General features: G+C 48.6%; 2 protein-coding genes across 3 annotated transcripts; one reads left to right on the forward strand and one right to left on the reverse strand.

The window, feature by feature from the left end:
• Positions 1-3,841: 3,841 nt before the first annotated feature.
• tubgcp6 (tubulin gamma complex component 6) lies at positions 3,842-27,650 on the forward strand. The gene is made up of 25 exons (XM_088924238.1): positions 3,842-4,053; positions 5,407-6,250; positions 6,371-6,534; positions 7,585-7,798; positions 10,115-10,276; positions 10,669-10,790; positions 13,460-13,544; positions 13,815-13,924; positions 14,480-14,571; positions 14,719-14,858; positions 15,387-15,536; positions 15,627-15,708; positions 15,954-16,042; positions 16,319-16,434; positions 16,656-16,794; positions 17,338-17,454; positions 18,627-20,946; positions 21,739-21,906; positions 22,654-22,822; positions 24,077-24,218; positions 24,516-24,710; positions 24,841-24,973; positions 25,624-25,837; positions 26,128-26,321; positions 26,989-27,650. Exons 2-25 carry the CDS (start codon positions 5,477-5,479, stop codon positions 27,078-27,080), a joined length of 6,183 nt encoding a protein of 2,060 aa, XP_088780364.1. The 5' UTR covers positions 3,842-4,053; positions 5,407-5,476; the 3' UTR covers positions 27,081-27,650.
• A 648-nt stretch (positions 27,651-28,298) lies between these two features.
• appl2 (adaptor protein, phosphotyrosine interacting with PH domain and leucine zipper 2) lies at positions 28,299-60,529 on the reverse strand. Of its 2 annotated transcripts, none has more exons than XM_088924115.1 (21): positions 60,460-60,529; positions 55,896-55,994; positions 54,771-54,830; positions 52,296-52,367; positions 51,872-51,959; positions 49,578-49,619; positions 47,122-47,180; positions 46,587-46,733; positions 45,988-46,070; positions 45,453-45,611; positions 44,183-44,371; positions 43,301-43,343; positions 42,015-42,071; positions 40,217-40,308; positions 39,319-39,477; positions 38,366-38,418; positions 37,244-37,418; positions 35,346-35,382; positions 34,602-34,748; positions 33,870-33,917; positions 28,299-32,117 (listed from the first exon to the last, which is right to left on the reverse strand). In XM_088924115.1, the coding sequence occupies exons 1-21, from the start codon at positions 60,511-60,513 to the stop codon at positions 31,986-31,988; spliced, it is 1,995 nt and encodes a 664-aa protein (XP_088780241.1). In that variant the 5' UTR covers positions 60,514-60,529; the 3' UTR covers positions 28,299-31,985. The 2 variants fall into 2 exon arrangements, with proteins under 2 accessions (XP_088780241.1, XP_088780240.1); XM_088924114.1 differs by having other exon boundaries at positions 39,319-39,480.
• Between the last annotated feature and the right edge of the window lie 10,096 nt (positions 60,530-70,625).

The raw sequence follows: 70,625 nt of genomic DNA on the forward strand, positions 1-70,625 counted from the left end.
CGCAGTATTTTGTACGCATGCGCAAAGCATAAACATATATATATCGAACTTTTGTTAAAATTATATAGAAGAAAATTATATCGCGATAATTATCGTTATCGAATTATCGCCCAGCTCTACCCCAGACCAATGTCGACCTTAACCTCTTTTACCGCAGGATCTGTCTCAGAGCACATTATGTCATTAACATGATGTCATTATCATTATGTCATTAACAATATTAATCCCAAACAGAGCTGTTGGACTCCCCCCTCTGGCCGTTTTCCACCAGTCGATTATTTCATTAACCAATGCACCAATCAAGCTCCCAAGACACTCTCTATATCCAGTAAACACAGGTCCAACCTCACCCAAGGAGAAATTCAGGTGCTCCAGTCTCTCCGCAACAGGGATGATATCGTCATCAAACCAGCGGACAAAGGAGGCGCTGTTGTGGTGTGGCGTAAGGATCTATATATCTTTGAAGCCTCTAGACAACTAACTGACACTTCTGCCTACCTCCCTCTCCAACAGGACCCTACCACTGACTACCAAGAGGAAGTGGTATCCACCATCTCCCTTCTTATCAGCAGTAATGAGCTCCCCCAGGAGGCGAACCGGCTCATCACTGAACATCCGCAGGTATCTCAATTTGACCTCCCCAAAATCCACAAACCGGACACCCCTGGACGCCCCATCGTATCAGCATGCAACTGTCTGACTACTTACATCTCGGCCTTTCTCGACAGCCTCATGAGACCGCTGGTTGAAGGTCTTCCCTCATACATCAAGGACACCAACCCATGCGCTCCAACTTTTTAATGATTTCCAATTTCAGGGCCCCGAATGCTACATTTTTACCATGGACATCACATCTCTCTACACCGTCATTCCCCATAATGACGGCCTCACAGCCCTCAAGCACATGCTGGACAAACACACAGTGCTTGATCCACCCACCTACACCCTGGTACGCCTGGTCCTCACACTGAACGCATTCTCATTCAATAACCTCTCTTACCAACAGGTGAGTGGAGTTGCCATGAGCACCAGAATGGAACCCAGCTATGCCAATATTTTTGTAGGCTGGGTAGAAGAACGCTTCTTCGCTTCCTAGACTGGCTATGTCCCTGACCTCTACAAGCGATACATTGATGACTGCGTCAGTGCTGCCACATGCTCCAACGACCAGCTTGAGCGCTTTCTGCATCATTTCACCAACTTCCACCCGTCCCTCAAATATACAGTTAACATATCTCCCACTACTCTTCCGTTTCTAGACATCAACTTCTCCATCAACTACCCCCGACTCTCCACTTCGGTTTATTACAAACCCACGGATTCACACAGCTATCTCCTGTATAGCTCATTTCACCCCAACACACTAAAAACTCTCTCCCTTTTTCACAGTTCCTTCGGCTACGACGATTGTGCAGCGACAACATCGACTTCCAGAACCAAGCCCTCAAAATGTACTCCTTTTTCATCAACAGAGGATACCCCAGCAAGTGTTATTGACAGGGCCCTTGTCTGAGCCAAAACCACCCCTCGGACCATCAACTCAATCAGGAACTCCCACCGTAACAACCACATTCCTTTGGTGCTTCCCTACCACCCCAACACATTTCCTATCCCCAGGACCATTAACCACAACTTTTCCATCCTACAAGATGATCCCTCCATTGGGGCCCTCTTTTCTGATCGCCCCATCATCTCATATCGCCGACCACCTAATCTGCGCAACCTCCTTGTTCATAGCTCCCTTGACCACCCTCAGCAACCATCCACACCAGGCACTTTCTCTTGCAACAGAGCATGCTGTATCACCTGCAAGTACACATCCACCACCACACTCCTTCAAGGCCCCTCAGGACAATTCCAGATCACCCAGACAGCATCTTGTACCTCCAGCAACCTTATTTACTGTATCTCTTGCAGTAAATGCCCAGCCATCTACACTGGAGAAACAGGAAGGAGACTCGGAGACCGCTTCAGAGAACATGTCAGGGCTGTGAAGATTCAAGATCTCTCCAAGCCCATTGTTTCTCATTTCAACTCTGACGGCCACGACCACTCTAATCTCTCCGTCTGTGTTCTCAAAGACGGTTTTCCGAACTCATACATCAGAAAGACCACCGAAACCAAAATTATCCTGCAGCTAGGATCACACCTTCCCCTTCTCTTAACGACAGACTACTTTTCTTCTAAATTCTCTCTAATTATTGTAGGTTTCATTTCACACCTCTCTTCACCTATCCTGACTTCACACCTCCTGATTGGCCTCTCTTTCTGTCCCCTGCTCCTGCCCCTCCCTCCTCCTCAATTTAATTCAATTCAATTCAAGGTGCTTTATTAGCATGACCGATGGGTAAAATCAGTGTTGCCAAAGCAAATAAAATTCACATGAAACAAAACAAAAAACAAAAGTAAAATAAAATCTACAGACATATTACAGACATTGACAACAAAGACATATCATAAAATATTTACATATACTGTAGACAGATGGAGCATTATTGGGAGACAGACTCACTGTTCCTCAGGCTGTGACAGGAGATCACACACTGGGCTGCCAGTTCAACTGAGTTCCCTCCTCCCTCTCCCAGTAGGATTGGGACCCGTTGTGATTCTGGCAGGTGTGGGAACTCTGGGACTAGATTTTTGAATTTAGGGAAGACTGTTTCTCTAATCCCAGAGTATCTGTCACAGTGCAGTAGGAAGTGCACCTCTGTCTCCATTTCTCCCCGCTGGCAGTGGGAGCACAGCCTGTCCTCTCTGGGCAGCCAGGTCTGCCTGTGTCACCCAGTTTCTATGGCCAGGCTGTGGTCACTGAGCCTATACTTCCTCAGGGTCTGTTTCTTTTTGCTATTTCTTATCTTGGTCAAATATTTGGCTGGTGTGTATTGTCTGTTTAAGGTTCTGTAACATTCCAGTTTATGTTGTGTTTGTGTGTGTGTGTCCCAGTGTGTGAGATATTGCTGTTTGATCTGTGCTGTGATGTGGTTGAGTCTGGGTTGTGGTGCTCTAGCAGTGCAGTCCTGAGGCTGGTTAATGTCGGTGTGGCTCAGGTCAGTGAGCCTCAGGACCAGCTGGCTCAGGGGGCTCTGTTTTGGGCTCAGCAGGGCTTTGTGGTGGTAGCAATTTTGGTCGCTGTTTTTTAGGTGTAGCCAGTACTTTAATATTCTTTTCTGTATGTTTCTCAATAGTGGGTACTGGCCTAATTCGGCCCTGCACCCGTTGTTAGGTGTTTTTCTCTGCACACGGCTCCTCTCTCTCAGCTTTTGTTCTCCCGCTTCATTACCTTTGCTTACTGCCTTGTCTTTCTCACACCTGAAGAAGGCTTCACGGCCGAAACGTTGTGTTTTCTTTCTCCCTTCTTTTCAGCATGGAATAAACCTATTACTTGTTCCTTAAAAATGATTATTGCGAATCTAAACGACTGCTTTAATTTGCGAATACCTGTCCCTGCTAACACCAATTCCTCAACGCTAAAACCAGTGACTGACAGCAGCTGGCGGAGAGATTGCTCTTGCTATGCAAACACATAGGATTTTTGTTTTTTGCAGAAGTGGCGGAGGCGGGTTAACTTATAACTGTCACTGCGGGGGAAATGGTTGCGAAAGTAGCCTGGCCATTGAAGTGGCGGGAGGCCCAAGATCAGCCAATAGGAATACGGGATACGGGAAGAGTGACAGCGCTTTGCCGTCCAATGAGAACGCAGGAAAGAGAGCGGAAATTGCTGAAAAAACCCAAACCTGACGTCATCATTTATTATCCAATCGAACATCGGTCTCATTCGCTTCAGACCAATGAAGTCTCAGAGTGGGCGGGCCAAGCGGAGGCTGAGCGGTAGTTAAGGAAAATAAAGTGATCGGGACTGTGGATACAGTTGTCTGTATTAATAAATGTGTTGTTGTTTTTTTTGCCTTTCATAAAACAGCTTAGAGGCTAATGAAATGAGGTGATCAGTTAAATTATAATAGCTGTGCCCGGTCTCGTCTCAATGTTAGTCCACACTGGGACCTAGATTGGTAAAATAGTAACCAAAATCGGAGCATCGTAGCACTACAGCAGGTATGATTCAATGGGTTCCGTTACTGCATCTCAACGATTGTTCAAGTTAAGTGATTGTGATCAATGCATCGTTCATTTAACGATTTCCGCCTTCGCATTTTCGCTTCTCGGCCTTTTGGCTAAGATCGAGTGTAATGTATCGTTCATTTAGCGCAAAACATGATGTGCTGATTGATACGTTGATGTTGAGTGCCCTTGCAGTGAGTATCGGATCTTGGTAGGTATCGGTGTTCGTGCACTTGTGTCATAGATTTGTCGCTTCTTTGCGGCGCGATTTCTTAGAAATTACTAGAACAACTTTTGTGTTAACACTACAGAATTCAGGTTCAGATTTAAGCCTCCAAAAGCAAAGAATATGATTTAGCCGGCATCATCAGAATGTACTGCTGCCCGGGACAGAAAACAGCAACAGTACTCTACTTGCACGGACCTGTTGGTGCGCATACATCACCAGAGAGCATACGAGAGAATAGATACGTTTTGGGAAACCTGTGTAAATTGCCATTGTTTTCTAGTCATTATATACATTTTCCCCTCACAATCGTGTAATTGAACAAAGACGTTAAAATTATTTCCTTTGAACTCAGGAAACCCGTTTTTAAACATGCAAAGATTGTAACTTTTAGAGTGATCTTATGAAAGGCCGAGTCAGGACACATCAGGTGCCTCAGAACCGTGGGTTACAAAAATATTTGTAATGCACCCAAAGTGCAGTGTGCTTTTCAGAAACCAGTTACTGGTCACATAAGAGTTTCTGTCGTTCGTGTGTCATATTCACGCACGTGAAGGCTCTAGGCCTGATGTAGTGTATGTGTGGTGTAATTTCACAGCAGTGCAGCAAGGGAGGGCTGTATATACCATCCATTCAGATGTTTCTTCCAATTCAGGGTGACAGTGGAGCTGGAGACTGTCCCAATCGAACAGCAAGCAACAGGCACAAGGCAGGATACACCCTAGATGGGACACCAGTCCATCACAGGGCACACACAGACTCAGACACACACACTCACTCTAGGGCCGGTTTTCTCAAAAGCCAATTAACCCTCCAGCATGTCCTTAGACTGTGGGAGGAAGCTGGAGCACCCAGAGAAAGCCTGTGTGAAGACAGGGAGAACATACAAGCTCCACACAGATGGCACCCCAGAAACTGAGCCCAGGGCCAGTGGTAACTGCCCTGCCACCTGCTTTACATACCCTGCATGACTAGTGCGCTATATTGAGAAGTGATTATCCACCAGAAGCCCAGAGTCTGACGTGCTTTTTTTGAGCACCATGTAGAAACTCTGGGCGTTGGCATGCACAACAGCACCCCTGTGAACCCCGCTGGTTTAGCGCCTGTCTTTGTTTCTGCAGGTGTGTTGTGCCTGCGCTGCCCCCTGCAGGCTGGGAGTGCGTCCTGCAGCCGCGAGCGAGAGGGAGCGCCATGGCCAGCGGCTCCGGCGGCAGCTGCAGCATCACGGAGCTGCTGGGCGCCCTGTGCGACGCCCACCTGGCGGGAGGGGCGTGCAAGCCGCGCGCGTGGCGGGGGGCGGCGGGGGGCCGCGAGGCAGCGCGGCGGGCCCTGCGGCGGCGCGCCTACGGGGCCCTGCTGTCCCGCCTCTTCCGAGAGCCCCCCCCCGGCGGGGCCCCCCCGCGCCGCCGCCCCCCGCCCCCGCCCGCCACGCCCCCCCGGAACAAGGTGCTGATGCTGGCGTTCGACCTGCGCGTGGCGGGCTGCTGCCGGGAGGCCGAGCGGCTGGAGGAGCTGCTGGGGCGGCTGGCGGGGGGGCCCGGGGGGCTGGACTCCGTGCTGGAGCTGCTGGTCCAGCTGGCGGGCTCCGTGCCCCCGCCCGCCCCCTCCTACAGCCGGGACTTCATGCGGAGGGAGCGGGCCGTGCTGCGGCGCCCCCCGCTGTCCGGGTACGATAGTGCCGAGCTGTGGCGGCTGGAAGCAGAGGCCTGGGCCCTGGTGTGTGGGGAGGAGTGGGGGGCCCTGGGGGGTCTCTGCACCACCCTGGGCCTGATGGAGGCGCCCCCCGGCACGGGCACGGGCCTGCTGGCACTGGGCAGGGCGGGGGAGGGCGAGGAGCGTTATGAAAAGGAGACGCGCCTCTCGCTGTTTGGAGCCCTGCAGCACACCCGGACCTCTGACATGGAGATCCGTCTGGACCTGCCCCCGGTGCCCAGCAGCGCCGAGCTCACTGGGCTGGCCATCCGGGTGAGGGCTCCGCTGGGCACGCGGCGGCCCTGTCGTCTCGCACGCCGACGCGCGCACCGATCCGCACGCGCCGGGCGGGCTCTGTCAAACCTGTTCTCCGCTGCTCCCACCCCACCCCAGGTCCCCCCGAGTCTTGACCAGTCCGAGGACGAGGGGTTCCAGTCCGCCTCGAACCTGACACCAGATTCGCAGTCTGAGCCGAGCCCCAGCCCGGAGCCGGACGTGTGGGAGGCTCTGCGGAGTTTCGAGCCGGGCCGCCGGCGCTGCTGGGAGGGGATCGGCTGGTAAGGGGGGGGGGGGGCAAGAGGGCGCATACCCCAGTGAGGGCAGTACAGGGCAGGAGAGGGGAAGCCCTTTTGCATTGAGGGCAATGAGACTCAGACGCAGAGGAGTGTGGACAGTGAAGGAAGGGCTTTAGTGCAGCCATTTCACCCTGCAACTCCCAACTGGCAGCCCACTGCAGCTCAGCAGGTGTGAGCCTGGTCAGTACCTGGATGGGAGACTCCTGGGAAAAACTAAGGTTGCTGCTGGACGAGGTGTTAGTGGGGCCAGCAGGGGGCGCTCACCCTGAGGTCCATGTGGGTCCTAATGCCCCAGTATAGTGACGGGGACACTATACTGTAAACAGGCACCGTCCTTTGGATGAGACATAAAACTGAGGTCCTGACTCCCTGTGGTCATTAAAAATCCCGGTGAGTTTCTTGAAAAGAGTAGGGGTGTAACCCCGGTGTCCTGGCCAAATTTCCCATTGGCCCTTACCGATCATGGCCTCCTAATAATCTCTGAACTGGCTTCATCACTCTGCTCTCCTCCACACTGAGAGCTGGTGTGTGGGGAGTGTACTGGTGCACTCTGGCTATTGTCACAACATCATCCAGGTGGGGCTGCACACTGGGGGTGGTGGAGGGGAGCCCCCATTACCTGTAAAGCGCTTTGAGTGGAGTGTCCAGAAGAGCGCTATATAAGTGTAAGCAATTATTATTATTATTATTATTATTAGATGTCTATAAAGCTCTTAGCTCAAGAAGGGGATGGGGGAGATGGTGTTTGGCGCTTACAGCAGTCTGGGGAGGGAGTTAAGCACTGGGAGCTGAGACTCTGTGGGATGTTGGCGAGGGGCTGACGTGAGATCTGCTAGGTTTCAGGAGGGCCGGGGCCACTGAGTCGTGTGGGAATGTGAGAGCACAGGAGGAGGACTGCCTGGACGGACTGGAGTGGGCTAGCTGGGTTTGTAACCTGGTGCGTTCTGTAGTACACCAGGCAGTTGTTGTGATGCACATTTCTTCTGCTCACCTCTCCCACCACTCCTTCTCCCTGTCCTGTCCCCCGTCCAGCCCCCCCGGGAGGAAGGAGCTGCCCTACCTGTCGGAAGCTGGACGGGAGGCGTTCGACCAGCTGTACCGGCTGCGGGAGGGGGGTCTGCAGCTCCTGAGCACTGCGGCTGCCCCCTCGCCCTCCCCTCTGCCCCTTCACACCCAGACCCAGCTGGTCACCGACGTGCTCAATGTCCTGATCGGAGTGGCTTCCACAACCTTCCCCCTCAACCAGGTACCGTGTGTGTCTATGTTTCTCCGGGACTCTGAGGCTTGTCTGTCTCTCTCCTGGCCTCTGAGGCTTGTCTGTCTGTCTGTCTGTCTGTCTGTCTGTCTGTCTGTCTGTCTGTCTGTCTGTCTGTCTGTCTCCTGGCCTCTGAGGCTTGTCTGTCTCTCTCTCTCTCTCCTGGCCTCTGAGGCTTGTCTGTCTGTCTGTCTCTCTGTCTCTCTCCTGGCCTCTGAGGCTTGTCTGTCCGTCTGTCTCTCTCTGGGACTCTGAGGCTTGTCTGTCTGTCTGTCTGTCTCTCTGTCTCTCTCTGGGACTCTGAGGCTTGTTTGTCCGTCTGTCTCTCTGTCTCTCTCCTGGCCTCTGAGGCTTGTCTGTCTGTCTCTCTCTGTCTCTCTCCTGGCCTCTGAGGCTTGTCTGTCTGTCTGTCTCTCTGTCTCTCTCCTGGCCTCTGAGGCTTGTCTGTCTGTCTGTCTCTCTGTCTCTCTCCTGGCCTCTGAGGCTTGTCTGTCTGTCTGTCTCTCTGTCTCTCTCCTGGCCTCTGAGGCTTGTCTGTCTGTCTGTCTCTCTGTCTCTCTCCTGGCCTCTGAGGCTTGTCTGTCCGTCTGTCTCTCTGTCTCTCTCCTTGCCTCTGAGGCTTGTCTGTCCGTCTGTCTCTCTGTCTCTCTCCTGGCCTCTGAGGCTTGTCTGTCCGTCTGTCTCTCTCTGGGACTCTGAGGCTTGTCTGTCCGTCTGTCTCTCTGTCTCTCTCCTGGCCTCTGAGGCTTGTCTGTCTCTCTCCTGGCCTCTGAGGCTTGTCTGTCTGTCTCTCTGTCTCTCTCCTGGCCTCTGAGGCTTGTCTGTCTGTCTGTCTCTCTGTCTCTCTCCTGGCCTCTGAGGCTTGTCTGTCTCTCTGTCTCTCTGTCTCTCTCCTGGCCTCTGAGGCTTGTCTGTCCGTCTGTCTCTCTTTGGGACTCTGAGGCTTGTCTGTCCGTCTGTCTCTCTGTCTCTCTCCTGGGCTCTGAGGCTTATCGGTCCATCTGTCTCTCTGTCTCTCTCCTGGCCTCTGAGGCTTGTCTGTCTGTCTCTCTGTCTCTCTCCTGGCCTCTGAGGCTTGTCTGTCTGTCTCTCTGTCTCTCTCCTGGCCTCTGAGGCTTGTCTGTCTCTCTGTCTCTCTGTCTCTCTCCTGGCCTCTGAGGCTTGTCTGTCTCTCTGTCTTTCTGTCTCTCTCCTGGCCTCTGAGGCTTGTCTGTCTCTCTGTCTTTCTGTCTCTCTCCTGGCCTCTGAGGCTTGTCTGTCTGTCTCTCTGTCTCTCTCCTGGCCTCTGAGGCTTCTCTGTCTGTCTCTCTGTCTCTCTCCTGGCCTCTGAGGCTTGTCTGTCTGTCTCTCTGTCTCTCTCCTGGGCTCTGAGGCTTGTCTGTCTGTCTGTCTCTCTGTCTCTCTCCTGGCCTCTGAGGCTTGTCTGTCTGTATGTCTCTCTGTCTCTCTCCTGGCCTCTGAGGCTTGTCTGTCTCTCTGTCTCTCTCCTGGCCTCTGAGGCTTGTCTGTCTGTCTCTCTGTCTCTCTCCTGGCCTCTGAGGCTTGTCTGTCTGTCTGTCTCTCTGTCTCTCTCCTGGCCTCTGAGGCTTGTCTCTTTGTCTCTCTCCTGGCCTCTGAGGCTTGTCTGTCCGTCTGTCTCTCTGTCTCTCTCCTGGCCTCTGAGGCTTGTCTGTCTTTCTGTCTTTCTGTCTTTCTGTCTCTCTCCTGGCCTCTGAGGCTTGTTTGTCTCTCTGTCTTTCTGTCTCTCTCCTGGCTTCTGAGGCTTGTCTGTCTGTCTCTCTGTCTCTCTCCTGGCCTCTGAGGCTTGTCTGTCTCTCTGTCTTTCTGTCTCTCTCCTGGCCTCTGAGGCTTGTCTGTCTGTATGTCTCTCTGTCTCTCTCCTGGCCTCTGAGGCTTGTCTGTCTGTCTGTCTGTCTGTCTCTCTGTCTCTCTCCTGGCCTCTGAGGCTTGTCTGTCTGTTTGTCTCTCTGTCTCTCTCCTGGCCTCTGAGGCTTGTCTGTCTGTCTGTCTCTCTCTGGGACTCTGAGGCTTGTCTGTCCGTCTGTCTCTCTGTCTCTCTCCTGGCCTCTGAGGCTTGTCTGTCCGTCTGTCTCTCTGTCTCTCTGTGGGACTCTGAGGCTTGTCTGTCCGTCTGTCTCTCTGTCTCTCTCCTGGGACTCTGAGGCTTGTCTGTCTGTCTGTCTCTCTGTCTCTCTCCTGGCCTCTGAGGCTTGTCTGTCTGTCTGTCTCTCTGTCTCTCTCCTGGCCTCTGAGGCTTGTCTGTCCGTATGTCCACTCCTGACACCAGACCGTTTGCGTGTGCTGCAGGTGACGGCGCAGTTCAGCCCGTGCCCTGGCATCTGTGTGTCGGGCGTCTCTCCGGACAGCATGTCGCGGCTGCTGGGGGAGCTGGCGGAGTACGGCACGCACTACCTGTGGCTCAGCCGCTTCTGCCTGCAGGGGGCGCACAAGAGGGGACTGGTGTTCCAGGTGCGGGTCGTCTTACTCGCTTTCAAACAAAACAAAACAAAACATTCTTCTCCCCGTCCAGCAGAAAAAAAAGAAACTTCCCTTTCTTCGGACAGCAGGTTATTTATTTCAAAATGATTTAAGTACATTTTAAACAAAAATTCTAAAATACGCTATGTGTATTTGCTATACACAAATGTAACAACAGTCTTAACAATCCTCACTTGTTTTTGTTGCTTTTTAATTATTTGTTCAATTAAAAAAATTAAATTGATCGATCAGTCACAAAAATGGTTAAGTCACCTGAGATGACCTGGCCCTGGCCAGGGGCGAGTTGACTGGAAGAGCGTCTTGGAGCAGTGTCCTGACTACAAGCCCAGTAGCCGTGAGTCTCTCTTCTTGCTCCCCCCCAGGCCTTCACCGGGGCTCTGCGGCGGTACCTGCAGTATTACCGCGCCTGTGTCCTGTGCACGCCACCCACTCTCAGCCTGCTCGCCATCGGCTTCCTGTTCCGGAAGGTGGGACGGCAGCTCAGGTGGGCATGAACCTGGAGCACTGCTGCAGTCACCCCCACAGGCGGTCAGGACAGGGGCAGGACACGCTGTTCACGCGGTCAGGACAGGGGCAGGACACGCTGTTCAAGCGGTCAGGACAGGGGCAGGACACGCTGTTCACGCGGTCAGGACGGGCTGGACAGAGTGTTCATGCGGTCAGGACGGGGACAGGACAGGCTGTTCACGTGGTCAGGATGGAGGCTGGACAGACTGTTCATGCGGTCAGGACGGGGACAGGACAGGCTGTTCACGCGGTCAGGAAGAGGGCAGGACACGCTGTTGATGCGGTCAGGACGGGGGCTGGACACACTGTTCACGCGTTTTGGACGGGGGAGGACAGATTGTTCACGTGGTCAGGACGGGGGAGGACAGATTGTTCACGTGGTCAGGATGGGGGCTGGACAGGCTGTTCACGCGGTCAGGACGGGGGAGGACAGATTGTTCACGTGGTCAGGATGGGGGCTGGACAGATTGTTTACGTGGTCAGGACAGGCTGTTCATACGGTCAGGACGGGGACAGGACAGGCTGTTCACGCGGTCAGGATGGAGGCTGGACAGAGTGTTCATGCGGTCAGGACGGGGACAGGACAGGCTGTTCACGCGGTCAGGGTGGAGGCTGGACAGACTGTTCATGCGGTCAGGACGGGGACAGGACAGGCTGTTCACGTGGTCAGGATGGAGGCTGGACAGACTGTTCATGCGGTCAGGACGGGGACAGGACAGGCTGTTCACGCGGTCAGGAAGAGGGCAGGACACGCCGTTGATGCGGTCAGGACGGGGGCTGGACACACTGTTCACGCGTTTTGGACGGGGGAGGACAGATTGTTCACGTGGTCAGGACGGGGGAGGACAGATTGTTCACGTGGTCAGGACGGGGGCTGGACACGATGTTCACGTGGTCAGGACAGGGGAGGACAGATTGTTCACGTGGTCAGGACGGGGGCTGGACACGATGTTCACGTGGTCAGGACAGGGGAGGACAGATTGTTCACGTGGTCAGGACGGGGGCTGGACACGATGTTCACGTGGTCAGGACAGGGGAGGACAGATTGTTCACGTGGTCAGGATGGGGGCTGGACACGCTGTTCACGCGGTCAGGACAGGGGCAGGACACGCTGTTCACGCGGTCAGGACGGGCTGGACAGAGTGTTCATGCGGTCAGGACGGGGACAGGACAGGCTGTTCACGTGGTCAGGATGGAGGCTGGACAGACTGTTCATGCGGTCAGGACGGGGACAGGACAGGCTGTTCACGCGGTCAGGAAGAGGGCAGGACACGCTGTTGATGCGGTCAGGACGGGGGCTGGACACACTGTTCACGCGTTTTGGACGGGGGAGGACAGATTGTTCACGTGGTCAGGACGGGGGAGGACAGATTGTTCACGTGGTCAGGATGGGGGCTGGACAGGCTGTTCACGCGGTCAGGACGGGGGAGGACAGATTGTTCACGTGGTCAGGATGGGGGCTGGACAGATTGTTTACGTGGTCAGGACAGGCTGTTCATGTGGTCAGGACAGGGGCTGGACACGCTGTTAACGCGGTCAGGACGGGGGAGAACAGATTGTTCACGTGGTCAGGACGGGGGCTGGACACGATGTTCACGTGGTCAGGACGGGGGAGGACAGATTGTTCACGTGGTCAGGACGGGGGAGGACAGATTGTTCACGTGGTCAGGACGGGGGCTGGACAGATTGTTCACGTGGTCAGGACGGGGGCTGGACACGATGTTCACGTGGTCAGGACAGGGGAGGACAGATTGTTCACGTGGTCAGGACGGGGGCTGGACACGATGTTCATGTGGTCAGGACGGGGGCTGGACACGATGTTCATGTGTTCAGGACGGGGGCTGGACACGATGTTCACGTGGTCAGGACGGGGGAGGACAGATTGTTCACGTGGTCAGGACGGGGGCTGGACACGATGTTCACGTGGTCAGGACGGGGGAGGACAGATTGTTCACGTGGTCAGGACGGGGGCTGGACAGATTGTTCACGTGGTCAGGACAGGGGCTGGATAGACTGTTTATGCGGACAGGACAGATTGTTCACGCAGTCAGGACGGGGGAGGACAGATTGTTCACGCAGTCAGGACGGGGGCTGGACAGATTGTTCACGCGGTCAGGACGGGGGCAGGACACACAGGAGCAGGTAAAGGTTTATTCCGTGCCGAAGGGAAAAGAAACGCCACATTTCGGCTGAGGAGCTGAAACGCCTTAAGAAGACTCCACAGCCAAAAGTTGTGTTTCTTTTCCTTTCAGCATGTAATACGTTTACAGTAAAGGAACAAGTAAAGGTTTATTCCCTGCTGAAAAGAGAAGAAAAGAAACACAACGTTTCGGCTGTGGAGCCTTTTTCAGGTGTCACCCGACACCTGGATTCTTCGGTTTGACACCCAAAGAAGGCTTCACAGCCGAAACGTTGTTTCTTTTCTTCTCTTTTCAGCCTTTACTTGTTCCTTTGCAGCCTGCGCATGCTGACGCAGCTCCCTACTTGGACTACTGTAGTTTACAGTAGATTTGCAAGAACGATGAATGTTTTCCCCTTCCCTTCCTCTGCCTTAGCTCTCTCTCCGCCTCTTCTCGCTGTTCCTTTCTCAGTTATTCTGCCTCTCCCTGCCCGCGCCCCTGACTCTCTGCCTGTCTCCCTGTGTAGGTACCTGTCCGAGCTGTGCTGTGTGGATGGGGGTGCCGGAGGCAGTCAGGCCGTGGGCAGGAGCAGTTTGGCTTCCTTCCCTGTGGTGAGTGTCGGCCACACTTCCCAGAGCATAAAGGCATCTTTCACAGGACCAGTCCCCTCTGCGCCACACGTGCGTGACCAGGACCTTGCCAGGCACTGCTCCTCTTGCCCATGTGGCAAGAGAGCCATGATCGTGGCCCGCAGCACAGATCTGAGCCCTGGTACTTGCACTACAGCGTTGCAGACGAGCCACGTACCTGTGCTGGCTACAAGGCGTGCACGCTTGCCTGTGTGTGGTTGTGAGTGTAATCCAGTGGTCTGTGTGCTTCAGGGAGTCAAGCTGCTGTCCTACCTGTACAATGAGGCCCAGAGTAACTGCAGCAACGAGAACTACGCTGTCCTGCTGTCCCTGCTCAAGAGCAGCTCTGAGCCCTACACGCGGTGAGTTGTCCTGCCGGTTGGTCTATCTGCCATGTCATTCTGTTGTGTATCATATTGACCTGCATGTGGAAAGCTAAATCAGACTGTCCTTACTGTGCTGGTAACCGTCAATCTATCTATTTTAGAACCATGTCGTACTATTCACGGTCGCAGGCAGGGAACACCCTGGATGGGAGGCCAGTCCACTGCAGGGCACACACAGACACAGACGTGCGCATACTGAGAAACGGAGAAACACGGGGCCAATTTTCACGAAAGCTAATGAACCTATGTCTTTGGACTGTAGGAGAAAGCCGGAGCACCCGGTGAAAACCCATGCGAGCATGAGAGGGACATACAGACTCCACACAGACAGCACCCCGGGGATCGAGCCCAGGGACCCCAGCCCTGTGAGGCAGCAATGCTAACCACTGCGTCACTGTGCCACCCTTGCTTGTAAACCTCATGTCAGTGTCGGTACAGATTGTTTATGATTGCTTTGCCTTTTGCACTTCTTCCTTATGTTGTATTGAGCTGCACGACATGTGTAATCGGTCAGCATGTTGGGCTCTGCAGGTTCATCTATGACTGGGTGTACAGTGGGGTGTTCAGAGATGTGTACGGAGAGTTCATGATTCAGGTGAACGAAGACTTCCTCAGTTGTCGAGGTGAGTCTTTCCCGACCCCAAACTAAGAGAAAAATAGTTTTACTGGCTTTTAAAGTTGTGTTTATTACATTAAGAAATTGGAACACCAAAACTCGTTTCACTGTACCTGCTCAGATGTTCCCGATCTCTCTCCCTCTGTCTGTGCAGACAAGCAGTTCTGGACGCAGGGCTACACTCTGATCTCGCAGGATGTGGAGGAGTGTGTTCCGGTCTTCCTGAGACACATTGCCAATGACATTTATGTCTGTGGCAAGACCATCAATCTGCTGAAGATCTGCTGCCCCCAGGTATGCACCCGGCCGCTGGCAGGACTGGTACCTGAACACGTACCCACAGCACCTGGAACCGATCCTGAGCGGCGCCCTATCCCACTAGCATCGTGCTCTCTGACTCACATCCCGATCCCCAGAAATACGGCACGTGGGAGCCCTGAGTTAGTCGTGGCAGTGTCTTCTGCAGTGCAGTCTCCACTCTGTCCTTCTGCACGCTGACTTGCTGTTCCAGACCTGTGATCTGTGATGTAAAAGTGATCAACACACAGTACAGTGTGTTGAATTCAGAATTCAGTTCAGCCCTGCACTCTGCCCCTCTACCTGGCTAGCACGTACCTCTGGTCCTGTGTGTTTGTTGTTCTGTGCTTGTGCTGTTGTGCTGTATTGTGCATGATGGTGGGCTGCCACTATCACTATTGTTGACTGTTTTGTAAGGTCCCGGGCACCTTGTGCAGTGTTGTCTTTCGCACTGTGCGCATCCCCAGAGAACGGTATGATGACAGATGAACTCCTCTCTCGCTCTGTGTCTCTTCTGCTCTGCAGCACTACATCTGCTGGTCGGAGCTGCCGATGCCGCGGATCGCCGTCACCTTCTCCCTGCAGGAGGTGGAGGAGGTGGAGCGGGACTGCGCCGTGTACCGCGGGCGCATGGAGAGGATCGCGCGCCACTGTGCCACGAGCAGGGAGGAGAAGGTGCGTCGCCCGCTCGGATGCGCGCGGGAGTCTGCCTTCAGGCCGGCGGGGGTCTGGCGCACGCGTTAATCTCTTTCCCTCTCTGGCCAGGCCTTGCGCACGGAACAGGCCCGCCAGGAGCTGATCAGCCAGGTCAGGGAGTCTGCAGCCAGAACACTAGAGAGCATCCGAGGTGAGAGCGCGAGAGACCGTGCTCGGGGCGGACACAGAAGAGTGCCGCACCCTTATCGCACCTGCATGCTCTGCTCGTGGTATGAACACCACCCCCTGCTCGTTTCTCAAGTAGCTTCATGCATGTGCAGAGGAAAGCAGCAGATACTCTGTACACAACACCGAGAACCTCTTCTTTTCCCAGCTGCGCCTGAGACATCCGTCCTCCCTGCTTTTCGTAATCCCTCCCCCCCTTTCTCCGCGCAGGGCGGCAGGTGTCCCAGCGGCTGGCGGAAGAGGCGAGGAAGAGGGAGCGATTCGAGGAGATGAAGCAGCAGCTGGAGCAGGACCGGGAGGTGCGGGGGGGGGGGGGAGAGGGGAGAGGAGGGTCTGCAGCTCGGGAGAGATGCCCAAGGCACCGAGCGGCACAGTGTGGGGGAGACGGATAAGTGGCTTAATGGATCAATTCTAAAAATATCAAGCGCTATGATTGTACAATACGATCAGGAAATGGGTGCGGCTAAGGAGACTGCTCTGTTCTGGTCAGCTGCGGGGGGGGGGGGGGGGGAGTCTGCTTGGCAGTACCCAGTTTCTCTGTCGTTGGCCCTTACTCCCCTGCTCTTTGCTGGCAGTGGCGCAGCGAGGCGCGCAGAAGGGAGCAGGAGGACGATTTTGGCTTCGCCCGGGAGCTGAGGGACCGCGAGCGCAGGCTGCAGGCCCTGGAGGAGCAGCTGGAGCGCCAGGCCAGGTGAGGGCCACGGGGGCATTGCTCTCACCCGGAGAGTCTGCCCCTGCCATCAGGGCTTCGGTGACGCTCTGTGGGCCAGTGGGGCCAGTGGGGCCAGTGGACCTGTGGGTCTCTGCAGAGGGTCTTCTGTTGACTGCGCTTGGGTCAATGTCTGAAACAAAAGCCCACTGCTTCTCTGTGGGTGTCGAGCAGCTGGCGTGACTGTGTGTGCACGTGTGTAGGAAGGAGCTGGTGGAGCAGTACAGCCGGCTGTCGGAGGAGGCCGCGCGTCGGGAGCAGCGGGCACTGTGGAGGGCACACAGGCTGCGGCTGGACTCAGCCAGGGCCCAGTTCCTGGAGGAGGACCACAGGCACACGCAGGTGAGACAGGCGCTCGGGCAGTGCTGTCAGCCACTGCTGAGAACTGTAGCGTAAAGCTCTGATGTGCATCAGAATGTGAAAGTGCAGGGTGTGTGGCACAGTTGCTGCATTTGCATGTATCGGTCTATCCATTTTCTTACTGCTTTATCCAGTACAGGGGCACGGGTTAGCTGGAGCCTACTGCAGAACGGCAGGATACACCTCGGATGGGACGCCTGTCCATCACAGGCTACACACAGACACAGATGCACATGCATGCACTCACACCAGGACCAATTTTGCAGAAGCCCATTAACCTACCAGTGTGTGTTTGGACTGTGGGAGGAAACCAGAGCACCTGTAGAAAACCCACTTGAACATGCGGAGAACATGCAAACTCCACGCAGACAGGACCCTAGGAATTTTGCCCAGGGTCCCAGGACTGCAAGGCAGCAATGCTAACCATTGTGGCACCATGAGGCCCATTTAACACATACATATAGTTGTGCTATAAAAAATGTTGCGTGGTTTTACAATGCTTTACACCCCATCTGTCTCCCCTAGGCTCTACTACAGCAGTTTCCACTAGGACAGGGCAGACCTCTGCTGGACATCCTCCCCAAGACACAGCTCCTGACCCACAGAGCAGCCCAGAGTGAGCAGCAGCCCTCCCAGACAGAGGTAGGCAATGTAACAGCACATCTAGATTCAGCCAAGTGCCGAATACGAAGAACTAAGAAAGTTTGCAGACAGAGGGAGGCCGCTTGTATAGTAGTTTAGTAGCTAAGTGAAACTAAAATGCCATCTAAACTTTTGTACCAAGAGTGTGGGCCAGATAACAGTCCCATGAAACTTCTAGATTAAATTATTGCTATTGAACGAGTTGCCATTCGCTCACTGAATTTAGATCCTTATTCACACGAGCATATTTACTGTTGGATCATTTTGTTAAGTAATTAATTCATATACAACCTATGTCTTTGTGTAATGTGTTTAATAAGGTTATATTCCTATTGTAAGACTTTAATTAAGATCTAGGTTTGTTTTAGATCTATAATATATGAGAATATGGGCCAATTTATGGCCACAAGCCTTTTCTTTGCCCTGTAGATTTATTTTCCTAATTATAGCAGGACGTAAGTTGTTACCATACTGTAGGTCAGTAAATGTCATGGAGTTCTGGATTTTTTCCACTTAAGATGATTTTTTTCCTGTTTTCCTGTAATGTGCGCATACATTACCTTTGATTTCTGTCGCTTTTAATCTGAGAATCAGTAGGAGGTTCACAAGGTACTGGAAACAAAACTGTTAACAAGAGATTTAAATAATGCAAGATTGTTTTATTCTGAATATCCATCTATTGTTCCTTTTGATTAATCAGCTTCCATGCAGAAATGGCCTCCTTGCGATTGACAGGTACTTGACCGTGTGGAAAATAGGGAGTTAGGGTTCCACAGTCTGTATTACTCTCTTCAACTAACCTAACTTGCAGATTTCTCCCTTAAAATTACAAATACAATACCATGAATTATAATTCAACATGAAGGAAAACATCTCATTAATAATAAAGTAGGATATTATTTACCTTGAACCCTCAGGCTTAAAAATTGAAAAATAATTGGATTACTTTAAGAGAGCACCAGAATCACACGTATGTGCTAATGAGAGAAATACACCCAGATGGTAATTAATTAATTAATTAGGGTTGGTAGTTAATATGGAAACTGCGTATGAGGGAAATCTGTGTTTAGCAACCCCACTGTTCGCGAGTGAAACCTGTGCTTATTTGAAAATCGGGCTTTTTTCGCAAATCCTTCAGTCTGAAAAGTTTGTGATGCCCTGCGTCCCTCTAGGCACCTCTTCTCCCAGGGCAAGGCGACCAGGACCAGAGAGAGCAGAGGCTGCCAGGCAGTGAGAGCCAGGATACGGACACCTCTCCCGAGACGCCAGGTGCTCCTGCACCCTCCTCCTCCCCAGCCGCCCCCCTGCCATCCCTGGGAGGCGAACCCCTGATCTCGGAAGAGCTGGACCTCGACGACTTCCTCCCCAGAGCGCGCCCCGCCCAGGACAGCGGCCACAGCCGGGACCACACCCTGGACGCGGCTCTCCTGCATATCGAGTCTGACCTTCTGGACGGTGCTGCTGTTGGCCCTGCCCCAGTCCAGGATTATGATTTCAGCAGCCCCTTCAGCTTGTTACAGGCCGAGGAGACGCCTCGCTGGGGGAGCCCCAACCTGGGGCAGGGGGAGACCAACAGGGAGCAAGCCCTGTGCCCACCCAGGCCCCATATTTACGGCCACCCCTCTACGGCCCATATCCGGGTGGGGGAAAATGTGTCTGAAGTGGAGGAGGTGCTGCTGAGGCCCAGTACCCATGGCCAGCCCTCCGACTCCAGCATCCCCTTGGGGCAGTACGCCTCGGAGGTGGGGCTACCGCGTCCCCAGCGGAGTTCTCATGGTCATCCCTCCCAGGCCTCCGTGCAGCTCGGGGAGCAGAGCCAGGGACCTGGAGCCGCGACGGATCAGAGGGAGCGTCGAGCACGGCTCAGCCAGGGGCTGCTGGCTTCTGACGGGACCGTCGGTCCAGACGTCCGCACGGGAGCAGCCAGCCCAGAGTCCGCGCAGCCAGTTCACGGCAGAGAGGAGCCGTTGGAAGAGGGCGCGTCCAGACCCAGTGAGAGTTCGACACCCCTAGCCAACAGAGAGGGCAGCAGCCATGGACGTGAGGCTCGCCAGGGTAGGAAGCCTCTGGATCCACAGCTCTGTGCACTGGGGTTGTCCAAGGAGGAGCCGGTTGATCCTGAGCCAGGGGATCATGAGTCGGTCACAGGGGCTGTTCGTACTCCCGAGGGTCGGCAGCCCATTCCACACGCTTCCCGTGCCGATGTGAAACTGGATGGCAAAGTCTCGGAAGAGAAGAGCATTGACCCTCGGCACAGCTCTCGTGAGGATGCCTCTGATGCCAACAGCAAGGCTGGTCGTATCCCGGCCGTAGATATCCATGACCACCCCTCCAGTGCCCATTTTAAGGTTGGGGCATTCGTGCTGGAACAAGAGCCCCAGCCCCCCGCGCCCAGCGTCTACGGCCACGTTTCAGACGCCAGCATCACAGTGGGGCAGCACGTCTCTGAGGTCGTTGCTCCGATACCGGCGGCAAATTGTCACGGCCATTCCTCCGACGCCAGTATTAAAGTCGGGGGGTTTGTGTCAGAAGTGGCGCAGCCCCGCCCGCGTTGGAACAAGCACGGCCACGCCACGGATGCCAGGATCAAAGTGGGGGGGTATGTGTCAGAGGAGGAGCCCCCCAGGCCGAAGCCCAGCGCTCACGGGCACGCCTCGGACACCAGCCTGCAGGTGGGGTGTGTGGTCTCGGGCACGGAGCCATCCTTACCCGCCCCCCAGCCCCACGGGCACGCCTCGGACACCAGCCTGCAGGTGGGGTGTGTGGTCTCGGGCACGGAGCCATCCTTACCCGCCCCCCAGCCCCACGGGCACGCCTCGGACACCAGCCTGCAGGTGGGGTGTGTGGTCTCGGGCACGGAGCCATCCTTACCCGCCCCCCAGCCCCACGGGCACGCCTCGGACTCCAGCCTGCAGGTGGGGTGTGTGGTCTCGGGCACGGAGCCATCCTTACCCGCCCCCCAGCCCCACGGGCACGCCTCGGACACCAGCCTGCAGGTGGGGTGTGTGGTCTCGGGCACGGAGCCATCCTTACCCGCCCCCCAGCCCCACGGGCACGCCTCGGACTCCAGCCTTCTGGTGGGGTGTGTGGTCTCGGGCACGGAGCCATCCTTACCCGCCCCCCAGCCCCACGGGCACGCCTCGGACACCAGCCTGCAGGTGGGGTGTGTGGTCTCGGGCACGGAGCCATCCTTACCCGCCCCCCAGCCCCACGGGCACGCCTCGGACACCAGCCTGCAGGTGGGGTGTGTGGTCTCGGGCACGGAGCCATCCTTACCCGCCCCCCAGCCCCACGGGCACGCCTCGGACTCCAGCATCAGGGTGGGGCAGAATGTGGCAGAGGCCCCCCCTGCTCCCAGGCCACGCTGGAGCGTTCACGGCCATGCCTCCCAGTCCCACTTCAGACTGGGAGGACTGGTGTCAACTCTGCAGCCCCCCCAGCCCCCCCCGGGCATGCTGACTGCAGGGAACGGGCAGAGGGGCATCGTGCAGGGTAAGAGTACCTCCTACACACACGGCCATGCAGGCCTGTACACTGGGGGTGTTGCACCCCATTCCTGCAGTTCTTCTCAAGCGTTTCTGGGCTCAAAAGAACATTTAATCCTTTTCAAGGTCTTTTAAACCTGATGTTTAAAGAGGTGCTCTGGATGGAAGATACAACCATTACAAATCTTCTCAGGGCTGGATAGAGATGTTCACTGTCTCTAGTAAATGAAATGAGCAGAAAGTAATCACGAGGGGTTTTGTGTGAAATGAAAGCCCTTAACCCCAGCTGCTCCAGGGGCGCTGTACAATGGCGGACCCTGCGCTCTGACCCCAAGCTTCTCTCCCTGTCTCTGTGTCTGTGTCTCATGGAGAGCAGGCTGGGGTATGCGAAAAGATGGATTTCCTAATGCAAGAAATTGTATATGGCCAATAAAGTGATCTTATCTTACATCACTGAGAAATGGTCATTTTAAAGCTCCAGCCAACACCCTGTCAAAGTTTGTTTGGTAAGACTAGTTTGCCTTTTGTTTTCTTACAGTGCTATGACTGTAGGAGAACACATGTAAACTTGTGCGTTTTCCTTACTTCTTTGTATTGAGATCAGTGGGTGCTAAGAAAGAAGAAGAGGAGAAAGCACAGTGCTTGAACTTTGTGAGCTAGTCAGCAGAGTAAGTAAATGAAGTGCCTAACTAAGACGTGTAGGCGACTGCACCCTGAGTTGCGCGGCGGTTCTGTGTTTCCCAGTGCCTGTGCAGTGTGGCTCTGTGTTGGGATATACTGTATGTGTCTGTACCTGCAGGCCCTGTGGGGAAGGAGGAAGCTGGAGCTCACAGTAACACAGAGCAGGATGAGGCCCCAGTACAGTGCACAGAGGGCTCTCCAGGGTGGAGCAGTGAGCAGGAATACCTCCTGTCCCTCGCAGCCCAGTATGAGGTGGAGCAGTACCAGGACAACTACAGTCTCCTGAGTGAGTACCGTTCTACCCACACCTATTCTGTGCCTATCGCAGGTCACCTTTAGAGAGCACTGTCGCTGTCTGTGTGCTGGGGGAGGCAGTAAAGATATCCCACCTTAAAAAGCACAGTTATATGAACAAGAACAGAGCTTTTAAGAATGTGCTTAGCTTTGAATCAGAAAAGGGTTGATATGGGAAGAACTGTGCAGACTGAAATATATGTATCCTTGAGAAGGAAAGAGTTGCCCTCCCAGATTTATTCAAACTGTTCCAATTTGGTGTTGCCAAAATGTAGAAAATGGGGGAATGATCGAGCGGATTGACCATTAAGTAAAATAATCATCCTTCCCAGCTTGTAAAGATTCTGCTAGGGTGGAGGAGAGCCCTGTTTTCTGTTTGTGCTGGAGGAAAGCTAGAGGGCTGTTTCGTCGTCTCCCGGGGCCCCCTAGTGGTGACCAGCCATAGAGAAGGAGGCGAGGAATTATCCGCTGTGCCACATGACCCACAAGCAGTATAGCAAGAACATCTGAACGTATTCCAGCAAGTGCAGAGCCTCAGGTGACAAGAGCGCCCCCCGCCCCACACTCATGATGCACATCCCAGCCGGCGTTTCTGTGCGGCTCGGACTCTAGCCCCTGGGGCTGGAGCGAGGGAGACGTGGTCCGTGCCAGAGCTGGTCCGCGCGTTTCCGTCCAATAGCGGAGCACAGCACAGGGCCGTAGCCTCCTGTGTCAACGCCGCTGTCCCCCTCCCCTCCAGTGGCCGCTCCAGACATGCAGCTGCTCCAGCAGGTGACCCGAGGGGCCCACAGCCTGCCGCCGGACCCCTCCCTGCGCCGGGCCACGGACACCACGGCCGTGCAGCTCAGCGAGCTGGTGTCCCTGCCGGTGCTGATGAAGCACTCCGTCACCGCGCCCCTCATCACGCAGTGAGTCCTGCCTTTCAGACACCCCTGGCTCTCTGAGGATCTGTCTGAGTCCGTGGTCCGGTATCTGTCTCGCCTCGTCTTCTTCTCTTTGTCCTTATGTCATATTTCAAAAGCAAAATACACCGATTCCATCACACGTAGACGAATGCATTAAGGGAAGTGAACGCTCCGGATTATCCTTCTTGTAATATAAATATTAATAGCTTTCTTGCTATAAAATGAGCAGAGCTCTCTCTCTGCTAAAATTGTGTGCAATCTTTTATCTTGTGTCTCATTGACAACTATTTCTCTCTCTCCGCTACTGCGACTCGCATTCTTTTTTCAATTCAAAGAGCCTCATTGGCATGGATGATGAACTCGAGTTGCCAAAGCAATAACAAATAGTAAATGTTTACAAATTTTTAGGATAGTGACGGGATATTGAGGCCCACTGTCTGCTCCTCAGGCTGGGACAGGAGATCACACACTGTTTTATTATTATTGAGAGACAGGCTCACTGTCTGCTCCTCAGGCTGGGACAGGAGATCACACAGTGTATTGTTATTATTGAGAGACAGGCTCACTGTCTGTTCCTCAGGCTGGGACAGGAGATCACACACTGTTTTATTATTATTGAGAGACAGGCTCACTGTCTGTTCCTCAGGCTGGGACAGGAGGTCACACGTTGTATTATTATTATTGAGAGACAGGCTCACTGTCTGTTCCTCAGGCTGGGACAGGAGATCACACACTGTATTATTATTATTGAGAGACAGGCTCACTGTCTGTTCCTCAGGCTGGGACAGGAGATCACATACTGGGCTGCAGCTCAGTTGAGCTTCCTCATTCCTCCGCTAGTAGAATTGGAAGCTGTTCTGATTCTGGAAGGAGTGGGAATTCTGGGATTTAATTTCTTAAATTGGCATAGAAGGTTTCTCTAATCTCTTAGAGAGTATTTCATATAGTGTAATTGAAACTGTATCTCTGTCTGTGCTTCTTCCTGCTGGCAGCCTGTCCTCTCTGGGCAGCCAGGCCTGCCTGTGTCCAGTTCCTATGGTCTGGCTGTGGTCACTGACCCTGTCCTCTCTGGGTAGCCATACTATCTCTGTTTCTTCCTCTCTGATTGTCTGTGTTTATTGCAGAACTTATTCTGTGTAACTCTCCCCGTGTAACTCTCTGGATCTCTCTCCCCCTGATTCACTGAGTCCCTTTTGGCTCTGTGTGGCTCAGTGCTGTAACCCGGCTCTCACTGTTCCCCGTCCTCCCTGCTCCCAGCGTCTCCCTGGTGAACAAGGCTGTGGTGGACTACTTCTTCGTGGAGCTCGAGGTGGAGCGGCACTTCGAGGCCCTGCGGCACTTCCTGCTGATGGAGGACGGGGAGTTTGCCCAGTCCCTGAGCGACCTGCTGTTTGAGAAAGTGAGTGGGGCGTCTCGGGGCCCGCTGGTGAAGATCCCGAGCCAGGTGGTGCCGGGATGAGAGGACTGAGTTGAGAAAACTGACAGTGCGTCTTGGTTTTTCTGCAAGGATGACCTAAGGCGCGGGTCGTGTTTGGTTTTCAGAGGTGCGGACTTGAAGCTGGCTGTATGGCAAAGGGTTTTCTCTGAATGATGGTTATGTGCTGCGCTTGCTTTATCAGTAGTAAAGGTGTGGCCATGCCTGTAGAGTACCGTTTCTCTCTTACACCCACTCTTCCTCTGCCGCTTGTCCTTACAGCTTGGCAGTGGCCAGACCCCAGGGGAGCTCTTGACCCCCTTTGTGCTGAACTCCATCTTGACCCGGGCTCTGCAGTTCAGTCTCCATGGCGACAGTCCGCTGGCGGCCAACTTCACCTTTGCCTTGCGCTTCCTGCCGGAGACCTTCCACCCCCATGCCCCTGACGCGCTGGGCTGCCTGGAGCTGCGCTACAAGGTGGGGGAGCGGAGGCTCAGACAGGCGGAGCCACAGGCAGCCGCGCGGCGCGGCGCGGCGCGGCTCCGGTCCCCTCTTGCCCTCGCTGAAGCGGCCTCTCTCTCTCTCTCTCTCTCTCTTGGTCCCGCAGGTGGACTGGCCGTTGAACATCATCATCACCGACAGCTGCATGAGCAAGTACAACCGTCTCTTCTCCTTCCTGCTGCAGCTGAAGCACATGGTCTGGACGCTGCGCGATGTCTGGTTCCACCTGAAGAGGGCAGGTCAGCGCTGCAGCCGCTGTCACGGCGGGAGGGGAAATGTGTAGCATAGAAATAAATAATCAATAATCCTCTTATCGCTCTTCTGGACACTCCACTCAAAGCGCTTTACAGGTAATGGGGGCTCCCCTCCACCACCACCACCAGTGTGCAGCCCCACCTGGAGGATTCAATGGCAGCCTAAGTACGCCAGAACGCTCACCACACACCAGCTCTCAGTGGGGAGGAGAACAGAGTAATGAAGCCAGTTCACAGATGGGGATTATTTGGAGGCCATGACTGGTAAAGGTCGGACATAATATTTGGACAGGACCTCGGACAGGACCTCGGAATTAATACCCCGACTCTTTTCGAGAAACACCCTGGGTTTTTAATGACCACTGGGAGTCAGGACCTCGGTTTAACATCTCATCATAAGCATGGTGCCTTTCCTACAGTATAGTGTCCCCGTCACTATACTGGGGCATTAGGACCCATACAGACTGCAGGGTGAGCGCCCCCTGCTGGCCCCACTAATACCTCTTCCAGCAGCAATCTGGAGGCCCCCCTCCAGATTCACACTGGCTGATCTTCAGCGGGCTGCCTGCTGTGAGCCGCTGGCAGTCCCATCTTTGATCTCTCCGTATCTCTCTCGTTCCTCCACTCTCTCCCAGCTCTGGTGAAGGGGGCGGGCCGCTCGGGGCAGTTCCGCCAGCTGCAGCTGTATCGCCACGAGATGCAGCACTTCGTGAAGGTGATCCAGGGCTACATCGCCAACCAGATCCTGCAGGTGTCCTGGAGCGAGTTCTCCCAGCGGCTGGGCAGTGTCAGCGACCTGGACGCCATCCACCGCACGCACGCCGACTACCTCAACAGAGCCATCTTCAGGTGGGAGGACCATCAAGTCTGATGATGTGATTGCACAGCCTTGAGAAGAATTTAAGCACCCCTACTTATGTCGTAATTTCCATGTTGGTCTATTCCCACTTTGCATGTGCACTTGGCCTGTTTTAGGTGCCTCTTGGAATCATCTGTAAGCATGAAAATCGGTCTCTTTCAGGTCGTCTCTTGGAGTATCTTGTAAAGCAGAGAGGTAACTCAAATGACTAAGCCTCACCTGTTTAACACTTTTCTTTCCTCTGTCCTTGTCTCCCCTCTCTCCTATTTTCTTCTCTCAGGGGCCTGCTGACAGAGAAGGCTGCCCCTGTGATGAACATAATCCACAGCATCTTCAGCCTGATCCTGAAATTCCGCACCCAGCTCATCGCACAGCCCTGGGGCTGCCAGCAGGGGGAGGCAGAGCACCCCAATTTCGTGGCCATGCAGCACTCGTACCGCACCTTCAAATACTACTCCCACTTCCTCTTCAAAGGTACAGTCCCCCCGTGCCACAGGAGAGCTGGGCATTGCGCGTGCAGTCTTCTGCCGCCAAGACGAGCTGGCGGTGGCCTGCTCAACACGGGCACTGGAACGCTTTCTGCCAGCAGGTCCAAAACAAGGGGTGACCCGAGTGGTAGAGTGAGGGAGTCAAGTGCAGAAAATGTTTAGAAATGCTGGGGAGGCAGAGATGGATTTTTGTTGATTGCAGGATCCTAGGAGTCCAGGATGATGAAATAGATTTTTGCATTTTCAGATTCTGCCTATTTGTGTAAAAGGCAAAGTGTATTACACACCCAATAAAGCCAAGTGAAAACTGCAGTGAACACTGATATTCTCTTTTCATGTTAGTGAGCTGCGTGCAGGCAGGGTGTCACAGAAAGCGATAATGGGCTTGAAGCACTGCTGCACCTACTCTATTAAACTATCAGCATCTTCATACCCAGCGTCCCAGATCCAGGCCAGGGATTTTGGCATTGTAAAAGGTCCAGGATCCCAGGATTTGTTTCCACATGAATACGGCTGTTCTATAATGCCAGCTTTTGTGGGTATAGATACCTGCAGTTTAGTACTAGTATTCCAGGGGCGCAGTGCCTCTGAATTGCACTGCGTTATGAAGCAGTGGGGAGTACTCAGTGCATCCTATGTCTGCTTTTCAACAGTGGTCACCAAGCTGGTGAACAGGGGTTACCAGCCCCATCTGGAGGACTTTCTTCTGCGCATCAACTTCAACAACTACTACAAGGACTCCTGAGGAACTCCTGAGACGGGGCAAAGTTCGTTCTTTACCAGGGACTCACTTGGAGCTGCAGGCTGGTCACATTGGCCAGTCTTATTGACGGAGAGTGGATCTGCTGTCCATTTCACAGCAGAAGTGGTACTGTGGTTCACACAGCGCATCACCAGACATAATGTCCTGACTTTAAATATTGTATTATAGTTTAATAGTACAGTATATACTTATAAAATATATATATGTATATGCCAGAATACAGTCCCTAAACTCACATGTGGCCAGCTTAAGAAATTGCACTCCTCAGTTACTGTAGTGTAAAGCAGCAGAAGACTGTCTTCAGCACTGTCTCTTACCATTGTATTGATGAAGTGCACTTTTATGTTTCCATTTGTGTCTGCTAATGAAATCGCTAGTTTTCTAGTCTGCTAAACAATGACTGGTTTTCATAATTACTCATTTTTTAAAGACGATCCCTACAGCTTATTGGTTAGATGCGTCATGGCCTGGTCCAGGAAGCTCAGCCCTTGTTTGTGTGATACAGCACTACTGTAAAGTGAGATGATCCAATAAAGAGTTTATTTGGCGTAACTGTCTTTGAGAGCCGATAGTTGGCAGTGTGTCTTCATCACTGTACTTCAGATGTCCCTCATTAAAAAAAGAACAAAGGTATAGGGTGCAGATCCAAGGTGGAAGGTGATTAACTAATCGTGTTGTTCTGTAAATTGGACGATTCCATAAATCTTAAATTCAGTATCTCAGGAAGTAAATGAGTTGCATTTTACAAGAATTATCTTCTTTGTGCAGCTTTTCTAGACCGTACTCTTTTTTTCAGTATAAATAATCAGGGCCTCGCCTAAATTGCAATTTGCCTAAAGTGCCTTTGAGTTTTGGCTCAGTTACAGGAAAGTTAAGAAAACACACAGAACTAATTCTTCTGCTTTAATGACTGCATTAATTTTCCAAAGGCAATGGCTTTTTTAAATTAATCTGTAAAACCTAGCTAATAAAACACTGACTTATTTTCATGACCAGAATTTTTACTTTATTCAAAGATTAAAATTGTGGTTGATGCCTAATTTTTAAGAGACCATCCATTTCCACAGTATTGTAAATAAAGTGCTAGGGTCATTTTTATTACCTCTGCTCATTTTTGTATAGCTCAATGTCCATATATCATCCATTTAAAGTACTGTATATTATGACACTGAAAGAACACAATTAGGCATGCATCATTATGAGAAAAGAATGCAACTTTAATCATTGAGTAGAAAAGCCATTTACTTTTATTAAAGGTTACGAATTAAATGAGTTCAGAAAATACTATGCTGTATGTGCAAAACATTGCAAAAACTACAGCCCCTGTCTTTTTAAACGTGACAAAGGTTCTTGTGAAAAAAATACTAAACAGATGAAGCATTTTTGTGAGATACAGATTTAGCAATAAGTATTTTGTTGAGCATGGAGTCATTTTATATAACTAAAACTGGGATTTTTTTTTTTAATTTTTATTAATTTCCAGACCCGATAACACACAAGCGTGCATTTCTGGGAAGAAAAATTACAAAGCAAAAAAGACAACAGCAACCTCTCCATGTTCATTTGCCATCCTGTCCCTCATAGCAGGCCAGAGAGAACATCTCTTTTATAGCTTGACTCGTAAACGGTTTAATCATGTCTAGCGCTCCTTCATTATATAAGCATTTTTAAGCCATGTTTTAAAGTGCTGAAAAGTATACTTCACCATATACTATAGGTAACCCCCTTAAGCACAACAGATACCTAAAAATAGTCCGTACAACAGGCTCAGGACATGTTGCAGCTTCAACAAGCCTTTGAAAAGCTGGCACATGCAATAAAGGAAGCAGGGAATTATAGAAATCTGCACCCACTGGCCACAGTTTCAAGGCCTATACTACAGAGCCTATTCGGAATCCATGTGCTTTCTCCTTAAAGAGTGGGAACTGCCTTCCTGCTGTTATTAGGACTGATGAGGACATCGTGAACTGAAGAAGTGTGCTTCAGCGATTATTCGAACTACTGACCTTCAGCTCTGCACTCTAAAGTGGCTCACGCGGTGTGGAACGAAAGCAAGCCCGCGCACACGACGAAGGGTCCGCTTCTGAAAGCTGAGAAACTGCACTGGGAGCCGGAAGACTGTTCTTCCCGGCAGTATGAAGGAAAGAAAAATCCCCACGCATTGCTTTAAAGTAGCTATAACAAAGCAAAACAATTGATGATAATTGTGTAACCCTAACGATTCAAAAATGCAACAATGATAGGCTGCAAAGGAACAAGTAAAGGTTTATTCCACTGCTGAAAAAAAAAGAGACGCGTTTCGGCTGTGGAGACACACCTGAAGAAGACTCCACAGCCGCAATGTTGCATCTCTTTTCCTCTCATCATGGGATAAACCTTTAGGCGTTCCTAAGAAGCAGAAAAAGAATCGGTTGCACCCGGTGCACCCTTCAGTTTCCAGAGGCTCAGACTCGTCTGGGCACTGTGCCACCTCAGCGCGGGCACCGCTCATCGCAGGCCCCGGACGCCCATCAAACTCGTTGTCTCGGAAGTCCCTTTTCCCTTGAACAATATTTTTAACGTTATTAAAACAAAAATGAGCTCCGAGTCGATTCCAGTGGGGAATTCCAGTACGACTCTGGCTGCTGTTTCTTTACTTTATGTGCTGTACGTAGAAGCGATTTTTGGTCAAGGCTTTCTTCTCCCACAGGAAGAAAATCACCATGCAGAGATTTTGGAAAAATTCCTAGGATTTATCTGGAGTTAGAGCCACTAGAGAAAACCCCAGACTTCTCATGAGGAGGAAATGGTGATGACGGTACATTTGATTCTAGCGCAGCTCAGCTGTAACATTCCACTTCCTTCAGTCTAGGCAGAAAAGCACTACTTCTTGCCTTCAATTCATGCATTTAATTCCAAATCTCTATCTTCAAGTCACAGATTTGCTCCGGTCTCTCCAAGCCCTTTGAAAACTTCCTCACTGTACTGACACGCACACAAAAGAGAGCTGAAACAGTATTGCTTTGTATTTCTGAATGCCTTTACTGTCTGAGCAGCCTATCGGGGGTTTCGCATATGTGGGGTTAACAGAGCTGCGTACCTTAAGTTTTGGTGCTACGTATGATGCAACCTACTATCTGATCACATGCACAAGCTGCCCAACTGCGCCAGGATTGATCTGGCTGTAATGTAATGAAGACTGAGAGGATTTTGAGTACTAGCAAAATATATTTTACATCACTACAGAGAGTACAAATAAAATGAAACTGCATTATTCCTGAACACAATAAATCATGGTGTGATTTATCCAGGGGCTACTTTTATTGACATACAATGCCTTGAAAAAGTACTCGATTTAAAAACGATTTTCTGATGATGACTTTCAAACAGAGAGCTGTCTGACTTTAAAGCGAGGCAGGAGTCAGAGAAACGATACCGAGACGTCCAGTGGCAGCTGAGCCCAAGAGCTTGGGCTGCAGACTCAAGTTAGTGGTTGTAAACTACACAGGGGAGAAGAGGGACTGTCCCATGGAATGTATTCCTATAGTTTATCTACTGTCCTCTTTAAAAAAATCCTAACTACTGAAAAAATTCTCTTAAAGGACTCAAAGGTCAGTTTTCACAAAACGTTTCACTCAGAAAAAACAAACTGTTTCTCCTTTAAGGAACGGAGCAAAAAGTATCGCTACAGTGCAACACGTCACAGAGCACGCGGCCTGTTTTGTAGAAGAAGCCTGGAGAAGGCTAAAACGGGGCCTCTCTTTTCTTTACCTTTCATGGAATGAACTTGTACCTGTTTCTTTGTTCTGTAGAAGATGTGCACAATCAAATAATTCTTCATTCATTTTACTGATCACGTCCACATTTCTCGCTTCTGAACAAACAGCGCGTTTGAACAAACACCAGCTGTGTAGTAGACAAGGCTGTTATGAAAATAGGCCAGAATGTGGGAAAACCCACAGTAGAAGGTTAATCGATCATTCTCTTAGGTGCTCAATTACATCATTTTCAGTAATATACCTTAGAAATGCATTATTATTATTACTGCAACATGATAGCACTTTCTGGACATTGTGACTTGGCATTCAGTTACGTTAAAGCCAGTGGCTAAGGACATCACATGCTCACATGCTGAGATCGATGATCTTGCCTCTTAAACAGCCACTGAGAGAAGTCTGTAAACTTCAGCCAGCCTTAAACAGAGGTCAAATGGTCAAGTTAAAAAAATATTTAAACCTCTTCTGTCTTCATGTGACAAAACACAAGATTATCCTTGAATACATTTTATCTATGTTTACATGTAGCTCTACAAAATGAGACATGATTTAAAACTTGACAACAGTGCAATTCATTTCAAGTTGATGAACAGGAATCAAAAGATGACACTACTGTTATTGTTAACACTGAAGACCAGTCAAACATTTTCTTATCAGCCATTTCTCAACAGAGGGAGAGACAGGAATTATTCAGGGTTCCCCAAATCCAGTTCTGGAGGACAAATGATGGTCCATCTTTTTCATCCAAACAGCACCTCCTCATTCATTTTGAAAACTATAATGCTGCACACTGTGCACTTCCCTCCCCATTTTTTTAAATCTGTCTTTCATATACCTTTATGATTTAAATAAGTGTGCATTTTAAAATAAATTCAGGATATACTAAATTGGGACATTAGAATCTTTTTCATCCTTTCTGTTTTGAAGTCAGTAAATGGTGTTTTAATGCAAAAACAGTGAAAAATGCTAATTTAATAAAATGTCCATTCCATTAAGGGCATGACTGAGTAACGTGCTTGAGGGCCCGACAGTAATGGATTAGGATCGGAGGTCGGCGGGACCCTAAGCTCACTGCTTCCCCCAGGACTGTGGCAAGGAAACACTGCTGCAGAGGCCAGGGCCCCCCCGTCCGCTAGGCCTCGGACTCGAGCTGCGCCCGCGCCCCGCTCCGCTCTGTGTCTGCAGGGTCACTGTCCAGCAGCAGGAACTTCCCGTCGTTTGTGAACGGCACGGACTTCATCAGCTGGGCCAACGCCTCGGGGTCCTGCGGGCACACAGCAGGTATCTCAGTCAGGACTCAGTCTGCGGGCACACAGCAGGTATCTCAGTCAGGACTTAGTCTGTGGACACACAGCCGGTATCTCAGTCAGGACTCAGTCTGCGGGCACACAGCAGGTATCTCAGTCAGGACTCAGTCTGCGGGCACAGAGCGGGTATCTCAGTCAGGACTCAGTCTGCGGGCACACAGCAGGTATCTCAGTCAGGACTTAGTCTGTGGACACACAGCCGGTATCTCAGTCAGGACTCAGTCTGCGGGCACACAGCCGGTATCTCAGTCAGGACTTAGTCTGTGGACACACAGCCGGTATCTCAGTCAGGACTCAGTCTGCGGACACACAGCGGGTATCTCAGTCAGGACTCAGTCTGCGGGCACACAGCCGGTATCTCAGTCAGGACTCAGTCTGCGGGCACACAGCCGGTATCTCAGTCAGGACTCAGTCTGTGGGCATCTCGACCCTTAACACATACGTGCTTCAATGAAGTAGTTTAGAGGTCATTTGAAATAAAATTTCCAACACCCTGTAGCTCTCAAGGACCACTCCTGTTTTTAATCAACCAATTAATTTAATAGACTAATCAAAATTCACCAGGTTTCCAAGTCTTTACAATTTGCTGATATAATGGAAATTAACATGTTTTAACATAGAATGTCAGCAGCATTCTTCTTAATTCCTGACCTTTTTAAATCGCCAGTTATTTCACACTACATACTCACATGCAGTCTGGAATTGCCACCTGTGCAGTTCCAGCTCATCTCAAAGCCAGCCCCTCGTACCCACATGGGGAGAATGCCCTCCCACCTACTGACTGCTTCATCTCTTGACCCATCCTGGTCCTGGAGGGCCGACGTGCCTGCAGGTCTCTCAGGCTCCACAGCTCAGGAGCTGGGAGAAGCTGTTAAACTGGTTCAGTTACATCAGGAACCAGCTGGTGCAGCTCATTAAGAGCTGAGCTGGAGTGAAAACCTGCAGACACATCGGCCCTCCAGGACCAGGACTGCACATCTCTTCTGTCATTTGACAGGCACCAGGGAAAGCACAGGGCTCGTGGGAGAGCTCTGTCTGATCCCAGTGGCAATGATGCACCAGAGCTCGAGGGTGCCTGCTCACAGTCAGCTAGTGACCCAAACCATTCATGCAGTGAGTGCCTTTTCTGGCTGCTTTTCAGCCTGATCACTTCTGCCTTTTTATATGGCTTACTGGTAACTTACACATTTGTAAAAATCAAGGGAGTTTATGTTAGAATTGTACAAATTTTACAAAACATTATAGAAAAGATATTGCTGCTCTGGAATCACCCCAGCAGAGAAGAGCGACCAATACATTCTGAGGCTTAAGGGGATCTCCTGACAAGATGAAGGAGGTGAACCTCTTCAGTCTTGAACAGAGCAGACTGTGAGGGGCCTGACAGGACAATAATTAAAATCCCTCGAAGGCCAACAAAGTCAAACCAGCAGATTTCTTCAGAATAGACAGTGAAATGCAAATTGGAAGGCACAAGTGGAAGCTCTGAGGAAGTGCATTTATAAACCAGAAAACAGATGACACCTCTTTAAGTAGCCTTGTGAAAGTATGAAACAAGCTGCCCAGCCAATAGTCTGTCTTCTTTCAAGAAGCGCTGGAGGGGATCCATGGTACCATTAGCTACTAAACATCAAACGTGCTCTACAGGCCAAAACAATTGCATAATAATGTAAGTGCTCTTATGTTGGCACACAAATGATAAGTTGTTTTACCTTTTTAGCCTCTGTGATCTCTTTTCCCAAGCTTATGGTGTAACATATCTGTAAAAGAAATAGTTAAGACATGTCAAGACCACGTCCTTCTACAGTTGCCTGCCAGGCACTACAAATTCTGGCTCTCAAAGACAGAACCCCCCCTCTTAAAGTGCTGTGAGTTAAAGGGGAACTGCAGTCCCAATCTCCCAGACCGGTCCTTAAATCTCGGCAGCAAAGTACTACTTGAGAAAGAAGCGCAAGTCGCCATGCTGCCGCAAACTAACATTCGCGTTCCCACAAATTGAGACGTGGCGCGGCCCTTCCTGCTCACTAGTTACTGTAACGACTAATGTAACGTGATGTCCGAGCGAATAAGCACAGGTTGTCCAAAGTGATCTGCATGCAGAATCAACCAGTAGTATTTATTGGCCAAACCCGTCTTGAAGGCAAGAGCAACACTTCTGTTGCATTAAAAGAGCTGTATTCACGGGCCTCCTTGTTCACAATGTCGTAGGGCTGCTTCACCTCACCAGACGTTTTGTGGCCTCGTTCTGAATCGCAGAACATGGTGCTGCACAGACCTGGAACATTAGTCTATTTTGTGATGTAAATGGGAGGTTTTACAAGTTGCTGTGCACATTTTTCTGTTGTTGTGGTTTGAAATGCACTCGTCAGTGCCGATTCTCTCTAGCCCAGGAAAATAGAACTGCAGGTCCCTTTTGATGCCCCCAGCCAGGGTGCGATGGGTACCTTCTCCCCCTCGGTGTTGCTCTCAAACACGAAGGCGCTGAGCGACGGCTCGCTATCCTCGCCCGCCCCCGGGCCCTCCACCACGAAGCCCATCAGCCTCCCGTTCTCCTGGTGGGCTGCAAACTGGGTCACGTCCTGCAGCAGGAACTGCGCCGGGCAGAGACCACGAGGGAGGGAAAAACATGGTCACCGCAGTGTCGTTTCTGCAACACTGTTCTCATCTCTAAAACTGCACAGAAGCTGATGTATATTGAAATAACAACTGCACTTATGCAGTGTAGCCAAACTGATATGTTGGGGGAAACTTCATTGTATGTTGCGTAGTTTTTGTGTTTAGAAGCATGAGAAAATGTGGTATCACAAATTTTACTACAGTAATTTCAGTCATCTTACTGTGCACATTCTCTTAGTCCAGGGGTCTCCAACCCTGGTTCTGAAGTGCCCAAGTGTATTTTAAAGATTACGCACTCTTTTGAGTTACTGATCAATGAATCAAATTATTTGTTCCATTAAGGGAAATGATCCTTGAGGTCTTCTGATTCAGAGAACAAAAATGACTCAATAAAACAAATCCTTTGCTCAGCCCATCTCTCAAACTGTACCAGGTCTTTAGATATTGGTGGTGAGCCCTGAACTGGGGCTCACTGGGATGGGCACTGGAGACCACTCAAAATACTGCACCTCTTTTCCATTTATTTCTTACTATACTACCTCTGCATAGGATGTAGATGTTAAGGCACTTACACTTATTCTGGTAACTTGCGTCTGAGGGTCAATTAGCCTATTGAAAAAAAAAGAGAGAAACAATACATATCTTAATATTTCAAGTTAAAACCTTGTCAAATCAGGCTGCGGAGTCTTTGCTCATTTACAATACAATTGTCAGCAGCACAATTTATTCAGATTCGCTTGTACAGAAATCAGGCCAGGCAATTCAATACATCGTAAGTGGACTATTTCTCCAACTGCTTCCAAGCAGTCCGGTAGATTTGTTCGAAACCGAGCTGTTGAACAAGCTGCTTCGGTAACTGTATATAGTTACAGAAATGGTGATTTGTGAGAGAGGAAGATCCATCCACGACAACATTTCGGAGAGGGGACTTGACAGTGTTTAGACTGCTTTTCACGCACAAGAACAAAAAAACGAGAAGACAGAAAATAACAGACCTGACCTCTTAGTCACCTGAGAAGAGCTCTATGATACATGCAGTTGTGATCTGAGGGACAGCTGAGTTTCAGCAAGGGGAGCAACATTTGCACCTCCCAGCTTGCTTACCTCACTGTGACGTTTTGGGACACTGGATAGTGTTGGGATGTATTTCAATAGCTCTCCTCCGACCAGGAGACAGGTAAACATGCAAGAAGGTACGGATGAGCAAAGGGCATCCTAATGTTTTACTCAGCTTAATTAACTTCACTGTAAATGACTAAGACCAGCATATAACAAAATTAACAGCGACTGGGCCATTTCTAGTGAGGTCATTCAGCCAGCCTTCACAGGAGAGGACAATCACACAAATATAGGAACAGGCATGCTAACGTGGATAGGATCCAAAGAGAGAAAAAAGGAGATAGGAAGACTGAACAGGAACTGAAGAAGGAATATTATCAAACACTGTCCTCCTCTTCTCTTGCGCCATGAGAGGGTGCCTCCTTCAACACCAGATTCTGCCCAGGTAATCTGAACTCTCGAGTGCCAGACTCTGAATTTAATTAAAGAACAGAGCTTGCGGTCATATTTGCAAATTCCGATCCCCTCTATTGTGGAATCTGCATTCTGTTTAGGATCCATTTGATTTATTAGGACGCAGATTCACTCTCTATGGGTTTGCAATGTGTTCTGTGTATTTGGATTATATGGGTAAAATACTGGACTCTCTGTGTCTAGGTAGGTAGGCCTCTGATGTGAACTGATATAGTGTAACTTGTGCAAGTCATGCGTTTATACAGTTGTGTTATTTATTTCTAATATCTTTGTCTTAGTTAAGTCTGGACACAGTTGCTACTGTTTTGTCAAGTTACGTTCTGTAACCTCTGCCTTGAGGGCGTGAAATTATTCATCTTCATTACTTGCTTGCGATTCTGCGATCCGATTTAATAACCCCTTCATTTTATACTTCTACGACGCCTCGGTATTGTAACAGTCATGCTGATCCAAATGACAGGCACGACTACAGTATGTGCGACAGTGAGGAAGAACGTCTGTACTCAAGGAAACAGGAGACGTTATTCAGAAGCCACTGACGCAACTCTTTTACCAGTCGGTCAGGACAGGGGTAGTACCCAGGGACTGGAGAATCGCATCCTTAACAGGGCTCACAGAGCTGAAGCTGACACCCTGGTGTCCTTCTACAAACAGCTGGATGAGACCCTTGCATCACTTAACCACAAACGACTAAAACGGAATAGATGGGCCTCTAGTCTCTCTCACTGTTCCTGTGTTCTCAAGATGGATGAGTGTGTCTGTGAACGTCAGTGAATTATTTCATATGAAGCCATTCATTCAGCAGATGCTCTTATCATCTAAGTGACCTGTGAGCCACAAAAAGGCCAGCAGCTGCCGCCCAGTCACATGTTATCCGAGGGCAGCGGAGTCTCCGTCCGCACCCTGGAGCTCCCTGACCAGTCCCGGGCGGGCTTACCGCAGGCTGCTGCTGGTGACCATGAGGTGGGACTCGGAGGTGCGGAAGATGTTGTGAATGGCCCGGGCTGCCAGCACCTGCCGCATGGCCTCGTAGATGACCTCCTGCGAGCGGCCAGTGCGCACGGCCATGGAGCCCAGGAAGCGCACGGCGAACACCTGCTGCAGGAGCGAGTCTGCCAGGAGAGACACACCGCGTCACTGGACCGCCACCCCCCTCCTCACAGAACTGCCCTTCGATTCTGCTTTCTGTCTGAGGGCTGTACCGCGAAGACTGCAAGGCATCTGAGCAGGGCCGTTGCTGTGCCTGGGCAAGCCCAGCTTTCAGACAGAGGAAGCGTGTTTGAATGTACACCACAAAAGTCAAGAAACAGACGTGGTTCTGACTGCTAAGATTTTCTAGAACGGAATATTGAAGAGGCCATCTTCCAGTGCAGACTTGGAGGCTGGAAAAATCCATGTCTGGGCTTCAACACGTATTGATTGATGAGTCTTAAAAACGTTTACACACAAACAAAAGCTTTAGGTGGTTTAAGACAGACTAACTCTGAAGACCGGACTTCAAAAGCAGAAAATATTTATACTGCATTCCTAATACAGAACACGAATAATCACGGGTTCTCAAGCAAAGATTAGACTCAGTATCACTGCACTGGATCAACAGATTTTACACCAGTCCGGTATATTCTTATACTGTATTATAAGTAATATGAAATGTCTAGACTGTGTTCTTTAAAAACTACCCCCACCACAACCCCTATTAGAAGTCAGATGCGTGTTCTGATCCATCCTGGGTTTTCCAATGGCTTGCAGACAGCATTTCATGAACATTAAATTAATAAAGGTATTTCATATTACTGAAATCTCCTATGTACAAGTGTGAAAATTGCAATCCAGCCTCAAGTCGCAGCTTCTGCTGCCTGCAGCTCATAAAATCTGACGTGGATCGAACTGCTGCTGTAGGAAACAGGGCCTGACCCGTTCCTCTTAAAGCAGGACCTGACACCCCAATTCAGCAGCTGAGCAGCTGTGCTCTGTACAAACAGGGCAGACTGGTCTCTAACCCCAACACCCCCAGTGGATGGAGGCTCAGCCCTGCTATCTGGCCACCGAGCGCACTCACCGTGAGAGTCACTGGAGCTGTCCTCTTCCGTCTCTCCAAAGGGGTTTGTGCGTCTGTGGAGTACAGGACAATAAACTGTCAGCAAAGTGCAGGTTCAAAACCGCCATTGCAAAATAGCAGCACAATACAAGCTAGAATTCGGCAAGAAGAGATGAATAGTTTGTCTTGAAACCTTTTTTTCAAAGGGAACAAAATTCCCAGGTCTGTGCAGCGCCATGTCCTGCAATTCAGAACAAGGCAACAAAACTTCCAGTGAGCTAAAGTGGCCTTATTACATTGTAAACAAGCAGACTTGTACTGTAGATGTATGTCTTTTACTCCAACAGAAATATGGCTTTCGATTTCAAAACAGTTTTGCCCACAAATACTACTTGCTTGTTAACTCTACGTTCAGATCAGGTTGAAACATTTCTGCAGTGAAATGTCTACTGCACAACCTGTATTTATTTGCTCGTGCATCACATGACAAATGTAATTACAGTGACTACTGAGCAGGAAGGGCCACTTCACGTCGCAGTTCATGGGAACTCAAATGCAAGTTCACAATTTTGTGCTTAATTCATAATTTGTAAATATTCCTATTATCTCAACGAATTTATTTAACAAGATTTAGTAACCGGTCTGAGAAACTGGGACCGCAGTTCCCCTTTAAAGGGCGTGTCTGGACAAGACTGAAGACTGTCTATGGTGGTGCTGTGAATTCTTTGACACACGGAGCAGGGGCAAAGCGACAAGTCTATAACCAGCGCAACTCCAGAGTCTCCGAACTGAAGTTCAATGGCAATGGATACATTCTAAAACAAGGAAAAAGGAAGATTATTTTCCATTCCTAAGCATTTCCCCTTTCAACCCGAGTGTTGCACATCACCAAGCAGGCAGTCAGACGGTGAAGATCTGAGCCCCATGGAGATAACATGGTTTTTCACGGCAGTATATGGATTCACTGTACCTACCTCCCACCGCCTCCTCTGTTCTGATCCATGAATTCGGAAGCCGGGAGCATGAGGTCAAACTGGATGGGGGTCCCAGGGGCGATCAAGTTTTCTGGTTCGGGGGCTTCAGGGAGTTTCTGGGTGCTCACAACGGGCGACTCAGCGGCACCGAGCTTGATCCTGCTATTCAACACCAGGACAACAAACACTGGAGCGTCACTGCCTGTCTGCGTCCGAGCAACATCTACAGACATGCAGGTCCCCAGCAACAGGGACTTCAAGTGAAAACCCCAGCCCTGCTGCAGGACCTGACACTGGAATGGCTATCTGGGGAGTGGGGCTGTGTGCCCCCAGAGCCCGTCAAAAACTGGGCTTGAATGCCCTCGTCTCACGACTGCCGTGACCTGGATTTCTCTGGCTGTTGTCTATCAGTCACTGAGGTCGCTTTGAAGCAGCAGGAGGAATCTAGAGGGAGAGAGCGTACCAGAGCTCTGCACGGTGACACCGAGCCCTCTGCAGCCAAGACAGTGCGGAGCCCTGCTGTGACACAGGAGCTGCTCTTGTCTCACAGTGGAATTCTCCCTTGGCTACAGAGTGGAGCTGTGTGGCTCTGGGCCTGAGAACAGCCAGACTCGAACCCTGGCAGGGGCAGAGCAGAGCTGCACGTGTTACGCCACCACAAAGTGGTGGAGTTACCTGCTGGCTGTGGAGAGGCGCTGTACGCACTCGGAGCCCGTGAAGGACTGGGATTGAGTCCCAGCAAGGGCAGAGCACACCCTGGCTCCGGGTCACCTGTGGTGGAGTTATCTGCTGTCTGGGGAGGGGCGCTGTACGCACTTGGAGCCTGTGAAGATCGAGACTGAACCCCGGCAGGGGCTCGGAGAGCTGCGCTCGTCACACAAGGGCTAGGGGCTCTCACCTCTCGGGCTGGAGGCTCTCGTGTCTCTTCTCGAAGCTGGTGACGGGGGTGACCGCCTGTATGGCTGTCTGGTTCAGTCTGATAGCCACCGCCTGGAGACCCCGAGGAGAGGGAGAGAAAGCAGACATTACTGAGTCAGTGGCTTTGAACATATGGAAACAGCCTTGCAAGCAGAAAAAAAGTCCGTTTTTAAATCCACACTCTCATGACTGCTATTCACTGATATTCTGGTGAATATTTTTTTCATTTTGGGCACCACGGTGTCATGGCATCTGCTGCTTCACAGCTCTTCAATTCCTGCCTGGAGAATGTTCTGTGTGGAGTTTGCATGTTCTTCCAGTGTGGTTTTCTCTTGGTGCACTAGTGTCCTTCCTTCTCTCAATGACATGCTGCCAAGGTTACCTGTGTGTTTGTAAATTGTCTCTGTAGGCCTTGCAATAGACTGTTGTCCCACCCAGAGTGTGACCTGCCTTGTGCCCCGTGGGTCCCGGATAAGCTCCAGGTTGCAAACATCTGGGATACTTAAATTTCAGATATTTGGTTGGTCAGTATTTAATTGTTTTGCTGTCTATTAGCTTTTGTTCCTTAATGCTGTAGGGCATCACATGATGTACTATATTAACATATTATGATCTAACCAATAACAACTCTGTAATGTTCGTTTATTTTAAACAGATAACTCTGAGGAAAGAACACAAACATTAATTCCCTTTTTATTTAAGTAAAAATGGGTTCTTGTTTTCTTTGTGTACACTAATCTAAAGCTACTGGCAACCGCTCGCCAACAGCAGGGTAGAGAAAATCTACAGCAGGGTACAGTCTACAGACTGAACAGAGCGATCCACTAGAGGGCAGCAGAGCTCCACGGTTACTGCTTCATCAGCGCTCAGACCATGCTATTCTCCTTCTCCTGTAGCTCACCTTCTCCAGTCACACACACAATTACTTCAGAATGGCACAATCCACATTTATCCTTTATTCATCTCCCTTTGCACAGCGAGTTGAGCCTTTCAAGATTTCACAAGCTGTATGAAAACCAATCATCATTAATTCCTATCTGCTCGAGGACACAAGCTGACGTGCTTTTCCCCTGATTTTCCCCACAACCCTGAAGGAGTGGAACTGCAGTGAGGAAGAGGAGGGAGGGTGGAGTCCCAATCCATCATCCAGTCCAGGGTTTCATGATAATAAGGATCACTGCACATTTGAACCTTATTAAATTGGAGCCGTTTAAAAAAAAAAAATTTGATTTTAATAGTTTTCCTTCTTCTGTAACAGCCTGATCCCCAGGGGCCACCAGATGACTCCTTGTGGGCTCATTATCTCAGCTCGCGGGGGATCTGACCTCAATAATCAGAATACTGCCAGAGTTATTTCATGCTCCCTGCATTCATTAAATGTTTCGTATTAAAAATACGACAATACTACTTTTTTACAGCTAGGGCAGGTCATCTATTTCTGATCCCTCTTTCTGGAGCTTTAAAATTTCTAGCTAATTAATCCCTCGCCCTAAAAAAAGTGTTCAATTACATGAAGAAAGCAGCACTGTAGCTGCCGAAACTTAAGCTATTATAGAACACGGGCACAGTTGCGTCTATTGGATAAACACAGACCGAGCTGGCAACACACAGGGACACAGCAAAGATGTCAGGATACACGAGGCTGAGCCGATCGCTGTGACTGCTTGTTCTGCAGATGTCCGAAGTTGTGTGAGCGAGCGCCTCGCTGGCTGAAGTGCCGTGTTCCCTACTTGTGAGCCCTGTCAGGCTCCCCGGTTCCCACACAGCGGCACACTTGCCTCCGGATTATCAGTCAAGTAGATCTGTCTGGAGATGTTGTTGAGAGCGCATATCCACTGCAGAGGGGAAAAAAAACCACAGTCACCCAGCACAACAAAAACTCGAAAACGTTAGTGCTTTTTGTAACAAGCCAATTCCCAGAAATCAGTGTAAGCCCAGAGTGTCATTCAATATCCGACTGCATTTCAATCTTCAAGGAGTTGGCCGATACCTTAACATAACATTACGTTTTCAGTTTATGAATTACTAGGACTTCGAGGTGAAGAAAGATATAAGATGTGAAAAGGGGGTTAACTGATTTCTTTCTGCACAAAGACTTCTTGTGGCACAAGACATCCCATGCTTAGGTACCTCTGAGTTATGGCTGGGATGGGAGTTAATCGATATGAAATTCCAAGAGCAAGATAAAGACCCCCCTAACTAAGGAAAGATAAAACCGACCATCAGAAGTGTTCAAGGTCTTGGGAATGTCCAAACACAGGTGGCCCCCCCATTACCATGGTAACAATTTGCGTCAGAAGCGGCTGAAATGTGCTATATAAACTGGAAGTTTTGTACCTATATTTCGAACAATACTTTGGCGTTATTGTTCCTTGCATGCACTAAACTCAGCTGTTTAAACTTCATCTCGGGTTCCAGAACTTATTTGTCTGTTACTACAGAGGTGAAGTATGCCTTTGATAAGCAATCCAGAGTACACAACCCACAGCGAGGATGCCCCATTGTGCTTTCTGCTTTATCGGTAAAAAAATCAGTGGCTGACTTCTCCATTCTCCAGACACAAAACTTGCGTACAGTGAGAGCAAAGCTCTCCAACTTGGTGTCAGCTCTGACTGCAATGATGCCAGACACTTTATTTGTGTAGAAAACTTCATGCCGACCCACATTCCAAACAAGAGCTCTGTACGCATTTCATGAGCCACAACATCCCTCAAGGACTTAGTGTACTGGAAAATATTTCTAGAGTGTTTCAGTCATAGTAAATTGGGCCACCCCCCTGCAGAGCGAGGAGTGACCAAGGGGCAGCTGCACAGGAGGAGACAGGCTTGAGATGAAACGGGAAGGAGAGAAGGGGCTGACCGATAGTATTGGTGGTGTTTTTAACTTGAGGACAACTCTGGTGAACATGTGTGAATACATGTTAAAAACCTCCTAGGCGTCTCTACTCCTTTTCAGTGGGGCCTGATGAAGTGAATAATTGTTGAAAATAAGAAGAGCATCGCTTTTGTGACGCACACGTTTTTTAATGGAAAAATCTGCAATATCAAAACATAAAAAGAGATACCTCTTCATATTCCTTTTTGCTTTCCGCTTGAAGAATTATAGACCTTGAACAAAGAGAGAATGAATGAAAATGTTTTTCATTGGCAAAGAACCTAGGGTAAAAAAACAGGCATGAGAAATAAGTACAGTATCTTTTTAACAAAAATTACAGACGAGAATAATAAGTGAGGAGTGAATGCAGTTCTTCCTGGTGTCTGCGCCTGACCTTTCAGGACCCGTTTCTCTCACTCTTTTTTGCTGTAAACTGGAAGAAATCTAACTTCATTCAAGTCTTTTCTTTCATGAACAGACCAACCAGGCTGCTAATTTGTCAGAGCTCAGACTGTAAGAAAGGTGCTGTTTGCCTGTGGCTGGAATGCAGGACAAACGTTCCTGATGAAAACCTACGACAGAGGCAGCCGGCTTGGGTCTGTCTGTGTGGATGAATAATTGAAGGCAGGAACACAGGAGGCATGAATGGGTGAGGAAAGAGGAGAGGACTTCATGGATGGAAGAAATGGGCAGGTCGACCTTCAGCCTCAGCTGAGGGCATTTAAAAGTGTAATTAATTATTAAAAAACTGATTTAAACTCGTTTAAAGCTCATTCAAGAAAAAGGAGACAAAAGAAGGAATGAATCTCGACTATGAACCTGCACTGAGGATATTTAAAAAGCTGGGTTACGATACCCTCTGCCCCACATTTTGTTTTATTCTTTTCACATTTATTTATACGTTCTGGATGTTGAACAGCTCTGATTATGCCGCTTTCTGCACAGGAAGTGGCTGCAGTAGCAGTGGGCTCCCACGATGCCGTCGGCATCGGACTCGGAAACGCCCCGCCCGCCCGCTTCCGGTACGTCGCTCCGGGCGAACACTGCCGGGTTCGGCGGCGGTTTACCGTACGTTTTACCCGTGGGGGAGGTGATCTGGAAGCAATATCTCCTGTCCTCGCACTCCACCGCCATCACGGAGCTGTTGTCGAGATCCAGGACCAGGCCCCCCGCCACGGCGCCTCGCGGCTGGCACATCAGGTTCCCTCCCTGGGTGAAGAAGTACAGCCGGTCCCAGGCTGTGGTCACCAGGCCCGTCTTACTAGAGGAGGCAAAGCACAGGCCTTGGGTTCTTCACTGCGGCGTCCGGAGAGTGATTCATTACAGACAATGCTGTCAGTCACAGGACTAGACTTTATGCAGCTGAAAGAATGATTTAGGGGCCTAAGCACTACAATACTGGATCGTCTGTAGATTCATTCATGTCAAAGCCTTAGTCTGGAGTCTCAGCTGAGCAATAGAGCACAGGTTCACTATCTTGTGCAAACAGCAATGGTAGAATGAGGACCTCAGATGGGATTGCCATGGTTACCTCTTACCCAGGGGGGGCTGTCGTTTTCACCCGCTCCAAGCTATACAGTATAACTTGGAGCGGGGCTTCGGAACTCCTACAGCAGAAAGACATCCAAAACCAAAACGATCCTGAAACTTAGATCGCACCCTCCCCCTTCTCTCAACGACAGACTCATCTCCTTCTAAATCCTCTCTAGTCATTTGCAGATTTCGGCTTTCCTCCTGTTCTCCCTGAGTGGGAATACTCAATAGACAGAAATATTAGTCTAGTATATTGAAAAATCTATTACCAGGATCACTATCTTGTGTAACAATGTACAAGTAATGCTCTTGAGGGGCATAAAACTGTGACAGCCAAAGGCACATATTTACACAAAGGGTTGTGGGAGTGTGGAGCAGGCTACCCTGCCACGTTGTTGAAAATCTTTCAAGAAATGGCCCGGATGAGATTCTTGGATCACTTAACAACCAGCGTCAGAAGAAGCTACATAGGCCATGTGGCTTCCTCTCCTTCGTAACCCCGTGTCCAAATTTATTTTAAGCCATTAAGACTCCTTTTGTTCTTTGAAGACTTTGCAGAAAGACCTTTTACTCAATATAAAGAAGAGCTTTTTGGATCATGTCCACCCAGTCATCACACAAGAGGCCTACCCAGTCGTGTATACACAAGATGTGCACCCCAGCTGGAAAACAGTGAGGCAGCAGGGCGCTTCACTGTCAGCGAATTCACTGCTCCTGCCTTATCGTGCCTTGACGTCGCACAGCACTTCGCCGCCACACAACACCCCGACGCGCCCCGAAGCCAACCCGAGCCGCCCAGGCGGCCTTACTTCCGGATGTTGAGGTAGCCGGCCTTCTGGATCAGCGTGCGGTTGACCGGGGGGTTGGCGGAGTCCCGGTCGGGCATGTAGACCGTGTCCTCCACCGAGAGCAGGTCCCTTTGAGATAGCCGCATCAGCTCGGACTCCGAGTCCAGCTGGGCCTGGACACTGCCAGAGACGCAGAGAAGAAAATCCTACATCAGCTGCTCTCACACTGGAAGCAGACCGGCCCGGAGTTCACTCTCCCTGGAACGACTGAGCACTGTTTTCTAACCTCTCCGGCCAGCAAGTCGCTGCGTACATGTTGGTAGCCAAAGGCTGGTGTGTAAATCTATAAGCTGCCATCGTAAAGCCACTCACTATATCACGCTGCTGGAGCACTTGAATTATTTCAATATTAGAAGACTCCAAAGGCTAGGAATATAGGAAAACATACCGTGTTATTGCTTGAATCTGCCAAACTAAATAAGCAAACGAATAAAGAAAAAATGAGGGAACTGCTGTGCAGTTTTGTGGAGTAGAGACGGGGGCTGTGGGGCTTTACCTTTGAGTCATGTTCGAGACAGACGTGAGGAAACTGTCCATTTTCTTGGAAACCAGGTCCATACCTTTCCTGAAGAAGCTCACCTGGTGGGACAAAGAAACAAGCATCAGGCACCAGCCAGCGACTCTGCTTGCCTGGATAACTCTAGCCTTCCCAAAGGCAGAGGCTACATGATCTGTAAATAAAACTCCATGTGTGTCAGGGTCGTGAGCAGCTGACCCAATGAGGACATTAGTAAAGGTGCACTAGGGGAACTGAACCACCTTCACTAATAACACAGAGGCATGCACAGCTAACAACACAAAGGCTATGAATAAATTATGCCTGTGAATAGGTCATGTGATGAAGCACCTACTGTATGTGGTCCTCAGACTGAATCAGAGGACTCACCTGAACAGGTAAGGGGTGCTGAAGATATACAGTAGGAGGTCACCTGCAAACACTGCATGACTGAGAACAATGCTTCCGTCAGCAAGAGGGAAGGTGAATGTGAAAAACAGGTGGGCCTGATCAGAACTGTGCCAGGTCATGAAACCTCGATCCTGAATGCGAAGGGCTTCTCATTTCCAGCTGCGGAGCATGGAGCGGTCATGGCTGACCTGTGCCTGCATGTATCCCAGCATGGGCTCCAGCATGGCCACTCTCTTCCTGTACTGCAGGGCGTTGAGCGCGCAGTAGTACTGCATGGAGGCCTGGTGCTGCTTCCTCCTGGTGTAGGCCACCTCCGCCACCACGTCCGCCTTCAGCTGCAAGCCCGCACCGCACACAAGACAAGAAAGGCAACTTCACGTTTTCCGCTTTCCGCTGCTACGGGCGGCAGGGGGGCAGAAGCTGCGAACGCGTCTTACACAGGCAGCTGAGAAACATCTGGGCACAGCCCCACAAGGGCAGCTTCTTTCAACTACAGACTGGAATACTAACAAAGGATACCCCATCTGTGTCCACTCTGGGCAACTGAAACCTTGAACAGACTGCCCCCTGCCCTCCCACAGCTGTCTAACGTAAACTCAAGGACTGAATCTTTAAAACCTCTGAGCCTCATCTTCTTCCCTCATGCTGGGGGGGTGACAGGGCACTGGAGCCTTGTAAATGCCGTGCCCGTAGAGACTGCAAGAGCTGAGCAGCGACTCTCACCTTCTCATTCTCTTTTCTCTTGGGCAGCCGGCTGTACTTGGCCATGGACACGTCGTGCTCTAGAACAAAACCAGTTTTTGTTTTTAATTCAGCAGCTTCCTATCAATTCGTCTCCAGCTCCCGACGTGCCTTTCACATCCTATTGAGCAGCTCTTCAGATGAAGGCCTCTGGAGCACAACGAGATGCTCTCTATGCCGGGAAGCAGAGCGAGCTAGTCGAAGTCTTATTGATCCCACCTGCTACCGAGAAAATAATTTGAGACAAACTGTTCCTCACATCATTCTGACCTCCACTTCAAACCCATTTCGGAGAAGGCAAGTGCATTTTTAAGAGCACAGAACCTGAGCTTTAGGCCTTCTGGAGTACTAGGACTTCTGAGTATCTAGTACTTGAATGGATTTATTATTCTTCCCTCTTCTGAAAAGAGTAGGCACACTGGGACAGGGAAGCCATTAAATTTTTGACCAAAACTGGGGTCCTGCATCAGCCTTTCAAAATCTTCTTCTTAAGAACAGCTGCACGGATTGAATTCACACTTGGCAGAGCTCCTCAATGACCAATGGTTTTTCAAGTCTGCACCTGAAAGGCTGGTTCAATTTCACAGCCTCAAGACATCATAAACCATCGTATGCAACCCAGCTCATGACACTAACTTCTCCTGGTCAGACCTGTCTGACCAATTAACTCCAAACTGTAGCGGTAGGGTTTCTAATACCAACAGGATGGCTGTATGAAAAATGAAGTTTCTGGTTGGCGGTCAGATCATCATTTCTTTTTTTTTTCCACTGCTGATGCACAGCCCGAAAAACAAGCCCCTGCTGTTTTAAAAACTCCACATGTAGCAAGTGTCCTTGATGTCTGCATACAGTTAACTATCTGGTGCACTGGCATAAACCAAGATGGCTGCCTGAACACCATTTTCTTCTCAAAACTCAAACAGGCCCCATCTTGGGGACCGGTACACCGACTAAAATCTAGCAGATCTCATGCACAACCCAATCTGTTCTTGTCTGCACCTCATGAGCTGTTGCTATCTTTCACATGGCAAAGCAAACAGCAGCTGTTCCAGGACTGTTGGGCAAAAGAACTACAAACCTGATAGGTGTCATTCTAGTGACAATGTACTGCGCTCTGACCCCAAGCTTCTCTCTCCCCCTCTGTGTCTGTGTGTCTCATGGAGAGCAAGCTGGGTTATGCGAAAAGACGAATTCCTAATGCAAGAAATTGTATATGGCTAATATAGTGATCTTATCTAAAATGGGTTTCATGCATAAACACGATGGATACCGGAACACTATGTTTTCCTCCTGTCAATACGTATCCCATAACACAAAGTGCTACCGAGCACAAACATTTAACGTTTCATTCTAGAAGCTGTACAATTAACACCTGGCATAATGGGCCTCCTGCTGAAAGAAAGATGGCTGCCTTGCTGATGTTTTGTTCTGCTCTGTCCTACCTTGTCAGACTACAAAGAACTAAATCTTTTTAGTCTTTAGCAGGGAAGCCTAGACGCGACTACGACAGTGAATCATCACTTCTTTGGTGAAGAACGGCCTCTTCCAATAACAGCCCACCTTCCAAACCTGTCTAGCTTGGTACGGTAGGTACAGTACCAGTCTCCTAGTTTACTCACAGTTCACTCACGCTCTTAAAGGAACTGCTTGGAATCCATCCATCCAATTTTCAACCTCTTCATGTAATTCAACGCCACGGGGAGCTGGATTCTGTCCCAGCAAGCCACAGGCGGAAGGCGGGATACACCCTGGGCCCACCAGGGCCCATTATCCCCAAAGATAATTAGCCTTTCAGTGTGTCATTGGGAGGAAACTGGAGCACCGTGCTACAATCCACGCAAACACAGGGAGAACACACAAACTCCCTGCAGATAGCATCCCAGGTCTGGAAGTGAACCCAAGTTTCCAAATCTAACTGCTGTGCCCTTGTGCCATCCTGCTCGGAATCCTTTCAAATACATATGATTAGAATTAAAATCTTTCTCTGTGAAATCTCGATTTCAGTCAGAGTTGTCCTTATTTATTTAGACGGATATCTGGCTAGGATACGACACTGAAACACACCGCCGTAGACTGCTGCATCTAAAAGGTTACCGTTTCTTGTTTTCTAACCACGCCATAAGTTATTTTTAAAAGTCAGACTGCTTTGAGCCTTTCAACAGTGACGGTCACTTCTAGTCTTTGAGAAACAGAGGAATTTGTAGTCTGCAGAGCTGAGCTCTCCCTTATGCAGATTAGATTTAAGCATTTCATTAACGCATGCTTTAAATGTCTCCCAAACTCCTGATTTCACGATGCAGAGGAGTAGAAACCAGCCTCCCCTCCTCCCTCAACCCTAGACAGTTTGCTGTTCTGCAATAGTATAGAAAAATGGAACCACACAACATTTAGAGAAAATAAAACTGTAAGATAGAGATTAGAGCAAACACAATACATACCATTGCTGGCGATGCCAAATATGTCTTTCAGCGTGCTTATCTCTGAAACACAAACACACCGGGGTTCGGGTTTCAGGGAGTGCAACAGACACACCGGACACACAGCGGGGCTTGCTCGATCCCCGAGGTCCAGACGCTCGAGCCCCCCCCCCGGGACTGGGCTTGTACACGGTTTTACAGCCGTTTCACCCGTACACAATCCCGGACACAAAAGCAATAGAAACGCTGATCTGTTTAAAGCAGTCTACATCAACTCCATGAAACTGAGCGAGACCTGGGCAACACCCTGAAAAACGGCAGCAAGCCCTCAGTTCATGTTGCTCACGGCTGTACTGTACGTCTGTTCCCTCTAATAAAGACGAATTACACTGCAAGTACAGCCATAATGGGGGGGGGGGGGGGGGGACGAAGACAAAGTTAGAGACATGCAATGAGAACACCAGGAAGGTGAAGAAAGGGTCATGAAAAAGTCACAGAACCCTTGGAGAACAGAAGGGAGGCGGAGGAGAGCGAGAGCTGGTCTTCCAGGAGGGAAACGCCTATTGCAGCAAGAAAATAACCGCGCAGTCCGAAGCACAACCAGACAGCCTTATCCAGGGCTACCTCCAGTCTTGTAGCAGACCGGGCTCTTCTTTAAAGACAGGCTTGGTTAAAAGTCCTTTTAAAAGACTAACTGTGATCTGCAGCTGACAGGTTTTTAAGGTAACACCTGTAACTGGATTAAGGACTGGTACCTAATGAACAGGTACTGTAGCAGTGTGGACAGATGAGGGGTGTGTAACCTGGTAGCATGATGTGGAGAACCTACATGAACCCTGTCTGATGTGGGCAAGTGCAGAACTGGGTCTGAGTTTCCTTGAAACCTTCTCGCTGTTCCTATTTCATGTCAACTAGAATCGAAGCCGCCCTGCTGATCCTGTTTGGCCAGGAAAGCTTCTCTAAAAGAGGAGCCTAGCACCCACGATGAAGCGATGAAGTCCTCTTATTAAAATCACACTGCGTGACTGGACCTCTTACCATTGCTGAAATTACGCCACGCAACTTTACCAGTCTATCCCAATACCAGGATGGACATTGCTAACTTTGAACGTTTTTACAAAGGAATCAGACTGTTGTCAGCTAGATTCCTTGTACGCAGTGCAGAACCTTATTTGGCTTTCTTCTAGTCACTGGAGTGCCCTTACGCCGCCCTCTAGTGGCCCGACCCAGACTGACTGTCTCAGATCCAGCTCCTCTGTTGCAAGTACATACAGAAATATAGGTGTGTATGCTTCACCCTTCCTGCCAACAAAGGGAAATCAGGGACATCTCTGGTTTGTCCGGCAGCCACAGTGCAGTACCACATACATCCACCAGGTGTTTAAATCTGGTTTCACGAAGTTAATGTTTTCTTCTTGTCCAATTCTCAGATATCTGTCCGTTTTTTTTAAACTTCTAAATATTCGAAAAATTACAAGTAGCGCTAGATTTCCACTCTGAGCCGCCGTTTTAAATGTACACATTCACAACCCATACACGCAAGCTTCCAGAGAAGGCCAGGTCCATTCTCAAGGACCCCAGTCACCCCAGTCACAAACTGTTTTCCCTCCTACTGTCTGGTAAACGATACCGAAACATTCGGTCCAACAGACTACAGAACAGCTTCTACCTTCAGGCAATAAGACTGCTAAATAGCCAACCTGCAGCTCCTTAAGCAAATCACCTGTAATGGCTACATGCACACAGTTTTCACTGTATTCAGCATAACTGCACTACTTGTATATATTGTATACACCATGGACACATAGCAGCTCTATTCCTATTGAGCTTTATTCAATTTCTATTACATCTATTATTATGTAACCTTATTTTCATAACCTAAATTTTGTGATTTTTGTGATTCTTGTGATTTTGTGAGCTCACAGAAAAGACAATTCATTGCCAGCAACTACTGCTGCACGTTGTATTGTTGTGCATTTGATAAATAAACTTGATTTGATTTGATTTGATGACGCCAAAATGCAGCTTTCATTTTCAATGTAGCCTACAAAATCTCATACTCTTTTACCAATTTTGCACAAGATTTAAAATTATTTATTGAGAAACAAGTCACATCCTGTTATTCTGAACAGCGCCTCTATGCCAGGAGACTTGTTGCTTTATAAACACAGCAGAACTGTCCATTAGCTTCCACTCATCAAAGATGGAACCCTTATTTGCACTCTAAATGGACATAAATATTGTCTCTAAAAGTTACTTGCTGCAACTCTGCATGTCGATCGACTGTCCTGGGTTTGTTCTGATCAGTACATTACCTGTGAGGTCCTTCTCCCTGAACTGGATCATGGGAAACACCATTCTGTCGGCCATCTGGTTGGCCAGCAGTGTGTGCAGACTGTTCAGCTGGGGAAACAGACAGATCGATAAGGGATTACATCACTCATCTCAGTTCGGGGTTCTTTTCTCCTTTTAATTAATAATCCTGACAAAGCAAAAGGCTTTTTCCATTTTGCCTGGGCATAGAACCCAGATCCTGAAATGCCAGAGGGTACCCTCGTTAGTAACTGCTTTGAACGGTTTAATCAGGAATCCGTTATGGTTTGCTGCATTAGTAAACCGAGCCAAGACAGTCTTCTGATAAACTTTTAAAACAATATGATGTGAGGTCACGCAACATGAAAAGGTCAAGAATCCGCGATGTCGGTCACTCAGCCATGCAGAAAGACCCCCCAGCTTTACCTCATCTAGTACTTTGGAGAAGTGCTGCAGAGTGCCAATGACTTCCTCGTCTCCTTTACCCAGGGCGAAATTCTGAAAAATAAAGAAAAACCTTGTCAGACATGAAACCCCTGTCAGACATCAACATTTCGCTGGGCGATCCCTTCTGAACAGCCAGAGCCTACGAAGGGTCTGTGTTTACCTGTTAAACCTTGTCCAATCGCACCGCGGGCAGCAGCAGCACATGCTGAGGCCAACAGATGAAGAGAAACGCCACGCAATAAGATAATCACACAGGAGAGGAGTCCATTCAGTCCAACAAGAGGAACTGCAGGCTAAGACCTCTGATGGCGCTGCTGGGCTGAGACAGTGCAAAGCTACCATCAGTGGGATTCTAACTGAATGCCTCCTCACGGCTTAGGGTTTGAAGTGCACATCAGAACTTCAGAATCAGGGAAAGAAGCACAGCATTTGTGTGCATTGTCTGAACTGACGGCTCATTTTATTTATTTATTGCTCTTTGTTTAATGGTTTGTCCTTTCCTAATGTCTTGGTCATGTCTGCTGGAGGTGATGTTAATTGCATTTGGAGAAGTCTTTCTGATCATGTACCTCAGCTCCATCTAACAGTGCCATCTTACACGGCAATAATAGATACTTTATTTCCTGTTGCAGCTTTGTCCCCTGGACGTAATTACATGATTAGCCAGACTGTGTATATTTGTGGTCTTTAACATGAAGTAGCTCATTTAATTACAGTTATTCATGTAATTTAATTAGCGATAGCCACAACAATAAGAAAACGGACTCACCAACCAAGAGCGAAAGCCAAACAATTTTTCACTGAAATGCAAATTCACTCGCTTCACAGGAATAACTCTTGAATGGATTACAGAACTGTTTTTTTTTTCTGGTGTCATTCATGATCTCAAGCAAAGCACTTTAATGTTTTTCAGAGAAACAACAAAACTAAAACAACAGATTCAAGTTTCACGAGGCTTTACTGAAGATGCAGAAGTCGACAATAAAAGTCTGTATGTTAAATTGAGTGAATGTCGGTAAAAAGACCAAAGACTGCAACACATTAGAATGGTTCCAATGACAGTAGGACATTAGGCCCATCTATCCTATTGGTAGTTAGTAATTCATTGATCCAAGGATCTCATCCTGAAGGAAGCCAGGATATCCAGTTCAACAACAAGAGTGGGTAGCTTGTTCCACACTCCCACAACACTTTGGGTACAGACATGTCTCCTATTCTGTTTGAAATGCACAGTCATGTAGTTTTCACTTGTGCCCTCAGGTTCATGTTTCTGCTGGGTTGACTCTGACAGTGCCTCTGAAGATTTTGAACACTTGTATCAGCTCCCCTCATGGTCTTCTCTGGTCAAGACTATAAGGGTTCGGTTCCTGCAGCCTGTCAGTCTGGGACACTCCCTTCAGCCCCAGCATGCACCTGGTTGCTCCTGTCTGGACAGATTCCAGAGCAGCAGCAGTCCATAGTTCTCAGTCAGACACAGCGTTAGTGAACACATACGGACTGCACGGGGGTAACAGAATCCTAAAACATGTAAATGCACAAGATTTTCACTTTTCTTGCAACCACCTGCACCATCTTATTTTTGTCTCTGAAAAAGTAACTGTCATAACTCTCAGTCCTTGGCAATACACCATCTTGCAAATTTTCACCACTTGGAAACTCGCTACAACTGAAAGCCACCCTTTTCTGCAGGAATCACCCTGTTTGCCCCTGGGATAACTCCTACCATGTACACAGTTAACCAGCTCAAACTGCTTTTACAAAGCCACTGTTTAAAGGAGTTTAAATGTTAATGTAACCCGATGGCTTGATTACTACTGTTATTTGAGAGGGTTCTGTAATGTGTATAAAACCTATCTGCAAAGATATAAGGTTTACTTTCAGAAGTAGATAATGAATTTAACACACAGGCTTGTTGCAGCCAATCTCTTAACTTAACAGCCGGGCTGGGATCAGACAAAGGCAATTCAAGAGTGGTTTAGGTGTGGCACAATTCAGTCCCAAACCGCACAGCAAACATGCAAACGATCACACACTCACACAGGCCAGCACACACCCCTCCTCTGCCAATCAGGCTTATCAGGTAGCAAAGTTTGCTCTGTGGGTTAAAATCACAAAGCTGTACAACCAACAAGAGGCTGTCAGCCTTTCATTTCTTTACTGGCTGTCCAGAGGGCTGTGATTCCATATTGCAGGTGCAGCACTTTAGCCTTAAGCAAGATACTGTCTCCTGATTGTCCCACTGAACACAGCTGTTACAACAGACTTATGCAAAACTGGGTCACTGTAACACCTGGAACGCAGCTTCGGATAGAAGTGTCAGCCATAATAGAAATGAGAATTGTAAATATCGTGACATTCTCATAAAAGTATGCAAGTGTTCGTTAGGCTGGACTGGACTCACGGTCCTCAGCTGCATCAGAGAGCAGTACAGCAGTTAGGTGTCTCAGAGCTCACCTGTTTCTCATATTCCAACAGCTGCTTGGACAGCTGCTGCGTGGCCAAACTCATCTCATTCTGCAACACAACAACACAGGAAAGGCTTCAGAGCAGGTGGGAAGGGTTACAAACAAGACAAGGTCATTGAGGCCCATTTAGCCCATTTGCTAATTAGTGGCTCAAGGATCTGACGATCTCATCAGGCCGTTTCATGAAAGGAACCAGGGTATCAGCTTTGAAAACACATACAAAAAACATAGCTTTTTCCCTACTCCTACACCCCTTTGTGTAAAGACGTGGTTCCTGCTCTTGGTTTTAATAATAATGGTTTGCTTCATTAATAATAAGGTGCTTCATAAGAACAATGGTTAATTGATCCAAGGATCTCATCTAGCCGTTGTTTTGAAAGAAAACACCTCTGTGGTTTAAAAGGCCTGTTCTTGTAAATGTAGTGTTAATAAAATATAAAGTCTGGGCTCAATTCAATATCTTCCCTACAGGCAAGGTGTAGATTCACTGTAAAGCACAGATCTGTTTCAGTCTCTTTATTTTAAACTAAGAGTATATTTCATAGATGCGTCTTTTAAAAATCTTAAATAAACCCAGCTCACAATGTCTTAGACACTCTTCTGGGTTTGATAAAAGATCTCAAGGCTAACAGATGCCCGTGTTCCCCTAAGGCCTTGACAGAAGACAAGCTTCTGTTTTCATAGTGTTCTTAATTATTTTATATTAAAAAAAAAATAAATGTTCCGTGTATTTAAATAGCATCTAAATCCAAATTGTTCATTTTTTAATTGTTCATCACTTTAACTTATGTACAATTCTTTTACAGGTTTCTGCAATACAAAATGACCTCATTAATAATCATGAAAATAATTGCTCAATGACTCCATTAAACAAGGTTAAATGACAGAACTCAGTTACGTCTACAGGAGACCCTCCTGCCACATCGCAGTGCCAACAATACACTTCCAGTTCATCATCTACTACACAATCCGACTGCCAGATCTCACTAGTCTCTTCTTCTGTGCAATTTCTATTCACACACAATGCAGAGCTGGTGTTGGGTCATCCTAGTGCTTGTTCACAGAACCCAGGTCTTGAGAAGCAAAGCGGGTAGAGAGAGCTGTGGTCACTCACCTGAGCACCAAACACTCTCTGCATGGACTGCAGCAGCTGGTTGGTGTAATCAGTCAGAGTTCCAGCATCTTCTTCAAACACACTGAGCAGAGAGCGGGTCTGTGGGACAGACAAGGCACATCCTGTGAGCAAACCACACTCCAGCACAAATATATACACCCTCAGCAGAGCTCGCAGGATGGCTTTTGGGTTACAGCACAGTGCTCTTATACGATTCTGCTTTTTAACTAAAGCCAGACTATTGTTACAGCTATAGGCAACTAGGAAGTGTCTCCAAGAGTTTAGATAATGTGTGTAACACCTGGCAGTGAAACACTTCCAGCTTCAAAGCAGAGGGGATGTTTGCTGGGATGTGAGGATCCCCTGATCAGAAAACAACTGCACAGTTTTCCTTGGTGAACCTAATTAGGTTGTGCGTTAATGATTGTCAATGAGCCCTCCAGAAACACACCATAGAAGACCCCTTTAAGTACACAGAAAGGATGAAAGGAGAAAGGGAGAGAAGAAGAGAGCCAGGAGGAGTTGGAACTCAAAGCCAGGCGAGAGCCCCTTCATGCTCATCCAAATCAAACCTGACTGGGGCTAAGTATTTATATGGGAGATAGGCTCCTATTTATTTTGTGGCCTCAGGTTTGCAGAAAGAGAGAGATTTAACTGCAGGTTGTACTGCATTTATTAAGAAGGCAGTTCATCTCTTATTTGGTCTCTGCAGGCATTATTTTAGAGTTTAACACTTAGTCTGGGGGGTTTCTGCGTGATTAGAACGTTAGGTCTCTGGAATGCCTTGTTTGTACATACTGTAAATATAGTCACTTGTGTGTTGTGTATTTTGTGTAGCGTAGTAGTGTTTGTCTTGTCACTGTTAATAAACATCTGTTTAATGCAGGTGTGCCTGGATTTTTACCTTTTTCACCAAAGCTGTGCCAGAGAACAAAGAATTCAGGTGCCTCTAATTACCCCTCGGGTATATTCTGGAGAAATCACTTACAAGTTGGGCGTTATGAATAATTAATTTTACTTATTGACTGAACTGCTCAGTCAATTCCTGACTTTCACCATTTTTGTAACACTGTTCCAAATCAGGTATAACTAAAGATAATACCCATACCGACTTAGCTGTTTCATTCTTTTCTTATTCACGGAATGATTTTCACCTTTAAACTGCTGCAAGTTCCTTCATAAACCAGATTGTGTATTTTTTATGACACAGAAAAACACTGTCAAAATCACCATTAGTGGGAGGAAAGCTAAACCCCCCAGTATTTGTTTCTTGGGTGACTTACATTTTGGAAACCCACAGCTAGTCAGAAAGAAATGTGGTCCAGTTAATAACCCTGTTAAATGAGAGAGAGCTCAGCACTGAACCCTACACCTGTAGCACTGACAGTAGTAATGGAAGAAATTGCATGCAGACAGTTTGCATGCTCTACTAAGGAGGTGATCATTAGAATAATTTGACTGTTTTATTTGGGAAGAATATAAATTCTAGAAACACTATGCAGGAACTACATAGTTTTTCTCTTAACTAGAGTTCAGTGACTAAATGTTATTTTGCCCTGATGTCTGTCCAAAACTGCAGTCACTATGTCTACCACTTACATCATCCTGATCACAAAGATCTCACGTGGGAATCATGCTATATAGTCTCCTGATTTGGGCTTGTAGTCTCTTAGCTGTGTTCAATATGGCACAATGACATTCAAGCATTTGGTGTTAGAAGCTGAATTTAACCTGAATCTAACCTGAATGTGGAGACTTACATAGGTCTCATACCTAAAAAGCCCCGAAATGAAACGTAACCTAACTTTACAGACTAGTTTTGTTCCTGACTTTTATAAGGACAAAGGACAAAGGTGAACTTTGCATTGGCAGCTGCTATTGCAGAGCGACTTATAACAGCTGTCTTAATTTCACATCTCATCTACAAAGCCCAGCACACAGGGACTGAAGGCATCAATGAGAGCCACAGCATGAATAAGGAAGGAACCTCCTGGTAAGGAGATTTTTTGCTTTGACCACATGCCCAATATACTATAGCCTCCATCTTCTGGCATGAAGAGATGATCAATCTGCTTATTTAAAGCATGTTTTATTATCAAGAGGCATTTCTTTATGCAAAGGACTGTGGGAGGATGTGACAAGCCACACCCCCACGTCACTACGGCCAATACCCTGGCTTCTTTCACAAGCCACCTGTCCGAATGGTCACGCCGGTAACTTTTCGCACGCAGTTAAGAGTATATCAGGGCCTAGAGGACCATGAAGTGTCTTTCCTTTGAGAACCTCATTGTGGTCACTGACGTACAACTTCCACCAGCCACACCTACTGTACTACCTCCCCTGTTCCGAAAAACAAAGGCTCCTGGGGTTCATACTCCATCCAGAAACCTTCCGCTCCACTTAATGCCCTGGTTGAACACATGATTTGCAAGGACAACGCATTCCCACCCTGGGAACCTTTGAGTAGTGGGCAGGAATATGCATTCAAGACATGCACAAACAACCGGGCTGTTTGAGGACAGGGCTCTACGGGAAAGGCCAGCCTTTTCAACATTGCACAAGCAGGCCATCAGGAGGAGACGCCCCCAGCTGAATTCGAACAGAGCACTCTGAGCCACACAAAGGCAGACGAGGTGGAAGACTTGAAGCAGACGGTGTCCCAACAAGGGACTCTGTGCTCATGTTGACACAGCACGGCGAGCCAACACAGTGACTGCAGTTTGGACAGAAGACCTCACTGCGGTGCCAGGAGTCAATGCTGATAAGTTCACGTCCGCAACGGAATTGTCGATGCTCTATCTTCTCCACAAAAGGACAAAACGTGGCTAAATTTAGAAACACATTTGACTTTCCTGCTTCAGGAATGACGTTTTAAGAAAGTACTTTTGGCAACATGTCTCGATATTGTTTGTAGGCAGACGAGTTTGAACAACGGGAATCATATCTAGCAATATACTGTATAATGTTGCTAGACTGTGTATTTTATGTTTATAGACATAAATACTGTATGAACTGTATATAATTGATGACCTACCCATTACAATACCAGTGCAAGAGTGTGCCTCGAACCGTCAGGCCAGTGATATTGGGTGTGTACAGTGTCTATTCCATTCACGTTGGTTTTGTATGAAGGGGGACACTGGTGTAATCTACCAGTTTCAGAAACTGCCCGAAATACTTTGCTGGAGAAATCCAGCCATAATGACCTTCTCCGTTTATTAAACCTGTCACAGCCTTACCCACCGAGAGGAGAAGTGAGTAAAACCCATTTTTTCACAAAGGATAATAGATAACCCCTGTGGACAAGCCGTTCAGTGTTGTGTCGTTAAAGATCAACGCATCTTGAAATAGCCCGGGGTGCTTCATTCTCCAGGATAACGACAGAATCCCGACAGATACTGATAACATGTTGCAGATGCGTCTTTCTTTATACAGAGTGGCAGGAACTGTTACGTTCACAGCAATTAAGATACGTTATTTACCACCATCAACGACAAAAACACTGTATAGCCTAAACAGCTTAAGTATTCAATCAATTCCATTTCGATAAACACAATTCTCAAACTTGGTGCTTTTCGTTAATCCGGAATCAAGCTCATTAACCGCCTGTCTCCCTCCCAGCTTAAAAAGAAACGTCAAAAAGATGTGTAGCTCGTCGGAAGTCGCCAGAAAACAGACGCACGCCGGCTGAGGTAAAGATGTCGTGCGGGTTTAGGAATGCGAGGAGTCCGCAGTTTGGGTTTTTTGGAGCGGCAGTACAGAAGCGCATCTCCTGGGGTTTGCAGCGAACAGCCGGGCTGAGTTACAGGAGCGCTACGTTAACAGCACAGGCAGTGTCATGGCGCTGCTGAGCGCTCCGACCGCAGGCTCGCTTCTCTCGGATTCCCATCAATTACTGCTCAACTATTACCCCCCTCCCCTAATCGTAGGGGCCTAGTTCTCCGGACCATTTTAAAAGCAGGCAAGAGGGGTTTATTTGAGCCAAGAGCTGGTTTTATTTTCTTGCAACATCCGAATGATTTTCAACTCGCAAGTTGTTGTTTTGTTTTTTTTTTCCCTCTGTGTGTTGTGTGCGGGCAATTGTTTTGCCGAGTTGAATAAAATAAACGACAACGGTATTTGTCCCGGATAAACACGGAGTTAAAAAAAAAACTCCAGAGCTGCAATTCTACCAAAATCGTAAGTGCAGATGTAGTTTCCCCCCCCCTGCATGAAACCTTTAGCGGCTCTTGGTTTCATTTCAAACAAGCTCACGTCTCCGAAAACGTTCACCTCCGATGAGGATAAAAGACCATTTTCAACCATTACACAAAAGCAACTGGTAAAAGACTGGCCCTAATAACCTGTGGAATTTTAATCGACTTTCCCCTCTCTATTAATTCGCAGCTGAACGTTAGAGAGGGTCTCACGGAGAGACTATAACGCAACTGCCGAGGCTGTGTTCTGCCACGGCGGGGATGAAGCCGACTCCCCAAGTTTCAGCAGCATCTGTTTGTTTTCTGGTCTGACGCCTGTGTGGTCGTGGTATCGCAGAAATACAACGCGAAAGAAAAGCCTGCGTTACCTGTGGGCTGTCCTGCAAAGCCTCTTCCAGAAGCAGTTTGTGAACGGCCGGCATCTTGTTCACGGGGGAGAAAGAGCACAATCTTGAATAATTTAGGATTTTGACTCTCTTTCCCGGCGAGCCCTGGGTTGTAATGGGTGACACGTATTGTTAGGAGTCGGTCACTACAGCCCGTCCCTGCGCTACTGGATTAACCTGCCTGCCTGAACTGAACTGAACTGAAAAATACACTGTACTGGAATGAATGAATTCTAAGTATTCGTGTACTTATCGCAGCAGGTGAATGACGTTCCTGCTTTTAGTCTTCTTTAGTTTCAAGGCTTGTTTTTTTTTTTGGTGCATGACTTTTTCATTTTTAACGTTGTAAACAGGCGCCGCTGCGAATTTGAAGCATTTTCAACCCCCCCAAACCTGCCAAAATAAAGAATCTGTAATCTGCTGACACGTCCGTCGTCACCTGTTTCCTGCGTTGCCATTATAATCGCAAATACAGCAGCGTCATGGTACCATAAGGGAAAAAAAAAACCTGATCCCCCACCTTTTTTTAAATATTTATATTTATATACAATAGCACGACCAGAATACCATTATCATATAAATACTGTAAACAGGGTAACGTTTATGCAAGACTTAAATTAAACAGATCGTCATGAGTAATTATTGGTTGTGGTAATACTATCAACAGTGGTTCATTGCTTAACTGGTTTACAAGGTACTGTAGTCACACTGATATTTTCTCCAGCAGCAGTGTTTCCAAAGAGGCCTCCCACATATACTTCCAAGAATAAGGAATCTGATTGACCCTTTCTTTCATATTCATACCAAACTCAGCATCTCTGAATACAGCATACTTTCCCATCGTAAAAAAATGAAACTTTGCTTCAAAGTGCACAAATACAGAAGTGTAGGCTAGTTTTAGGTTTGTGGTTCTGTTCCGGGCAAGAGGGTAGGTGCAAATTACCTTGGGTGGGGCTGTCCAGTCCCTTCCAGTAGGGGGTGCTGTGTCTACAGCAGGGCTGTCCAGTCCTGGTCCTGGAGGGGGCGCTGTGTCTACAGCAGGGCTGTCCAGTCCTGGTCCAGGAGGGAGCGTTATGTCTGCAGCAGGGCTGTCCAGTCCCAGTCCTGGAGGGGTCAGTGTGTCTGCAGCAGGGCTGTCCAGTCCCGGTCCTGGAGGGGGAGCTGTGTCTACAGCAGGGCTGTCCAGTCCCGGTCCTGGAGGGGGCGCTGTGTCTACAGCAGGGCTGTCCAGTCCTGGTCCAGGAGGGAGCGTTATGTCTGCAGCAGGGCTATCCAGTCCCAGTCCTGGAGGGGTCAGTGTGTCTGCAGCAGGGCTGTCCAGTCCCGGTCCTGGAGGGGAAGCTGTGTCTACTGCAGGGCTGTCCAGTCCCGGTCCAGGAGGGGGCGCTGTGTCTACTGCAGGGCTGTCCAGTCCCGGTCCTGGAGGGGGCGCTGTGTCTGCAGCAGGGCTGTCCAGTCCTGGTCCAGGAGGGAGCGTTATGTCTGCAGCAGGGCTGTCCAGTCCCAGTCCTGGAGGGGTCAGTGTGTCTACAGCAGGGCTGTCCAGTCCCGGTCCTGGAGGGGGCGCTGTGTCTGCAGCAGGGCTGTCCAGTCTCGGTCCTGGAGGGGGCGCTGTGTCTGCAGCAGGGCTGTCCAGCCCTGGGCCAGGAGGGATCAGTGTGTCTGCAGCAAAGCTGTCCAGTCCTGTCCTGGAGGACCGGTTACAGTTACATCAGGAACCAGCTGGTGCAGCTCATTAAGAGCTAAGCTGGAATGAAAACCTGCAGACACACCGGCCCTCCAGGACCATTATTGGACAGGCCCAGGAATGGCCTTTCCAATATTTCAGGGTCCTCACATTTACTTGGGTGGACAGCAGAAGTGCCGACATTGACACCTCCAGCATTAACAATAGTCTCCAATCACGTGCAGGCTAGGGCTGTTGTTATTGAACCCCGGTCTCTATGGACCAGAGAGATAAGTCCCTTTCATGGGGCTGTTTGGAGCCTGTACATGTGGGTTCTCTGAAAAACCAAGTACTTTGGTTTGGTATGGAAATAATTTATTTTTCTGAATTACGAGTTGTGCCCTGTCTTTTTTTCTAGTTTTCAGCAACCTAATTTTAATTCTAAGGTTGGCTCATGGACTCTGTGTGAAAGCTGCTTCTATGTAGTTTGGTTTCCCTCCATCGATTTTCAGTCCAATTCAGGACTGCAGGGGAGCCAGAACCTGTCCTAAGAGCATATATAGCAACCCATAGCAGTGGGCTCAAGGCGGGATACGCCCTGGACAGGATGTGAGTCCATCGCAGGGCACACACAGACACTAACGCACATGCACTTACACCAGGGCCAAATTTCCTGGAAGCCAATTAACCTAGCAGCATGTCTTTGGACTGTGGGAGGAAACCAGAGAGGGAGAACCTGGGGAGAACATGCAAACTCCACACAGATGGCACCCCAGGACGTGAGCCCAGGTGCCCAGTGCTGAGAGGCAACAATGCTAATCACTGAACCACCACACCCAGTGTGTCACATTCCTACTTCAAAGAGATAGAACTAAAACCCATCGTACAGGACTCTCACTCCGGCGTATTACTATGCGTGCAGTGTGTGAGGCCTGAGTGCAAACAGCTCTCACCCCACCCCAATGGCAAACAGTGGAAGGAGAGTAAAGATTAGCGCCCCTCCTTTAGACAGTCTCAGCTGTGAGCTCATCTGAGAGGGCAGCTGCCTCTCCAGACGGGACCGTTCAGCTCACATTGAGATGAGTAACAACCTGGTTCCTGCATGTCCCGGACACATTCGTTTCAGAAACGTTATTTTTTTCGTTGTCTCCCGTAGTGTCAGTGGATTTTGAAGTGTCAGTTTTAGAAAGTGTGTTTCTGTCTTTGAAATCTATTTAAAATCTAGCAGAAGTTAAGAGGAGCCTGGAGGAGGTGCCCCAAAGGGGAGAGAGACTCCGACAACCCATTTCACAAGAACAAACACCATCACACCTGAAGACGGCTCCACAGCCAAAATGTTGTGTCTTCTTTCTTTTCAGCGTGGAATAAAGCTTTACCTGTTCCTTTGCAGCCTATGCGTGCTGATGCAGCTACCTACTTGTACGCTTAATGACTCATGCAGTAGGCAATGTACACAACCAATAACATCATGGTCCCAGAGAGATTTGAATGTGTTCCAGCCTTAGTTCTGGTGTATACTTGTCTGCTGAATCTAAATCAAAGTGAGCTGATAATCACTGAGGTCAGGGCCGGATTTTGGTGTTCATAGGCCCTAGGCACTTTCACCCCGAAATGTGCAAAAAGAGGGGTGAGCGCCAATTGAATGACGTCGATTGACGTGATGCACCTTAAACTATTGTAATGACCGGGGGATTCGCACAGAGTGAAACTCGCACACCCCTGATGTGCCAGCAACAACATGTTCATTTACCTCCACCCATAGGACTTTGACAAACAGACGGATGAGATTGAAACTCCTGGAAGGGGTTACACACACACACAGGGTAAGGATTAAGGAGGGGGTACGTCCGTTTACAGGGCTTACACACTCACAGGGTAAGGATTAAGGAGGGGTATTTCAGTTTATGGAGGGTTACAAGGACAAAGCAGCAAACACTGACAACTATTTACAATGGCTCCTCATAAACCCTCCATGCTCTTTACTCTGTCCGGTCAATCTCCGGTCCACACGCTGACCTCAAGTCCAGCCCCATGGTCGCTGCCTCCAGCCTGCCTTGCGGGCGCATAGCTAAGGGGAGGTGCAGCCGCTAGAGCAACTGGTGCGGGCGCCCCACTATTCTCATGCTGAACCCCGTGATTGATGGAGCGAGTCGAGCGACCATCACTTCCAAACTTCTCGTTTCTAGATCAGCCGCTGGATAGCGTATGATTATTGATTTTGATAGATTGATTATTGATAGAGTCGATCGCAGGCATGTTGTTTCAGCTCGTTTTTCGTCAGTCACTAGTGTTTCCCTCCTTCGTAGGCCCTAGGCACTGTGCCTAATGGGAAATCCGGCACTGACTGAGGCTAATTGATCCCTGTAATTGAACGTCTTGTTTGATTGATCTATTTCTGCACCCAGTCTTGGGTTTCAAAATACTTAGCTGCAGATTTGTTCTGAATGAAAAAAAAAAGCAAACAGAGCTGTGTTCAATCTGTCCTCAACTTTCTGCCTTATTTCTGTCTACACACCTCCTAATAAGTGACAGTTTTGTAGTGGACAGACACAGGGAGAGATGGAACTGTGTCGTTACTTACCATCGACCCACCTGGAGTATATACAGTAAATAACACAAAGGGTCTCAACAGCAGTTTGATTCTGCATTGATACTTATTACTGACCCCATCTACTGTATCTGCTCACTCACTGAACAGAAGGTCTTAATAAACAGCTAGAGTTCAATTAACGCAATTGATTAAGAGTTCAGTTAGAACAAGATAAAGGAGACACACTGGCGCTGTAGGGTTAGAGTTGAGGTGGCAACATAATAAAAGTCATCCCCTAATTAAAAATGAAATATCTTTATTTTTTTAACTAACCAACCCCAGGGGTTATAAGACACCACACCAATAGAAATCACCAGAAACAGATAAGAGTTATTTATTATTAATTTATTATCTCAAAGTGGTCTTAACAAAAACGTCACTAGAGTTGACTTGCAGGAACACATTATGGTATAAGCTGCTCCTGATTCTGGACAGGGGCCTGGTCTTGTGATTTGCAGTCCACTGCTATTACTGATTATGTTTCCTATAAAACCAGGTGGACTGCAGTCCCCCAGGAGTGAGAATATCACACATGGAGGTGAACCTCCAGCTAGTTTTCTTGCCTTAAGCATGGAGTTCAGGAAGTGTTTGGTAGAGCTGACAAAAACCGTAAAAGTCTAATGTTTTTGTGTCTCTCTGTCTCATGTGCTGGTGTTATCACTTGCTACTCCTGTGATAACTAGGCTGGACTTTGATATTCTGTCCTTCTCTTTTCGCTCCAGCTGCAGGGCTGTTCTGTTTGTAAGGCAAACACATGTAAGTCAGGGAATAAACAGAGAGAGCCTCAGCCTGTATTATTTCTTCTTCCTCCAAACCAGGAAACCAGGACTGAGTAAGCAGAGCAGTCTGCAGAGTGATTCAGAAACAAGCAGATATTGAATAAATCCCCATGTGACCTGATTTTTAAAACGTCATTCTAATTCTAAACGGATTCTAATTTATCTGTTGCTTTTGTTATTATTTTAATGAACACCAGGTGATTTAGCTTTACATTGGCATAATAGTTCGTCCTACTGCCTCTCGGCTTCTGGGTTTGATTCTGGGCTGGGGGGGGGGGGTCCTTCTGTGTGGAGTTTGCATGTTCTGCCCAAGTATGTGTGGGTTTTCTCTTTTCTCCCCTATTCTGAAGATGCTTGCCGGGTGTGACTAGCCTCTATAGCATTGAGTGAGATGGACACTGGTCTGGCCTGAGTGACAGCAGTCCTGTCCTTTGTCCATCCATCTGTTTTCTGACCTCTCTGTCCAGTTCAGGGTTGCAGGGGAGCCAGCGTCTATACTGGGAAGCAACAGGCGCAATGATAAGATAAGATCACTTTATTGGCCATATAGAATTTCTTGTATGAGGAATTTGTCCTTTCGCATACCCCAACTTGCTCTCCATGAGACACACAGACAGGGGGAGAAGCTTGGGGTCAGAGCGCAGGGTCAGCCATTTATACGGCACCCTTGGAGCAGCTGGGGTTAAGGGCCTTGCTCAGGGGTCTGATGAAGTAGGATTCCTCTGCCGGCCACGGGATACGAACTGGCAACCTTCCAGCCACAGTTGCAGATCCTTAGCCACAGAGCCACCGCACCGCCCCATATGGGTACACCCTGGACAGGATGCCAGGCCCTCACAGGGCACACAGTTTTCCCAAAAGCCAATTAACCTACCAGCATGTCTTTGGACTGTGGGAGGAAAGTAGAGCACCCAGTGGAAACCTGTGCGAACACAGGGAGAACATACAAGTTCCACACAGATAGCAGCCTGGGAATTGAACCCAGGGCAGCAATGTCTGCCGCTGTGCCACTGTGCCACACTCCTGCCTATTCTGTCCTAATTCCGAATCGGCCAACTTTGCACTTGGTATAAGGAGAAAATATTACATACAGGGAGCTTCTCTCCCTGTCTGTGTCTGGGTCTCATGGAGAGCAGGCTGGGGTATGCGAAAAAAGATGAATTCCTAATGCAAGAAATTGTATATGGCTTAATCTTAATACATCTCAAAGGGTAAAATAGTCATGTGGAATCTTTTTTGAATTCCGAGCATGTTTTTGTAATTGTCTTTTAAAATATTCTGTACCAATGCAAAACGTTTCTTTTTTATTTCACCAGTTGTTTTTTTTAACTCACCCTACTACCAACTATTGTACGTACAGTAGTTTTGATTCGAAGCAGTATGTGGGTTCGGGGAACGGTAACAATGAAAACTAGGATTTAAGCTTTTCTCGAATTCTTTCTGTGGAAGATTTTTCCCTATAGTGACCTCTACTGACGCAAGTGAGAAATACAGCTGCTACTTCACGGTGCCGCCTTAAGACTATGCAACAGTCCCCGGAGACTGTAAATTTAAGGTTTAAAAGTAATACAGGAAAATAATTTTGGCAACTTTGTGGATCAGTGCTGTATTTATTGTTATATATATATATTAGGAGCCCGTGATTGGTAAGGGCCAATGGGAAATTTGGCCAGGACGCCGGGGTTACACCCCTACTCTTTTCAAGAAACTCCCTGGGATTGTTAATGCCAACAGAGAGTCAGGACCTCGGTCTTACATCTCATCCGAAGGACGGCGCCTTTTTACAGTATCATGCCCCCCTCACTATACTGGAGAATCAGGACCCACATAGACTGCAGAGTGAGCGCCCCCTACAGGTCTCAGTAACACCTCTTCCAGCAGCAACCTCAGCTTTCCCAGGAGGTCTCCCATCTAGGTACTGACCAGACTCACCTGCTGAGCTTCAGTGGGCTGCCAGCTGGGAGTTGCAGGGTGATGGTCTGGGTCACCTGTTGTATCATGTCCTTATTTAACTCCATCAGCAGGTGATCAGCCCCAGAACTGAAACATCTGATGCGACTGAAAATTGTCTTTACAGACCATTTAGAGAATAAAGACCCAATCTGGCTGTTCTGAACGGTCAATGACTGTCACTTCTCCAGGTTTATTCTAATAATTATCTCCTGGGCTCTTACACTTCTCCATAACCTGTCTTTCTCAAGAAGAACAAGGATACTGGTAGCAGTCTACCTGGTTTCTCATTATTGCACTGTACTTAGACAATAAAAATAATGGGTTAATTCATCTCAATACTAATCAGTCCTAAGCCCACAGGTCTCACTGATCATGTGTTTGTACATTTCATACCAGTGTTGGAGAATGTCCCTTTTAAGAAGTAATCTATTACAGTTTCAAGTTGTGTATATAAGGAATTACATTTTAACACGAAGTTGTGGGGAAAATGGCTTTGAAGAAGTAACGTATTGTTTTCCATAGTAACTATACACAGGCACCGTGTAAATGATAACATTTTAAAATTATCTTTCACTTGTATCTTGTCAGTTTTAAAAAGTAATCCTTTACACCTGAAACTTATAACTCTAATGGATTAGATTTTTAAAATAACTCTGTTTGAACAGCCTCACATTCGCCTTATAGAATCTTTGTGAACAAGTGCAATTTTGTCTTTTTTTTAAGGCTGCGGTATGCTTAGTGGTCTAAAAACGTTCAGGAAAAAGCTTTAATTGACATTGTGTATTTCAAACCATTGTCCACCAGGGGGCAGTCTAATATTTCTGTGGCGATTAATTGGAGAAGTCCTGGTGCAGAGGCAGGCTCGTCACGAGGATGAGATGATCTGTTGATATGATCTCAGCGCTGACCGTTTCTGATTTTCGGTCTGCCCTGGAGTCTAAATTATCTAATGTATGTAAGCATTTGCAAAGCTGTACGATTTTAACATCACATCCCTTGATTTGATTTAAATTCAACACTTGTAACTACAGTTGGATGCAACTCTGGAATTGTCTTCGCCTGGTTTTAATTTAAGGCCTAACGAGTCAATCAGAAATAGTATTAATGAATCAGCTGGAAGTGTGCCCAAACTCCCTCACATGCCACATTCTCTCTTTTATTTTTTTTCAATCAGTTAAATTAAGCAAATAAATAGTAATTGTGCATTAAAAGGTGCAGAAATAATGTAATAATAATAATAATAATAATAATTGCTTACACTTATATAGCGCTTTTCTGGACACTCCACTCAAAGCGCTTTACAGGTGATGGGGGCTCCCCTCCACCACCACCAGTGTGTAGCCCCCACCTGGATGATGTGACGGCAGCCATAGTGCTCCAGTACACTCCCCACACACCAGCTCTTAGTGGGGAGGAGAGCAGAGTGATGAAGCCAGTTCACAGATGGGAGTTATTAGGAGGCCATGACTGGTAAGGGCCAATGGGAAATTTGGCCTGGAAGCCGGGGTGACACCCCTACTCTTTTCGAGAAACACCCTGGGATTTTTAATGACCACAGAGAGTCAGGACCTCGGTTTTACGTCTCATCTGAAGGACTGCGCCCTTTACACTATAGTGTCCCCGTCGCTATACTGGGGCATTAGGACCCACACGGACCGCAGGGTGAGCGCCCCCTGCTGGCCCCACTAACACCTCTTCCAGCAGCAACCTTAGTTTTTCCCAGGAGGTCTCCCATCCAGGTACTGACCAGGCTTAGACAATAATGTGTAAGTTTGTACCCTGCAGAGGTTGTGCTAACAACTTTTCACCTAGAGAATCTGTGCAGCATGCAATTTGACCAGGGATGCCCAAAGGTTTGCATACAACTGTATATATCCTGAGGTGCTGGGTGCGTTTCGCTTCCTGATTTTCTAAAAGAGAGATATGCAGATCTGCACACATTCAAAAACATGCAGTCTAAGAAAAGGGAAATTCATGGGGGAATCTAAACGTTTTGATTGCTCAATATTTATTTGCTCAGTATCTATTGTCATCCTTAGATCTTTTTGGTGTCTTGGAGATTTGGAGTTCCATTAAGCTTTATAGAACCGAATGCCACTAAGGTTAAATAGACATATCACACACATGCATGAGTATATATTGAACTTTTTTTCGTAAGGGAAAATTAGTCCGCATTCTTTTTTTTTTCTGTATTAAGGCAGTAGACAAAAAGTTGTCCTTCAAAATTAATATACTGTACCTCACAAAATCAAATCTGACACCAGGGCCCAAAAAGCCACAGCCAAACTCTGACACACAACCCACATGCAGTATATCGCCTTACCCGTGCAGACAACCCGTTAACTAAAGTATGTTGAAAAGCAGGATGGGCTTATTATAGGCTACAGTAGGCCAAAAAGCAAATGCAAACCAGCCAAACTGAGTAAATAGTTGCTGTTATTAGTTAACATTAATGAGACATTTGTTTCTGCTGGAGAAAGCAGCCCCAAACTATTTGTCCACATCCTGAATTATATGGGCTGCAAGCAAAAAAGCTCTGAGTTTAGTGCCCTCAGCCGATCGGTTTGAAAGTGAAACTGACCATACTCCTGATCTTTCCAGCCATTCCTCCTCCCTAATCCCTGTCTCTGGCCATCCTGTGGCATTCTGACCTGGACTGATTTCTCCGTGAAGTTCTTCTTTTAAATTCCCATCACTTAAACTGGGACCCATTCTGTTTCTTGCTTTGCAAGAATGGCTTTTTCAGCGCTTGATGACAGCTCTTCCTTCCTTTCGTGCAGAGCAGCTCTGCTGTACTTTTGACTATACCCGGTTGTAACATCACCTGACGTTCCTGGAAAGGTCTTGAAAGGAAATGCTCTATCTGTGGATTTCTTAAATATTGATGCATTTAAGTGCATATACCGCAAAGATTCATGAGCACGTAATGTATATATTAATATATTAATGAGCATATACTCTATACTGTATATTTAGGTGCACATACTGTATATCACTGGCCAAAAGTATCAGGAACCCCAGTGAATACTGTGTTGTGCCTTTGCAAGCAGCAAGAACAGGAAGTAGCAAGAATTCCAAAACTGGGTTTTGATATTTTTGCAAACTATCCCACCCCATTCTTCCAGCAGGGTTTCCTGAAGTTGAAGCCTGTGGGACTGAA

The sequence above is a fragment of the Atractosteus spatula genome, chromosome 8 (assembly GCF_055471065.1).
Source record: "Atractosteus spatula isolate fAtrSpa1 chromosome 8, fAtrSpa1.hap1, whole genome shotgun sequence".
Classification (NCBI taxonomy): domain Eukaryota; kingdom Metazoa; phylum Chordata; class Actinopteri; order Semionotiformes; family Lepisosteidae; genus Atractosteus; species Atractosteus spatula.

Excerpts from the sequence above, each read along its gene's own strand:
- appl2 (XM_088924114.1), bottom strand. The coding sequence starts at position 60,513 with ATGCCGGCCGTTCACAAACTGCTTCTGGAAGAGGCTTTGCAGGACAGC. Across the intron at positions 51,960-52,295 it reads TCTCCAAAGTACTAGATGAG|CTGAACAGTCTGCACACACT; the intron begins GTAAAGCTGGGG and ends CTGTTTCCCCAG. Across the intron at positions 49,620-51,871 it reads CAGGGAGAAGGACCTCACAG|AGATAAGCACGCTGAAAGAC; the intron begins GTAATGTACTGA and ends TTTGTGTTTCAG.
- tubgcp6 (XM_088924238.1), top strand. The coding sequence starts at position 5,477 with ATGGCCAGCGGCTCCGGCGGCAGCTGCAGCATCACGGAGCTGCTGGGC. Across the intron at positions 13,925-14,479 it reads AGCTCTGAGCCCTACACGCG|GTTCATCTATGACTGGGTGT; the intron begins GTGAGTTGTCCT and ends TGGGCTCTGCAG. Across the intron at positions 16,043-16,318 it reads AGCTGGAGCAGGACCGGGAG|TGGCGCAGCGAGGCGCGCAG; the intron begins GTGCGGGGGGGG and ends CTTTGCTGGCAG.